The following is a 72,089-nucleotide window of genomic DNA, read 5'->3' on the forward strand; positions in this document are numbered from 1 at the left end:
GCACATAATGGACTTTGAAGCCCGAAATGCATAAAACACGTAATCGTAGATTAACTCTTACTTATTATTCACATAATTGGTCTAACAGTATGATTATTAAGGGGTTAAAACTACAGTTTTTGGGCTCTTATCAAGCAGATGAAACTCAGATATATTCTACGGATCCCCAAGAATGCCATTTGATAACTGTAAAATGAATAGTTTACCTACGTAATGAACGATGAATTCAATCCGTAAGTAAACTAAAAATAGCCTTTTACTATCTCAATTATCAAAGCTTCTACTCTCGATGCGAATTGCTCTAAGTGGAGTAGGAAGTTCGCTCCACTCCTAGTTCCCTAGCATGGATTGTCTTCTAAGTCTAAGAAATCAGTCTTAAGTCAATGAGAGCTTTACGAAATGTTATGCTAACAAGACGCGTTAATTTAAATAACAAGATATAATATAAACTAAAGTTAATCTATGAAAGCTACGGGAATACGATTGTTTGACTCTAGATAAAGAAATAGAGGGGAATTAAATCCACCTCGAATCCAACTTAATAACCTAGTATAGATTGTCGTATCTCGATTCTTACGTTTTCACGGCAAGAATTTCGAGTCTAATCCCTAGTGTTCATGGCATTCCTCTTTGGATACTAACTAGCATGTGAGGTCGCCCACCCATTCTCATGGCTTAAACACGACCTTCAGAGTGGAATAGATTCTACAACCAATTCTATACTAACCACTAAGTTTTCATCAAGGCTTCATCAACCCCTCTAATGGAGGTTTAGCCTTGAGTCATCAAACTAACATTTTCCATTGAATCTAAACTAAACATAATGTAAGAAATTGAGATTTACTTAATTAAACAATAATGAATCTAATTTAATGTTTGGAATGGAATGGAATAAGAACAAGAATTTAAATTAGATCTAGAATGGAAATGACAAGAACGAAATTGAATAATAACTATTTTATTTATCTAATCAATCAAGAACAATCATTCAAGAATTTAATCTAAAACAAGAATTGTAATGGAACTAAAACTTAATTAATTACTTAAAACAGATCTAGAATTCTATATATTAATTTAGGTCTAACTAGCTACCATTAACAAAGAGTGAAGCTTTTGTTTTAATACATCCAGATCCAAAAATCGTGCATGGGCTTGGAGCCATGTTTTGGGCCAGAGAATCAGGCCCAAAACCCAATTCTTTCAGTCCAAAAAGGCCTCTCCAGCTGCAGTTGGCTTCCACAGACTTTTCGTCCACTTCTGCTCTTCTGATTGGATCAGCGCTTGGACCATTGGAAAGCTCTTTCCGAGCCGGTCGTTTTGACATAAGGTAGGCCCAATTCCAAGGTCTGAGTCCAAAGATATGGCATTCGGAAGTTCTGCTGACTTTTGCTCCTTTATCTCGCTAAAGTGGCACATTTCTGGCACATAATGGACTTTGAAGCCTGAAATGCATAAAAACACGTAATCAGTATTAACTCTTACTTATTATTAACATAATTGGTCTAACAGGATGATTATTAAGGGGTTAAAACTACAGTTTTGGGCTCTTATCAAACTACAGTTACACTTAGTTACACTTTAGCATTGTTTTCATAGTAGAAGTAGTCATTTTTAAGTCCCATTAAACCCACCCACCCTTGTTTGTTTCATACTGTGGTTGCCCATTTCAGCGTGACAAATTCGCGAAAAAATACCGCGGCGCGCCAGCTAAGGAAAGCGACCAGCGCTAAAGTTCTTGGAATTTCGTCTTACCACCGAAGCGGCCGCCGCGCTTCATACCAAAAGCGACCAGCGCTCAAAACAGAATAATTGAATTTACCGTAGCGACCGCCCCATTTGGGAGCGACCAGCCCTAAAACACCGTAATCTGAAAATTACTCGGGCGTGAGAGCGCTATCTGGCCTTGGCGGCCAAATGTTAAAATTTTTCGGATTTCGGCGGTTTTGATTCAAACGTTGATCTTTCATATTTTTGGTGTTCTAACCGCTATATACACCGAACAAAGCGTAAACAAGGCGCTATTCATAAGCGAAGCAAGGGCCTAATCAGGTATTCCTTTCTTCCATACCTCGATTTCCGGTTAGAGGTTTTCTACTAGTATATCGAATTGTTTGGAGTGTTGCATGTTTAGTTAAGCTCCACTTAGTCTTGCATGAGATTAAGGTCCGGTCGAACAAAACAACGAACGTAATTACACGGCAACAAACAAGTCTATCTAGTACACCACCCCGACACCTCTAACTACTATCACACACACCATACCGACATAATGGGTGAAGAAAAGAGACTCCTCTCTCCGACTTCTACAAAGCCTTGGCGATAGCCCTAAATCGTGCATCGTTCTAGCGGACCGATGGGGATTTTTGAATCCCCAAACATATTTAATTTGTTACCCGTTTTTTCATGGGTTAGACTATGAAAAACCTTATCGCTACATTACGCGTGGGATTGAACCGTCCTTACAACATTCCATCATCCTACGGTAGGTCTGCGGAACAAATTAAACCGAGGGTATTCCCTTTCACATTAGCCGATAAAGGCGGCGTCTTGGTTAACTGCCCAAAGCGCCTTAATTCTCGTGGACTCGTGGGCTAAACTTGTTCAATTTGTTTATGGAACATTTTACCCACCCCTAAAGACGGATGAGATGCTTTCAAAGATTCATTTTTTCGGCGAGAATCCTCATGAATCATTTTTCGAGGCATGGAATCGTTTCACCGATCTCCTTATAGAGTGTCCACATCATAACTTAGCTTAAAGACCGTTAGTTCGTGCCTTTTTTCAAAGGTCTTCTACACCACCATAAAGAAGTCCTTGACATAATGAATGGGGTAGTTTCCTAAGTAAAGGAGCCTCGGAGGCTTACAAATTTTAGAAGACCAAACTAAACGGAATAATAATGGGGGTAGTGATGATATCCCCTTTCAGCCTAGTTCTTCTTCAACAAGAAAGGTCGCGGTATGTTTGAGGCGAAAACCGATCCGAACTTTAAAAATTTTCGAATCTCTAACTAAAAAAAGTAGAGGCTATTTACGCTCAACAAAAGCCTATCCCCCGTCATGAATGTAAACTCCAACCCATGTAATTTTCAATGCGAGTCCGAGCACCCGGCGATTCTTGTCCTCTAGCTTATGAACAACAACCACGAACAAGATAATGTTTACTCTATTAATAACTATCCTATTCCTAACGCCCTTGGAGACAACATCCCAACTTGGTTGGAGAAATAATCAACAAGTAACACCTCCGTGGTACAATAATCAAAACGTTAGGCAAGCAAACAATTATAACCAAGCTCCACCTAGACAAGGACAAGGACAAGGTCAAGGGAATTATAATAATTATAACAACCAAGCTAAAACCACGACAAGGTCAAGCACAAGGTCGAATAATTATAATAATTATAATACCAATAGAGGTATCGTTAGGTTAATAATAATAACTATCACAACCCACCCATAAATAATCAACGAGATAGTTCGGTCCACACCACCCATGACAACTACACACCTACACAACGGATCAGATCGGCGCCTTTATACAAGTTACCCAACAACTTTTCCGGACAATGACTCAATCAAACCAACAGATTTTACAATCCATAAATCGGGGCATACAACGGTTAGCCCAAGCGAAAGCCCAACCAAAAGGCGTGTTTCGGGACAAGCAATACCAAACCCTAAAACAAAGAAAACACGCCTTTGAGGTAAACGGTAATTCTAGTACGGAAACTACAATCGTAGGTGACCTAAATGGCATCACCACTCTCCGTTCTGGAAGAGTGGTTGATAACAAAGTAACTACGCCTATAGTTACCCCATCCGTAATCCCTACACCAGATATCGAACTAGATACCGCAATAGAAACCGAGGAGCCTACCACGGTAGAGGTACCAGTTAAATCACAACCAAAGAAACCGACAGCCAAGGTTACACAGCAAGTAGAGCCATATGCGAAATATAGAGCGAAACCACCGTTCCCTCAAAAATTAGCAATGCTAACCAGGGATACAAACTTTGATGAAATTAGGAACATTTTCAAGAATCTAACGATAAACCTTCCTTTTCTCGAAGCCATTAAAAAGCTACCCAACCACGCTAAGTTTCTTAAAGAGTTGTGCACTACTAGGCGTAAGACCAACATACCTAAAGACGCCTTTTTAACTGAACAGTTCCCAACTTTATCCGAAAATAATGGAATTGTTAAGTACAAGGACCGGTAGGTCCCTACTATAAAATGCACTTAGGAGGAGATTCCACACCACGACGGCCTTTATTAGACACGGGGCGAAAGTGTTAACTTACTCCCCGTATTCTTGGTATAAACAAATAGGGTCACAGGAAATGCAACCTACAAAAATAACGCGTTGCAATTAGCGGACAGTCAATTAAGTATCCTAAAGGTGTAGTGGAAAACGTGCTTGTTAAGGTTCAGGGATTTCTACTATCCTGCGCTGATTTTGTTATCCTCGATACGTAAGTCGCTAATGACTCGTACCGATCATCTTAGGGCGCCCTTCTTGGCAACCGCCAATGCGCTTATAAATTGTCGCGATGGAAAGATGTCCTTATCTTTTGGCCATCTTTCCGTCGAGGTAAATGTTTTAAAATGATGAAACAGTTACAGATTTAGATGCGTAGATGGGGAGGTTAGCATGATCGAGAGTTTAGCTCAAGATTATTTTAACAACACGCGTTTCGAAAACAATATGTACAAATTCCTTTTTTTGGAACTTCAGATTTTGTAAATGACTCCTACTTAGAGGAAGTCAACACCATCCCGAGTCCACACCAATTGTAGACCCGTCGGTTGCTCCATATATCGATTACGAAGACTTGCTACCTAAGCAAGTCTTCATTACGCATAAGATAAGGACACTTATGAAACATCAATGGACATTCCGTCCGCGCACCGATGCTTAAACCTCTTCCCCGGAGTTAAAATATATTCAACTTGATCCGGATGGTAGTCACCCGATAATTATATCTTCTCTGTTAACTAAGGATGAAGAGACATGTTTAATAAGGGTGATTAGGGAACATCGGTCTGCGATTGGTTGGTCCCTAGCCGACATTAATTGAATTGACCCTAATGTTTGCACTCATCGTTATCCATTTGGAGGATAACGAAGACTTCTCGCGAACCTCGCCACGTCGCTTGAACCCTGCCATGAAAGAGGTGGTTAGGGAAGAAGTCTTGCGCGACTTTCGATCGCGGGTATTATATACCCAATCTCCGATAGCGAATGGGTAAGTCCCATTCATGTAGTTCCTAAGAAATCGGGAGTTACCATGGTGCGTAGCGGGGAAGGGTGACTATGTTGTCACTCAAGGTCCTATGAAATGGAGAATCTGTATTGATTACTGTGACGTTTAAATGCTATGACACGAAAGGATCACTTTCCCCTTACCATTTATAGATCGGATGCTAGAGCGTCCTAGCTGGTCATGCCTTTTATTGTTTTTACGGATGGCTACTCTGGCTATTTTCAGATTATTATTGATATTGATGACCAAGAAAAGACAACCTTCACATGTCCCTTCGGAACATATGCCTATAAACGAATGCCTTTTGGCCTTTGTAATGCCCCTGGTACCTTCCAGCGATGTATGCTTCATATATTTAGTGACATGGTAGAGCGCTTTATGGAAGTGTTCATGGATGATTTTTCTATCTATGGAGACTCATTTACAGAATGTTTGTCTAACCTGTCTAAGGTCTTGACACGGTGTGAAGAAAAGAGCCTCGTTTTAAATTGGAAAACCATGTCATTTGCCCGTTGAATTAGAGCACCGTGCTCTGTGGGCTATAAAAAGCCTTAACTACAATATTGATGAGGCGGGTGTCAAACGCAAGTTACAATTAAATGAGCTTGAAGAAATCCGTAGCGATTCTTACGATCTCGCGAAGGATTATAAAGCTAACATGAAACGTGTTCATGATAAGCATATCTTGCGCAAAGAGTTTGTGGTCGAACAAAAGGTTTTGCTTTACAACTCCCGTCTACATATTTTCCCAGGGAAACTAAAAACCCGTTGGTCTGGTCCTTTTCTGGTTACTGAAGTCACCCCTTACGGGGCAATTACCTTGGTAAATCCCAAGGACAACAGTACCTTTCAAGTTAACGGTCAACGATTAAAACATTTTCACGAACCGGCCCCACGATATAGAGGAAGTCCTTTTACAGGACCCTATATATGAGGAATGACCCTTGTCATTGGTGTACTTCCTTTCACTTCCATTTAATGGTAAGTACACCATTAAGGTAACGGGCCCTCCCTATGGAGTGTGTGGTGTAAGTACGGATCCTAAGTCCACGGTTCACATATTTCACGTTTTCCGCTCTTGCATGTTTTCTCGGATTTTTTAGTCATGTTTCTCTATGGTGTGAATTATGTCTTTATTTGCTTAATGTTTTTGCTTATTAAAAAAAAAAATAATAATAATAATAATAATAATAATAATAATTGTTTTCATTTTTAGATATAGATATATATCTAAACCCATAGAACTAGCAATCCAACAAGTCTTGGGAATCTGACTTTAAACGACCCATGTTAAAACAAATTTTGTGTTTAAAAATTTGTTTGGGGGTGGGAAATCAGTCTTTCCATCCGGATTGCTCGAACTTTCTATTTGTGTTGCTTAGGTCCATTAGTATAGTTCATTGGGCTTGACGTCATCTAATTTAGTGTTCATTCGTTCGCATAACTTACGTCATGCACGCACTTCGAGGCGTTTTCCACTATCTTATATGTTACCCACGGTCGGAATAGAGTAGTTTATGGATCAATGGATTGGAAATTCTCTCCTGATCATTTCCATATCTCATTCGAGAAAATCGGACCGATAACGAAGCGGGAAATTTAGTTTGAAGTTGCGCTAAAAATCGACGAAAGTCGAAAAATCGAATTGGGCTTGGGCCCAACTCAGCTCACCACCCTGGCGCCCGCGCCTCCCTTTCCAAAAACCCAATCGCGAGTTCATCTTCTCCAACCGCTTGTCACAAATTTAAATTCAAACCCTAGCAACCAAAATAAAAAAAATATAATAAAAATAAAAATAGAATACATCAAAATAGAAAAAGACCACTCCGCTTTGTGAAACACCAACACAATCTCCAACCATTTCCACCAAGAAAACACCCACCAATTCAAGTTTTCAAACCTGCCACCGTGAACCACCACCGCCACCACCATTGTTTTCGTTGTTTTTATCAAACTCGCCTCCCCACAGGCTACAAAACCATTAGTTATCTAAGAAACTTCAATGGCGCCACGACGAAGAATGTTCCGAGCACGCGTTTGAGGCCGACCATTTCGCGCACCATTTTCTGCCGCCAATATGATTATTAAGGGATTGGAACAGACTGTGGTATTCGACAAAGGAGTTCTATCACTATGATTTGGTAGAACAGTTTTATAAGAAACGAGAATTGAGGGAAATAGGATTTTCATTAGGATAGCGAGGAACGAGGAGGGAAATAACGAGGCGGTTGTTGGTCGAGCTATTAGGAATCGCTTTGTAACCAACCTAGATACGACCATTCGGGGAATCGATTATACTGCAATTCCTGCTTTGATGAAAGATATCTGGTCATAGAGGGTGAATACAATCGATATCTCATTGCGTTAAGCGGGGCGACCACGAGAACCAATCAACCGGGTCATGCTTCGGTCGATTGGTAGGAACGCCCTCGGCAAAGACAAAGTCGGCGACATCGGACTTCGATTCCGTGACGTTCTCTGGATTTTGCAAGCGAATGAGTGTAATTTCTGCATCCTCGATGTAATTTTGAATGTGATTAGAGGAGTGGGAAAGAGCATGGCGCCTCTTCCCGTATTGATCACTAAGATTATGCTCTCATTTAGAGTCGCCGCTAAATCTGCTCCTATTAAGATCAAATTGCATTCTAATGCAAGTATTTATAAGGAATGCATCAAAAAGACTTGGCGTTATGCGTAGAGGATGAAGTTGATTCGGATAATAAAGGGAAGACATGACATGGTTGGTTGAGGATAATTTCGATAGTCAAACTTCTAATTTAGAGCGAATGATAATGTCGCAAACTGGTTTGCGATCGCGGTTATCGATATCGTGAAGATATCCGACATAGACAAATTGTAATTGAAATAAGCAAAGCGAACTTTCGGGCGAGAGTTGAAATGCTTTCGAAAGGGGGTCGGGGAAGATATCTTGTCTAACTTGGAGATTATCCACCGGAATCACCAAGCCCAAGATATTATCGCGAGACTCAAGGCGAGATGGAAGCACGCGGGCTTGTTCGGGATAGAGATGCTACGACGTATGCCACTCGTGGATGAGTCCGTCTCGAGTTAGTCCGAGAGGCATGGCGTCGTCGCCCTTGAGGCGGATGGCTCAAGCCATCCTTCACCACGAACCGTCTCCATCTCGGGGACCATCTTCTTCACGCCTAGGTGTTCACCATCGGTTGTGTACTGTTATTTCATTGTTTTTATTTTTTATTGTTTTGTTAGTGGAATTTTATTTCAGTAGTTAGATTTAAATATTAAGTTGTTTGTTTTAGATTGCTTGGATTTCATATTATTTTAATATAATTTATTTTGATCATCTTTTCGTAAGGTTGTCTTGGAGTCAAAGTTGAAAATTAGGCCGATATCGGATATCTATGATTTTTGTAGTGGTAGCATGATATGTAGGAGAGTTTAGAAGTTACTATTCTAAACCAAGTTTAAAAGATACCGGGGTTGTTAGAAAATAAAACTATGGTTAGTTCCGTTTTCGGGTTTGGCGATTTCTATTTCCGAAATTGCCTTAAAACAATTTGGCAACTTGCCGATTCGTTTTGAAAACCGGAACCTATTTAAACTTCCATCATTCTACACTCACAACCCACACTACACCCCACAATCATCTCTCACCTTTCACTCCAAGCTTTTTCAGCTTGTTTTTCTTGTAAACTCTGTTTCTGAACTTACGAGTGCGCTGCTATATACCGCCATAAAATTTTTTGTCGAGGAGCGCAGCGCCAAACAGAGAGACGACGCCCTCTAAAAACACTGTAAATCGAAAAAACTCAAAGAGCGCCAGCCAGCAAGCAGAGCGCGACCCGCGCTCAAACACTGTAATTCCAAAACCTACGAGGCGACTTCGCCCTCTATTCGAGCCGGCGCCCGTGCCTCCTCTCCCGTTAGCAGGGAAATTCCGATTTTCGAGGTTTCTTCCAGGTTTCGCGAGCTGTTCTACAGAGTAGTTTTGAGATGACACCTCCTATAGTGATTCTGAGCAGTCATTTGAAGACTTGATGGGAACCGATACCTATGGAGCATCGTTCATGGCGGATCGATCGCGATTAGGATGGCGGCATCTTACGGTGAGTGATGGCGATTCTTTTTCACCTAAGCTAACTGAATTCTTCTATAATAATATTACTTTTATTGTACCCAAGAAGGAGAACAAAAATTTTCCCTTGCTATATTGATGGCACGACTATGAAATTCAGTAAGCAATTGATAGCTTTGGTTTCGGGGTTGCCATTACGACCCTATGCACACGCGTGGGGATATATGACGGATAACTCATACCTATATGAATATGCCTATTTCCATGAGTATTATGGGGGGGGGTGTTTAAATATCATGGACCAAGACCAATATAACATCGCCGAGTAGCCTATCGCTGAATGTAGGCACAACCATGTTGTTAATCATGATGAACATTCTAGGGGAACGGCGGTTTACTCATCGCCAATAATATCGCTGGGTGCGCGTTTTCCTTGCTTTTAGGAGAGGGGCGTCGTCGGTATGACATTCCCCGAAGTTTTAGTTGCTACTCGAGGCGAGGCCATACCTTGAGGCATAAGTACCTTCTTATGCCTGTCTTGGTTTGCCGCGATTATGCGGCTTGCCTACCCATATTCTATACGATTACAGATTGGGAAAGGGTCGAAACCATGAGACCCACCAATCACGTGGTAAGATCATTCCGAGCCATGACTTGGCGGGATGGCAGGTGCAACCACATTTGGTTGCCCCTTACACCCCATCGAGACCAAATAACAACACTAGAGAGGTTAGCACTAGTTGATGATACACCTACGGAAGGCGTGGCAAGTTGTTATGGCATGGCGGGGATGCGAAAGAACCTCATATAGAAGAGGAGGATGACGAGTAAATGCTGGGGTGCAGGTAAGTTTTTAGTTAAGTTAGTGTCTGCTTATGTCCCAAGCAATTTAATTCTGTTAACCCCATAATGGGTGGAACTCTTATAGAGTTGCGTCAGTTTTTTATATTACTATATTTATATGTTTTAACCTTGTTTTGCAGATGTTCCTGAATTTCACGCGCTTCAATGGTATTTTTCCTACCCTCTTTATTTAAATGCTTTGAGGACAAAGCATGCTTCTTGTTTGGGGGCATAGAAACACGTGTAATTAAGGCATCTGTTAGGATATAGATATGTATAATATGCATATTGTTTTCAAGTTAAAAATTTCAAAAATATAAATAAATAAGTTTATGCTATACACTTAGGAATATTGGTATTGTTTTCTTTCTCTATGCTCTTAACAATCTAGAAGTCTCACGTAGCTTTTGCATCAGAATAATTGGTAGAAACTTAGGTTAATATGTAGGTAATAATCTTTGCATCTATCTATAAATATATTACATGAGTATCTATGATTGTTAGCAGTAAGTTTTGAAATCTAGGCTAGAGTACTTATTCTACAAATCTGTGAGAATATAGCCTAAAACCTTATATGAGTTTAAACATTTGAGAAATGACACAAGGGAGAAGTAAAACCGGATAGAGAAATCACACGCCCACTTGCTTGATCACTATGCGGATCCTAAGCGAGAATTTAGGCCCTCTTTGGATCGATATAGCCAGAAATTCAAACCTATGAATTATTTTCCGCTAGTAAGCCCCTCGAGCCTTCCTTTAGCCTTCCATAAACCACAATTCCTTTACCCCTGTTACAAAAACAAAAAAAAAAAAAAAAAAGAGAATAAATCAACCTACCCATTTTAGAATAAGTCCGAGAATAGAATGAGGAAGAAAGAAAAGAAAAAACCTGTGTAAACAAAAATTAGTTAGTTGCTTCAGAAATAAAAAAAGAAGTTTCCATCCAAAGAAAAAAAGAAAAAAAAAAATAGAAATAAATCAAAACTCCAAAAATAGAATAAAGGGGAGTCAAAAGCCAAAGAAAAGAAAAAGAAAAAATATGGCTAAGGATGGAAACAAAGTGTAGAAGCAAAAGTAAATAACAAGGTTTCTCTAGTTACATAATATGAAGACTCTATTATCTCGGACTTGTCCTTTTTGTATATCCATTTCCTTCCTTCTTAAACCATCTCTTAATCCCATGAACACCTAATAAAGACCTCTAGCTCAATTAGGAATAGGTTAGTGTGATCGTAAAGTGGCAGATGTGTTTGATCGACTCCGGCTTCCTTGTTGTCATTGAGATTGTAAGGTAAAGTGTGCCCACCGCATTAATTTGGAGCAAAATAAACTCGAGTGGAAAAATCATAGTGGTTTTGTCTTGACATTTATGTGAGGACCTACTTAAGGGCGCTTATTCGAGTTTTCAGAAACGGACTGCTATTACATTTCATAGTATTACTCATTGTTATATGTTTATTTTAGATGATTGATTATTATGCATATATTAGCTTAGGGTTCCGATTTGGGTTATTCTTATGTATTTGCTAGTGAGATGTATAGATAGTTGAGACATGAATGAGAAAACAATAGTTTTATTTCTTAGTCGTTGTAGTATAGATGAAGTTTGTGAGTACCTTCACTGGAAAACTCTCATGAGGCTATAACTCGTCCACTAGGGAATTCCTAGTGGTTTAAAGGCCTTGTTGCATATGGTCAATGCAATCGCGACTCATCAAAACGGAGAGTAGTTAGAACTCCATTTTTGGTCACTTATTCTAATTTCTCATCTTTGCTTGAGGACAAGCAAAATGCTGTTTGGGGGTGGTTTGATAAGAGCCCAAAACTGTAGTTTTAACCCCTTAATAATCATACTTTTAGACCAATTATGTGAGTAATAAGTAAGAGTTAATACTGATTACGTGTTTTTATGTATTTCAGGCTTCAAGGTCAATTATGTGCAGGAATGTGCCACTTTGATGAGATAAAGGAGCAATGGTTGGTTACTAAGGAGTTCGGTGATTAAAGGCCAAGATTCAAGAAGACGAAGCCTTTGTAAAGCCTGGTCAAAAGATGAAAAGTCAAAGTCCACGCGTGAAACTTGATGCACAAAGTCAACAGAACTTCCGAGGACCATATCTTTAGACTCAGACCTCAGAATTGGGCCTACCTTATGTCAAAACGACCGGCTCGGAAAGAGCTTTCCAATGATCCAAGCCTTGACCCAATCAGAGGAGCAGAAGTGGACGAAAAGTCTGTTGAAGCGAACTGCAGCTGAAGAGGCCTTTTTGGACCGAAAGAATTGGGTTTTGGGCCTGATTCTCTGGCCCAAAACATGGCTCCAAGCCCATGCACGATTTTTGGATCTGGATGTATAAAAACAAAAGCTTCACTCTTTGTTAATGGTAGCTAGTTAGACCTAAATTAATATATAGAATTCTACATCTGTTTTAATTAATTAATTAATTTTTAGTTCCATTACAATTCTTGTTTTAGATTAAATTCTTGAATGATTGTTCTTGATTGATTAGATAAATAAAATAGTTATTATTCAATTTCGTTCTTGTCATTTCCATTCTAGATCTAATTTAAATTCTTGTTCTTATTCCATTCAAAGCCATTAAATTAGATTCATTATTGTTTAATTAAGTAAATCTCAATTTCTTACATTATATTTTAGTTTAGATTCAATGGAAAATGTTAGTTTGATGACTCAAGGCTAAACCTCCATTAGAGGGGTTGATGAAGCCTTGATGAAAACTTAGTGGTTAGTATAGAATTGGTTGTAGAATCTATTCCACTCTAGAAAGGTCGTGTTTAGCCATGAGAATGGGTGGACGACCTCACATGCTAGTTAGTATCCGGTAGGAATGCCATGAACACTAGGGATTAGACTCGAAATTCTTGCCGCGGAAAACGTAAGAATCGAGATAACGACAATCTATACTAGGTTATTAAGTTGGATTCGAGGTGGATTTAATTCCCCTCTATTTCTTTATCTAGAGTCAAACAATCGTATTCCCGTAGCTTTCATAGATTAACTTTAGTTTATATTATATCTTGTTATTTAAATTAACGCGTCTTGTTAGCATAACATTTCGTAAAGCTCTCATTGACTTAAGACTGATTTCTTAGACTTAGAAGACAATCCATGCTAGGGAACTAGGAGTGGAACGAACTTCCTACTCCACTTAGAGCAATTCGCATCGAAAGTAGAAGCTTTGATAATTGAGATAGTAAAAGGCTAGTTTTAGTTTACTTATGGATTGAATTCATCATTCATTACGTAGGTAAACTATTCATTTTACAGTTATCAGTGCTTGGGCAGTTAACCAAGACGCCGCCTTATTAGCTAAGGTGAAAGGGAATACCCTCAATTTAATTTGTTCCGCACCAACCGTAGGATGGTGGAATGTTGTAAGGACTTGTTCAATCCTACGCATGTGCTGATAAGGTTTTTCATGGTCTAAACCATGAAAAACGGGTAACAAATTAAATATATTTGGGGGGATGCGGAAATCCCCCACTGGGTCTGCTAGAACGATGCAAGATTTAGGGCTATCGCTCAAGGCTTTATAAAAGTCGAGAGAGAGGAGTCTCTCTTTCTTCATCCATCCATAATATCGTGGTGTATGTGAAATAGTAGCTAGAGGTGTAGTGGGTGGGAAACTAGATAGACTTGTTTGTTGACGTTGCGTGTAATTACATTAGTTGTTTTTCTTCGACCAGACCTTAATCTCATGCAAGACTAAGTCGAACTTAACTAAACATGCAACATTCCAAACAATTCTGATATACTAGTAGAAACCTCTAACTGGAGATGCGAGGTGTGGAAGAAAGGAATACCTAATTGCGTCCTTGCTTCGCTTATGAATAGCGTCTTGTTTACGCGTGTTCAGTGTATTTAACAAGTTAAAACACTGAAAAACTTGAAAAATCGAAATTCGAAACAAACCTGTAGAAATCCGGAAAATTTTGCTTAGGCAGCAGCGCTTCGATAGAAGCGTGGTCGCTCCGTATTCCAAACAACTTAGCTGGTCGAGCTCAGATGATATGGGTCGGCGCTTCGTGTTCTCAGAACTTATCACGAAGTCGCTTCGGTATGGCGCGGTCACACTCCGTGTTCCAGTAACTTAGCTGGTCGGCGCTTCGGTATGGGCGGTCGCTCCGTGTAATATTTCGCGGAACTTTTAATCTTTGAAACGAACAAACCACAGTATGAATCAAACAAGGGTGGGTGGGTGAAATGGGACTTAAAAATGACTAATTATTCTATTAAAACAATGCTAAAGTGAAACTAAGATGGCAGCGGCGCCATTTGATAAACATAAAAAATTGAATAATCTACCTACGAAATGAACGATGAAACTTAAAACGTAAGTAAACTAAAACTATTTACGTGTCTATATTTATCAAAGTTTCTACTCTCAATTCTATCGAAATAGAGTGGAGTAACAAATTCGTTCCACTCCTAGTTCTCTAGCATGGAATGATTTCATAGTTAACTAATCGGTCTTAAGTCTAATGAGAGCTTTACGAAGGGGAATTATACTACGATGCAATATGAAAAGCAATATGTTGAATGTCACTACGAAATATATAGAAATACTAATGTTCTTGAATCTAGATAAAAAATTAGAGGGGAATTGAATCCACCTCGAATCCAACTTAATCACCTAGAATAGACTGTTGTAATCTAATTCTTACATTCTTACGGTAAGAATTGCTCATTCTAATCCCTAATTAACATGGCATTTCTACCAATTATAACTAGCATGTGAGGTCGTCCACCCATTCTCATGGCGAAACACGACCTTCTAGAATGGAATAGACTCTACAACGCTTCTACACTATACAACTAAGTTTTCATCAAGGCTTCATCAACCCCTCTAATGGAGGTTTTAACCTTGATTCATCAAACCATAATTTCCCATTGAAATTGAATACAACATATTACAAAGATTCTAACTTTATGAAATTTAACTAAACAATAATCGAAATCTAATTAATAACTAAGAATTGAATGATAACAAGAATTGAAATTAGATCTAATAAATTGTAAATGACAAAAATCGAAATTGACAAGAATAACTATTTTATTTATCTAATCAATAAAGAACAATGATTTAAAGTTTTAATCTAAAACAGGGAATGAAATTCTAAAACTGAGATCTAAAACTAATTAATGGAGACTACTAATCTAATTTCTAATCTAGGTCTAACTATCTACCCTATCTACCATTAATAAAGAGTGAAGCTTTGGTTTTTATACATTCAGATCCAAAAATCGTGTATGGGCTTGGAGCCATGTTTTGGGCAAGAGAATCAGGCCCAAAACCCAATTCTTTCAGTCCAAAAAGGCCTCTTCCACTGCAGTTAGCGTCAATAGACTTTTCGTCCACTTCTGCTCCTCTGATTGGGTCAAGGCTTAGACCATTGGAAAGCTCTTTCCGAGCCGGTCGCTTTGACATAAGGTAGGCCCCATTCCGAGGTCTGAGTCCAAAGATACGGCCTTCGGAAGTTCTGCTGACTTGTGTGCTGTTTTTGCCCGCGTCAACTTTTCAGCTTTTGATCGGGCTTTAGAAAGGCTTTGTCTTCTTGAATCTTGGCCTTTAGTCACGGAACTCCTTAGTAACCGACCTTTGCTCCTTTATCTCGCTAAAGTGGCACATTTCTGCACATAATGGACTTTGAAGCCCGAAATGCATAAAAACACGTAATCAGTGTTAACTCTTAATTATTACTCACATAATTGGTCTAAAAGTATGACTGTTACAGGGTTAAAACTACAGTTTTGGGCTCTTATCACCTACTGAAGATGTTACCACAGAAGTGCTGAGTGCGAGTGATGATCTAGTTAGTGGCCCTGTTGGTGAAGAGGGCCGCCCACTGGATCCTTTGAATGTGGAGAATCTTAACCGTGTTGATTGATTGTGCTCTTTTGTAATTTTGAATGATAATGGATGAATTTTTGAACTATATTCCCTTTTGATACTGATAACTTATATTTTGTGATGGGGATGCTGAGGTCATTTTCCTAGGATAACCTGGGGGGCTATAGTATCTAACCAAATTTGTATTAAGTAAACAAAATATTTAAATTACTTACTTGTCTTGAATTGATATTGTGTTTGAATTTTGTATGAATGTGATTGCTTCCCTTGCTCTTTGATTTGGTGTTTGACGACCTTTGTTGCATAGTAGTAGACCTTTGGTAACCTGTTGAACTTTTCTAAATCATATGATGCTTGTAGGTCGTAAGTGTTTGTGTATGACCTAATATATGCATGTATTTGGCACCTAGGTTTCATTGTGTCATTAGGTGTGTGTTTTGACTGAGTCGTTCCTTTTAGGGGAACCTTTTATTGATTTTTGACTGATAATTAGCCTTTGAGTGGTAATTATAGTTGAGTCAAACTTCACCCTTTCAAAGGCCTTAAGTTGACTTTTTTGGGGTCCTTTTGGGGGTCCCTAGGATTGTATTTGAGTGATAATTGGCCTTTGTGTGGCAATTACAGTTGAATCATGCTTAACCCTGGCATTGGTGTTAAGTTGATTTGTAGTCCTTTTGGGACACCGTGGCTTGGATTTGATTGATAATTAACCACTACGTGGTAATTATAGTTGGGTCGTGATTAACCATAGTGTTTGAGTATGACTTGATGCTTTGATGTCTTAGATCGTGTAGTGAGTGCAAGATGCGAGGTACTCATGTAATGCAAGGACAACATTTATACGTGAAATGCTGATGGATTTTTATTCATATTGCTTGATACATCTGGAGACAAATTACTGGTAAAAACGCTTGAGTAGAGCTGTATTCCAAGGCTAGAGAAGCATATCACTGAGATGAGTTTTGATCTAGTATGCTCTATTTCTAACGACTTTGTGGACTATGTATGGGCCTTCCCATGTTGGGTCAAGCTTAGCTGGTGCTAATGTCTTTTTGAGGACTAGATCGCCAACTTGGAAAGATCTTGGGATGACCTTCTTGTTATAAGATCGTTAGATTGCTTGGTGGTACCAAGCTAGGGATATTGTAGTTGTTTCCCTTTTCTCTTCTAAGAGATCGACTTCTTTGGTTAAGATGTTGTCATTTTCTCCTAATTCGACGATGGCAGATCGTGTGGTTGTGATTATGAGTTCTGATGGTATGACTGCTTCTGTTCCAAAGAAAAGTGTGAATGGAGATTCGTTGGTACTGGCTCTGGCAGTTGTTCTGTATGCCCATAAGATGTTCTCGAGTTGTTATGGCCATTGGCATTTCTTGCTCTCTAACTTCTTTTGGCGATTTTCTTTGATAGATTTTTTTATGGCCTCTGCTTGGCCATTGCTTTGGGCATATCTAGGTGTAGAAAATGCTTGAGTGATGCGCCATTTTTGTAGGAATGCCTTGACTTTTGTGCCAGCAAATTAGGTTCCGTTGTCCATGACGAGGGTGTGTGGTAGACTAAATCTTGTGATGATATTGGTCCATATGAAGTTGATGACGTGGATTTCCTTAACTTGAACAAGTGGGATTGCTTCCACCTATTTGGTGAAGTAATATGTGGCTACTAAGAGGTATTTGAATCCTATTTTCTTTTGTGGGATGAATGGTCCCATGATGTCTAGGCCCCACATATGAAAAGGCCATGGGCTGGCTATGTTGATCAACTCCCGTGCTGGGCTTAGATGGTTGTGGCCAAATGTTTGACATTGGTGGCATTTGAAAACATACGTCTTTGCCTCGATGTGCATGCCTAGGCAATAATAACCCTGGGTGATTGCTTTGTGAGCCAGAGATCTTGCTCCTACATGGTTGCCACATTTGTCTTTGTGAATTTCATCAAAGATGAGTTGGCCTTCGCGTGAAGTTATGCACCTTAGGTGGGGTTATGCACCTTAGATGGGGTCCTCTTGCAGATTTACGAACCAATCATCCGTTGATCACGGTGTATCTGGGAGCACAAAATTGTATCGCACGAGCACTCTTTGCCTCTGCTGGAAGCTCGCCATGTAAGATATATTTCAGAAATGGGCCTATCTAAGCTTGAGTGATTTCTTCATCGGATGAGGGCTGAAAGTCCGTGAGGCAGTTGACACTTTCTTGCTGGTAGGCGGGCCTCTCCAGGGTGTCGATGTGGACTGTGCTGGGACATGCCTCTTAAGTTTTCAAGGCTAAAAAAGTCAGGCTGTCTGGATGTCTGTTATCCTCCCGGGGAATGTGTTCCAAGGAGAATGTTTTGAACGAGTTTATAATGTCATTGATGACCTGGGCATATTTGGATAGGTTTGCTCCATTTGTCACATACTCTTTGGTGATTTGTTTGACGATTAGCTGCGAGTCACTATAAACTTTAAACTTTTGGACTTGTAGTTGTTGTGTCATGCGGAGGCCTGTGATTAATGCTTCATATTCCGCTTCGTTCTTGGATATTATGAAATCGATCTTGATTGATCGACTTTTATAACTGTGTTCCCTCTGGTAAAGTTAACACAACCCCCAATCCACTACCGCTGTTGTTACACGCTCCATCTACTTAGAGGTGCCATGTGTCTGGGGTGGTTGGTTGATGGAGTGAAGTAATGGGCTCAGGTTCTTAGTTGACATCTTCAACGAGGAAGTCAGCAACGACCTGGCCTTTACGAGATGTTCTGGGAACAAATTCGTTGTGATGCTCTCTGAGTTATTCAGCCCATTTGCCCATGCGGACAGTTTTGATGTTAGAACTCAAAACCTGCTTGATGGGTACATCTGTTATGACCTTAATGCTATGAGCCTAAAAGTAAGGTCGAAACTTCCGAGCAGAGTACAACAAAGACAACATTGTTTTCTCTATTGCAGAGTAATATTTTTCTGCATCTACCAATGTCTTGCTGGTAAAGTAGACTGGCTTTTCGACTCCCTCACTTTCATAAAAGAGGACTGAGCTGATGGCAAAGTCGGTAGTTATAAGGTAAAGCCCCAGTGTTTCTCCTTCATTTGGTTTGGACAGGACGGGCAGAGTTGATAGGTAAGCCTTCCGGTCGTTGAAGGCATTGTGGCATTCATCTGTCCATGTGAATGTTGCACCTTTCTTGTGTATTTGTAGGAACGGTCTGCATTTGTCAGATGCACATGAGATGAACCTGTTAAGGGCTGAAACCATGCCAGATAGCTTGTGAATTTGTTGCTTGGAAGTTGGCTCTGGCATCTCTAAGAGAGCTCTTATTTGTTTTGGGTTTGCTTCAATGCATTTTTGTGAAATGAGATATCCTAAGAATTTACATGAGGCTACTCCAAATATGCATTTTGCTGGGTTGAGCTTCATCTTGTTTTGGTGCAATCTTTCAAAGGCTTCTTGCATGTAAGAAATGTGATCACCCACTTTTTCACTTTTGACTACCATGTCGTCTATGTAGACTTTCATAGTGTCACCTAGCAAGTCTTTGAACATCTTTGTGACAAGTCTTTGGTTGGTCACACCGGCGTTCTTCAATCCGAATGGTAAGACGTTGTAGCAGAACATTCCTTGTTCGGTTATGAAGGACGTCTTTTCCTGGTCTTCCTCTGCAAGTGGTATCTGATTGTAACCGATGTAGGCGTCCATAAATGATAGAAGTTCATGTCCACAAGTTTGATCTACCAGAATGTCAATCCTTGGTAGGGGAAGCTGTCCTTTGGGCAATGCTTGTTGACGTTGGTGAAGTCTATACAGAGTCGTATTTAGTTATTTTTCTTAGGAACGGCTACAATGTTAGTTAGCCATGTCGGGTACTCGACTTCTCTAATGAATCCAATATTTTTGAGTTTTTCTATCTCTTCATTGACGGCCTTTTGAAATTTGAGTGCTAGTTTCTTAGGTCGTTGTTTGATAGGCTTTACAGTTGGATCTACATTTAATTTGTGGCAAGCGACCTAAGGGTCGATTCCTGGCATATCGATATACAACCAAGCAAAAACATCTTTATTGAAAGATAGAAATTTGACAAGTTACTCCTTGAGCTTGGGGTCTAAATCAACCCCTACATAAATAAATTTTGGGTCATCATTTGTGCCCAATTTGACTTTTTCTCCAGGTTCGATTTGTGCTTGTTTCTCCTTGAGCTTGTCTGTTACTAGAGCTTGAGAGTCGGACGCTTGAGGATCTTGTAGCTTTGGGACGTCTTTGTTTTTGACGACCTGAGTTTTGCCCATTGCTGTTGCGCTGACTTGATTGCATCGATGAGCTTCTAGTTGGTTGCACTTGAGCTCCATGATGCCTCTGGGTCCGGGGAACCGCAGGACTTAGTGTAAGGTGGATGGAACTGCTTGGATCTTGTGGATCCACCTGCGACCTAAGATGGCGGTGTAGGACGACTTGACATCAATCACACTGAAGCGTGTTGAAATCTTGACCATGTCCTCTTTTTGCTAATGGAGATTGGTAGGATGACCTCTCCAATGGCATCTGTGCGGTCTCCGTTGAATCCATAGAGAGGTGCATTTTACTCTATCATCACTGAGTCTGGCAGGTGCATATTCTTATATGTTTTGTAGAAGAGGATGTCGCAGGAGCTGCCTGGATCGATGGACCCTTTTGACTGTCCACCCATTGATTTTGACGTGCACTACCAGGGCATCATTGTGGGGTAGGCACACCTTGTCGAGATCTTCCTCGGTAAATGATATGGAGGTCGTAAATTGAGTGTTGTAAGAGTGATCACCTCAGCTTTATAGGAGAGGTGGTAGATCTCTTGCAGCGCTGCTACACGCCTGTGCTTTTCACGACCTGAAGTCTCGTTGTTGGAGGTGTCTGTAATCATGTGGATTACCTTTTCCTCGTCGTGATCGGAGGAGTGATGTCTCCTATTGTGCCTCGACCGACCTTGGAGATTTAGATCGTTAGGCTGTTCTGCTTCTGCTTCTGTTGTGGTTGGCATTCAGCTTATGCCTTAGGTCGTTTTATGGCAGAAACTCTTTCATCCTTCCCTCTTCGACTAAGTCTTGGAGGTAGTGCTTGAGACTCCAACATTCGTCGGTGTCATAGTGGTGGAGTTTATGGAAGTGGTAGTATGGACGTCCTGATATTGCTATCACTTTGTTGATGTTTGGCTTGAAGTAATGTGTTGTATATATCTTCTTCAGGATATAGCTTGGCGTCCTGGAGAAGTTGGAGAATTCTCTTTTGGTGTATGAGGGCTTGTGGGAGCTGCTGCCCTTGTTGTTGTTGCCAGAGTGCTGGTTGCTTTCTTTGGGTCCTCACTTGTCGCTTACTGCGAAGACTTCTTTGCCTTTGCGATGGGCCATCCATTCCTCATACTTTATGTATTTGTCTACTCTGTGGTACAAGTCATCTAGGCATTCTGGTTTGTTGCGCATTAGAGACTCTACTAGGTCGGAGTCGTCTAGGAGGACGTTGGTGAATGCAGAAGTTGCAAAGCTATCTTTGAGGCCTGGCTCCAAACTCCTACTGGAAACATCCTAGGAAAGCACAGATAGTCCCGCCATGCGCTTGCTTTAGTTGGAATAAGAAGTCCAGGTCGGCCTGTTTCTTCCTATTGTGGACGAACTTTACTGCGAACGTCTCGGCCAGCTTACCAAAGTTGCTAATTGAATCAGGAGTGAGCGTGTAGAATCATTCTAATACTCCTTCCTTTAAGCTGGCTGGAAAGAGTTTACACTTTAGGTAGTCGTAGTCTGGAGTGTTATAAAGTGCAAGGTTCTGGCTGAAGCGAGCAACGTGCTGGCCTGGACATGAGTTACCGTCGTACAACCAAAATATTGGTTGGATGAACTCTGAGGGAGGCTGCTTGTCCCTGATTTCAATGGTGAATGGTGATGCCTTGTATGACTGGAGCATCTTTTGTATGATTTGGGCTGCGCTGGCCTTTTCGTTCGACTTCTCCAATCTCTAGGCGAAGTCCTCTAATCGTTGGTTGGTGGTGGTGGTGAGGGCTTTGACTGCATTGTTCTCAACTGCGTTTGGAGTGCCGTTGTTAGTGTTGGAGGTGGTTTACTCGCGCACAACTTGGTTTTCTTGCTGGAGTATTGTGAATGACTCACTGAGGAACTTGACCTGATCCACCAGAGCTTGTAGCTGTGCTTCCATTGTGGTTTTTCTGACCAACTTCGTGGGCTTGAGAAAATAGCGTATGTGTTTTCTTGAGGAAACGAACCGACAGACGGCGCCAATGTAGAGGTTTGGTATTTTAGGTCTATGACCTGATGTTGTGTTTGATAAGGGAAGGCTGCACTCTTTCTTGGGACAAGAGTTGCCTACGTATTAAGTTTCTTGGGTAAACTTAAATCAAGCCTTACGTAGTTCATCTATCTCTACTTATAGATGTTTGAGCTGACTTTCCTTATTAGCTCCAGGCCGTTATCAAATGTAGATCCACATTTTGTGCTATCTTGATCATTCGCCATTACTTCTGATGTTACAAAGTAAATGATTCCTTGATTGGTGCGTTAACTGAGCTTCAGGATCGTGGTGGATTATTCGCTTCTATATATGGCTATGCTTGATACTTGGGACGACCTGAGTCTGGGTCGTTGTGACGTACTAGTTGTGTGGTACGAGCTGGTGGAGATATAACCTGGGTTGTGGACACGTGTGCTGTAGTGATATGAATGTAGAACGGAGGGTACTTACATCCACTAACATCCATGTAGAGTGGTTCTTCATGCTTTAGGTTACACTCTCTATACTCATCAAATACTCGTCGAGTTTCCTTCAGAGCTCTCCTATAGCCTTCAAGCAGATTGCTCATCATAAGAAGTTCATGTTCAAGTTTATCATTGTTCAATTCTCTACTTTGCAAATCATACCTGGTCTTCTGCAAATTATAACTCAAATCCTAATTTTGCTGTTGCAACTCAGAGAGTACAATTCCCTTATTCATTCCAGCATTCAGGCATGCTTGTTCTTTTCTCGATAATAAAAGCTTGAGCTTTGCTGCCCATCAATGTGCTCATTTGTTGCATGTAGAGATAAAAGTCTTGCACAGGTACATCGGTCCTTATCCTCTTTTGGTGATCATTAAGAGAATGGCCTGCAACATCGTCATGGCTAAGTTCTCTCTTGTACGCATTACCAAACAAAGACGTGCCACCAGGATCCATATGAGTGTTGATCCTTGAGGGAAAAAAAACCAGATGAGTGATCAGAAAGGTGGAAGGACGGGTTGTAAGTGATGTTCGTAGTACCAATTGCCTGAAGAAGGTCAGTGGAAGAAAAATCCCTAATCGCAGTGCCCTTCAATTGAGGATCAAACCCTTGTCCTTCTTCTTCCTCTTTCATCACTTCTTGACTCTCAAGATTCTGAACTTCATTCAGATTACAACGCTGCAAGCAATGATCAGTCATGTGGTCCTTCTCATTCAAAAACCCAATTCAATCACACCCATCAAATTCCACTCAACTTTTTCCAACCACATTCTAATCGAGCAGCTCAGTTCAACTTCATTATAACTTCTTACATAAAAAATAACCAACCTCAAAATAAAATAAACATTTACGTCCAAATGCGAAAAACAGAAGACCATATCGACAATTTTACCATATCATAGATACAAATGTATCAGAGCGAAAAAGGACTCAGCTCGAAAGGTGTTTATGCCGAACCCATTTCGAACTGTATAGATCCCACTAGTAGCACCAAATCGATTCACAACTGCTTCAAGGTAGAAATCCTCTACAACCACATTATCAATTCCATCATGACGACTATACGAATTATATTTCAACACCATAATACATATTTCCAATTCTTGCACCAAGTGCTTCACATCTAAATTGCAAAGACAAAATTAATAGGAAATACCAATTTTGTTGTATGAACTTTTGTTATTAGAGGATCTCGGTGGATTTGAACCACCATCATTTTTGGATATCTCCAAACTGCTCTGCCCTTTGAGCTAAAGATCCACTATCGTCGATTTGGATGTTTGCTCAACAAATTATTTAAAAAACAATGTATCCTAACTTAACTCATCAAAAATCACTTGCAGACATTTTATCGAATACCATATGAAACAAGTTTGAAAGCTTGAACTCAGAAATCAGAACTTGCCGATAAGATGAATGAGTTTTGAAGTGAAAATTGGAAATATAATTGATAAATTTTGAAATCGTAATAAAAAACAAAATGAAACCCCATCACAAATTTAGAACTAATCAAGCTAAAAACGAGAAATTCTTACCAGATAAATTAAGAATCAAGTACGAAGTGAGCGTGATGATTTTGGAGAGAGGAATAGGAGAGAGAATTGCGAAAGAGCGAGTCAGAGAAAACCCAAACCCTTCGTAAGATTATATTTCAAAATTCCGGTATTTAGATGTGGGCACTTGATTTTTTTGTGATCCAACGATGGAAATTTGGCTGTTAGATGGATGTTAGAGATTTTGGCTGTAAACCTAGCCAGCTCGTATAATATATATATATATCATGGTTTTCATACCATGGTTTATACCATGCCCACAACTTTATCCAGAAGACGAACTAGAACCTAATGTTTTATGGATATATATGTCCAACAAATCATGAAGATCACCTCCACAAAATTTTAGCTCATTTGATGGTGTTTAACAACGTCAAAAGATGATTGCAAAATCGAAGAATCTGGGTCGTTACAAAAAAATTCAAAGTTGGCAATATTTTTTAACTAGGTTATAAAGGTTTCCAAATGAGCCGAATTTTGGTGGAGTAGCTATCCATAGTTAGTAGATCACATCCACAAAATATTGGCTCTTAACTCATCTTGTAAAGGGGCGTGATAAACAATGGTATAAAAAACCATGGTAAACGATCCCTTCCCTATATATACGGACTATATATTATGATATACTAGTATGGTGCATGTGCTACGTGGATAACACACACCTAATTCATTAAAAAATAAATTAAGTCACACTCATGGACCCATTCTTCACTCACTAAACAACAAAATAAATTTTTTTGTAGTTACCATTATGTCTCAACTACCTCCAAAATACTTCAATTGTTTTTTCATAGCAAATATTGAAATTTCAAAATAGAAGCAAGGGGAAAAACCGTCCAAAAAAAAGTGACCAAGAGCCACACATTTTTAATTAATATTCACTATTGTAGGACTGTAGCTCAGCCCAGGATTTTTTAAGATAGTAGAGATATGGTACAAACCATGCTATGAAAACCATAGTATATTGATCCCTCCCATGTGTATATATATTCTATAATATTGTACCACTCTAACTAGTTAGTGTTAGAATATGTCATTATTAAAAGATGTCCAATATGGAAAGTCTCATGTTTCTATAAGTGTGAATATTCATATCTAGTAGTTTCTATTATCATGTTTTAGTTTTAGTATAAGTATTTAACTCTGGGTAGAGAACAATATCTCAAATACAAGAACTTTCTAACCCTAATAAATCTCTAGTCTTCTTTGTTCTTCCTTTTGGTTTCTCTAATATATCAAAATCACAACTCTCCTAGCATAACCACTAACATAGAATTCAACATGGTATCGGAGCGAGGTTCAGTGGTATGCTAAGAGAGGGATCCCTCACCAAGAAAAAAAATCAAGTTTATTTTTGTTTTTCAGTATAGTATTCAAGTCAAGTTTCAAGAAGAAGAAAGATTTCTCACAAGAAGAAGTTTTTATATCTCAATTCAAGTTTCAATCTTTCTCTAGAAGGATTTACTGTTCACCAGCACTATTCACCAACACTGTTCACGGTACTGTTCATCGACATGTTTAAGTAATCTAAGTTCCAAAATCTCTCATCTCATTATTCTCTATGGTTCGAAGTAAGTTTTCAAGATTCCGCTGGTGTTTAAAGTTTGTTTGAATAAAACTAGGAGAGAGATCCGAAGTTTCTCAGTATTGGTTTCTTAGTATTGTTTCGCTTCCGCAGTCTCCTTCTTCCAGAATCTCTCTGTCTTAGTATTGTAAGAGGGGCACAACCTCTCTGTATCTCCTAGTCTTTGAAGTTAGTATTGGATGAGACGCGCACGCGCGAAATCTAAAAGCCTTCTGCTACGTGCCCATGTCGTGAAAAAAAGAAGTAAGTTTTCTATGTACTGATTCATTTTTCCAGTGAAGAGGGCACGCACGCGCTCAAGTATAGCCAGGCCCAAAGGGTGCACGCGCCCATGCTGTGAAAGGAAGGAAAAAAAAAAACTTTTCGAAAAACAACAAGATCGAGGGCGCCAAGGCAAAGGCGTTTGGCCAAGCCAAGGCCAAAGCCCACACATCAGTTTTTGAGATTTTTGAAGTATCAAGCCCTTGGAAGGTAGTTTGCACTCTCATCCAGGATTGGAGGGGTAGTATTGTTTGTGTTATGGATGTTTGGGTTTCTAGCTTCTGCACAGTTGGTATTGATGCTATCTTCTGTCTCAGTTTCTAGAACATGATCAAGTTGTTTGTTTGAAGTATTATAGGGGCACATGACCTCTATCTCACGAGGAATTATTCTTTCCATCTTCCACTGTTCCAGAAGTTCGCAGTCATAAAAAGGCGCGACCCACCCTCCACCCTCTATAATGAGTATTATTTGATGCATGTTCTATTATTTTTTTTTTTGTGTGTATTAGAGTATGAAGTATTGTTTTTTGAAGTGGGCATTGGTTGGTTGTATAAGTTAGTATTTGGTTTTCTCTGTTTCAAGTTCAAGTCGGAATAGACACGTCTTTGTATGTTCCTACTCAGCCTTATATATTCTAACTTGAGAGGGGGAATAGGGAGATATGAAGATATGGAGACGTATGAGAAAGATTACTCATGTCTCCATATTCCGGCATGCCTTGACAAACTCTTCATGACAAGGCATATCCACTATCCAGTCTTCAGTATTCAGGTAGCAGTCAAGCCTAAACTGCAGTCTTCAGTATTCAGGTAGCAGTCAAGCTTAAACTGCTAGTATGTTTCAGGTACCAGTCATGCCTAAACTGCAAGTATGTTTCAGGTAGTAGTCAAGCCTCAACTGCAAGCAAGTATGTTTCAGGTAGCAGTCAAGCCTAAACTACACTCTTAAGTATTGGTGTAGCGATCCAAGCCTAAAGCGCAAATATGTTTGTGTAGCGATCATGCCTAAACTGCAAGTATGTTTGGATAGCGATCAAGCTAAAGCAGACTTATCAGATTCGTAGCGATCAAGTTATAAGCGCACCCGGTATTCAAGATTCGAGAGTACCAATAATAGTATTTTTTTAACATTAATAGTGATATTGATATTAGCAGCCAAGAAGTGCACATAAAGTCAGTGTTATTGTTTTCAATTTATATTATGACAGCCATAACAGTGAATGGAGTTAGTAGTAGCCAAACAGCGCGCCACTAAATCGGTGTTATGATTTCATTTTGTGACTGTGGTACACCTTCAATATTTAGGTTAGGTCATTGCCTACACCGACAGTTTCACCTCCAGAATGTCTCAATAGTTGTTCGAGTTCTTCAACTAAAGACAGTTCTATATGAAAGGGGGAGCAATATTCTTATCTTTTGTTTTTTGTAATCCAAGCTGTAATTTGCATAGTTTGCATAATTACAGCTTGAGGGGGAGTGTTAGAATATGTCCAATATGGAAAGTCCCATGTTTCTATAAGTGTGGACATCCATATCTAGTAGTTTATATTATCATGTTTTAGTTTTAGTATAAGTATGTAATTCTGAGTAGAGAACAATATCTCAAATACAAGAACTCTCTAACCCTAATCAATCTCTAGTCTTCTCTGTTCTTCTTTGTGGTTTCTCTAATATATCAATGTCACAACTCTCCTAGCATAACCACTAACATAGAATTCAACAGTTACTAACTACGTACCTTTTAGTTTCAGAAAACCATCCCATCCCATCCCATCCAGTAGTCTCCAGTACACAAGTAGAGTAACGAACCAATGGATAATGAAAAGGGACACTCAAGAACAAAATCTTAAACGTATCAATTTGATTTTATTCCACTAAATTGTTATTACGTACATTATAAAGAGGCAAAGTTGGCCTAGGATTGCATCCACAGATGAACAGTACAGTGTCTGGGGAACAAACTTTTGATGCATGGATCTGACAATACTATGGAATACTCCCATATAACGGAATCTTCATACTTAAGCACAATTCCTCATTAAATTCTGTTTTACTCGTTAAAGTAGGATCCAATGAAAACTAGAGAAAGAGAGAGACAATGTTGAGGGCGGGATCCTACTGCTTTTACCATCGTTTACAAGGGAAGTTGCTTTTCCTGATTTTCAAATGTTAAGTTTAAGGAATACGTTTTCCTTTTTTATGTTCTTGTGGTTCATTGTCTTCATTAATATTCTCTCAGTTTCCCTTTTTTTTTTAATGGAAACCTAATTCAATGTAGCAATTACAACCGTAGTTGTATTTTGGACTGCAAGTCTCGTTTGGACATGAAATTAAATAATTGAGACTGCTAAGTGCTAACCATCCTTATTCAATTAATTTAAAGAACCTTAGGAAACAAATTACGTTGATTTTCCCCATTTGAACTAGGTGTACTATTTAGGACTTTTAGTTGAGTCAATCGATGGAATTTGAGCGAGTCCGTCTTCAAGTCTTTGAATACTAGTCAGAGAGCGTAACAATGAGCGTATGAGGAGTTTAAAGCGTCATAGAGGAAGAGAATGTAACAGAATTTTCTTCAACAGTATAACTGAAACATAGCAATGTACAGGACTAGGCACTATTTAGAGATTAAATGTTTTTTGTTCTGTACCTCTTTAAAAAGCAAAAGTTGTTTACCTTGCTTGGTGGTTTTAAAAGAAAATCCAAAGCAGATTCTTAATCATTGTAGGAACTATTGTTTTGTTAAATGATGGGGAACATTTCTTAAATATTGAGACTAGAGACAAAGTTCAACACCTCTCGTTTTTGTACGCACATCCACAGATCCACTGATCCCCCTCTGTTTCCCCCTTTGGAGTTCTATTTAACCCACTGGTCAGAAATGAATACGGAGCACGTGCATGTGCATGAGCGCATTAAAGAGCTGTATGAAGCCTTAATGAAACGTAATCAATCCAAGGTGATAGAGCTATACGAATCGGATATCAACGTGGATGGCAGAGTGATGAAACTTTACCATTTAGAAGCCCAGTACCCTGGAGAGTACCCCCTGACAACATTTCACGATACAGTCCTCCACATTGCAACGTATTCGGGACAGAATGAGTTGGTCAAAAAATTACTAGAGGTGATCATTGACAGCAATAATACTGAAATACTCAAAAAAGTGAATGATCTTGGTGACACCATTCTCCATGAGGCTGCCACTAATGACAAGATTGATTGGAAGACTATAGATTTGATGTTGAACCACAACCACCAGAAAGATTTGTTGACAGTGCGCAACAATAACGGCGAATCACCTCTCTTTCGGGCAGTCCACTTTGGAAACGAGAAAACATATGAACATCTTGCTAGTCTGGTTTCTAATCTGCCTGATCCTGGGGGCCATGGGAGAAGGAAAGATGGGAAAAACTTACTTCACATTGCCATACTTACTGAATCTTTTGGTGTGTAATACACTAACTTATCTTTAGATAGTTGATGTAAATGAGATGTCTGCTACATAGCTTATGTGAATTCATAGGACATTAGAGTTGAAACTGAAATAAATAACGGCTCTTTTACAATAGTTGGGGCAGTCTTTCGATTATTACATTTTTTTGCTATCGAAACGTAAAGCTTTAGCGAGGATAAAATGTAAAGCTTCAGTGATGACATTGATCTAGAGTAACATTGATACTTGTTGATTGTTTATATTATCCAGGTTTGATTTTCTTTATAGTTTTAAGGTATAAAATGTGCCATTTTTGTCATGAAAATTGATCAATCCTGCTTATTACAGACCTGGCGTTGGAGATAGCCAAGAAGTACGAGGATTTACGTGATGGACACGATCAAGATGGTATGACAGGGCTACATCTTCTTTCAAGCATGCCATCAGCTTTCAAGAGTGGGTGCAAGCATGGATTGCTGAGGAGATTCGTCTACTTTTGTAACATTTTCTTTCTCACTGATTTATCTTTTGAATAATATATATATATATATATATATATATATATATATATATATATATATATATATTATTTGTTGCTCCAATGAAAATGGAATTTGTATTAGCACAATATTTGGAATTAGATGAAGTGCTGATGATAATGAGTTCTTAGCTTGGTTAACACCTGACTCGTGGATAAAAGATTCCCAAAAACATTGCCTATGAATCCTATGATGGCTAACAGTTCAAGCGAGCACTGCACCCATGACCTTCCTGGTTAATATGAGGATTAGTTGTGCATTAATGAAATAGTGATGACAGTAAATTAGAAAAAAAATTAGAGGGGATAAGTATCAGCACAAAATGCAAACTTCGCATCCTTAATAATCTTTAGTATGCACAAACATTAAGATCTTTATCTAATGCAGCATTGCAAATTTTGAATTTGATGACAATAGCTGTTTGTAACATATATGTTCAGGTGTTCCTGACGGTCATAGTGATTCGTCCAACAATGCACAGGCCCCAGGTGTTCCTGACGGTCATAGTGATTCGTCCAATAATGCACAGGCTCCATTGAAGTGCATTCCTAGCAAACTCTTCGAAATAATCAATTTAGGTATTAAAAAAACTCTTTGTATGTCCAAGATTTTTACATATTTCTGGCTTCATTTGATATTTTTACAACATTCACTCTTAACTTCTGATTAATGTTTCAGGTCCTCGAAAGATCAATCAACTACTTTGGAATCGACTTTTCAAAGGTTCTCTTTCGTTCTCCTCCTCTGATATTAACATTTGTTCTAACTTTTTTTCTTGTTATTGCCCAACCTATAAGGAGACACCACAGTTGTCTGTGCATCAAGATGCACAAATTGGGCTGTCTATGTTGGGGAAAACGATACCAATCGATCCCACTAAAATAACTTGCAATTAGATAGACTACTACTCCAGAGAAAAATATGAAGGTTCACTACAACCAACAACAAACCCAACCTTCCAAGCAATCAACAACTATCACAAACAAATAATACTAATGCAAAGAAAGTAAAACATACCACAACACAAGATATAATGTGGTTCGGCCAATGATCTCTACTTCTACAAGAGTTAATATTTTTATAAGTGTGGGAAGAAAGATTACAATCACTCCTCTCAAGTCTTTCAACCTTACCACATCACTCCTATTTCCTTACAAGTTTTTCTCTCTTTGCAAGAGTTTTCTCTCAATTTTGATTTTATTCAAGACTTATGTTATTCAAAACCTAATTTTGGTTTTATAGTATTTTGAAATTTCAGAATATTTCGACAAAAACGGATCTTGGTCAGTTCAACTAGGACGTCCACACTTCTTAAAGTTGGTCAGACTAGACCGACTTCGAAACAGTATCGATGTAGGAACTTTAGAAGTGAGATGGTTCTGACGGGCTATCCATAAGACAGGACCAAGCCGACCATACTTCACAATGCCATCCACTCTCCCAATACAACTTAGTTTCTTGTTTTGCCAATCTTCCTCATGTGAGGGATAACACCCAACAGTCCACTAGATAAGTGCTTTTGTTTTTGGTAAAGTGAGACGTCCTAGTTTTGGTCTGACGAACAAAGAAGCATTAAAAGCGGAAAAAATGGTTAAACAAGTTGGTCGATCATTATCCTCTAGTACATCTCATGCAGGGCCGGCTCAACCCCATAGCAAAATATGCATCTGCTTAGGGCCCCGCAGCCTAAGGGGCCCCAATATAATTCAGCCTGCCCATTGCTTGTCAGTACACCACTGTTTTTCAGCCCCTTATTTTAATGGTTAGATAACGTTTTTACATTGGAAAGTAGAAAATTACATTAGTTCTAAATGGACCCTATGTTTCCCACGCCCTTCTCCAACAAAAAAGAACCATCGCGTCTTTTGGCATTCAAATTTTGCTTAGAGCCCCCAATTGTCTTGAGCCGCCCCTGATCTCATGGGGAATTAATTATTAATTCAAACCAAGAAAGTTCAGGACTCGAGTTCTACCGGCACCAACTTCAGTTGTTCTGTTATTTTTACTGACTCTTTCTATGATTATGCGTTGTCTCCTTTTTAGGCTTCATTTTGTGATTAACACTTTCATTAAGACCAATATACAAGCTCTCAGTCTCCCTTTTTTTGCTGGAAGTACAAGCTCTCAGTCTCTGTCGTACATAATTGGATGTATGATGTATATAGATCGCTTTATCCTTATATATCGATCTAACAACCCTTTCTTGAAAATGTGGATAGCATGGCCAGTGATGGAGGAACTGTGGAACGAAAAGAGAAGGCATGAATCAGCTCTTAAACTTGTCAAATACCTGATAAAACATGATTACTCGTGGCAGGAAAGTGACCCTGGTGGTGACCCTGGAATAAGTGTTGTCGCGCCGTCCGAACATTCAACCAAGCAGGGACAAGATTTCAAGGGGCCTAGTAGTTTTTTTTTTATGCAAAAAATTTTCTGTGACCATTCTATTCAGGATCCTGTCGATACATCTACTAAGGCTAACCCAAATTTACAGAACCTCACTAGTACCACTGACCTCGAATCATATTCAAAACAAATGCAGCACAATCAAAACCGACGTCCAACAGAAACTCCATTACTATTTGCAACAGCCCACGGTATCATAGAAATCGTTAATGGGATATTAGATGAGTTTCCTCAGGCAATTGAACATGTTAGTCACACTGGACAAAATATATTACATGTTGCTGTAAAGTATCGTCAAAATGGGATAGTTGATGTTGTTAAGAATAAGAATATAGCACTGACAAGGTTGGCAAGGAGGATAGACAGAATTGGTAACACGGTACTGCACCAGGTTGGAATCATGGGTACCTACCATGGGGCAATGCCAGGCCCTGCACTCCAACTGCAAGAGGAGTTGCTCTGGTATAAGGTACGTACACAACATCCGTATATCCACCAACACTGACATTTATTCACCGACTTCTCACTTTACAAATTTATAGGAACTTCCTATGGTTCGCAAAATGAATATCTTTGAATACAGGTATGGTAGATAAACATAGTTTCTTAATTCATTCATGTACTTTATTTGCAGCGCATAAAGGATCTTGTACCATCACATTTCCAGATGCATGTCAATCACAAAAGCCAAAATGCTCGCGATTTCTTCAATAATAACCATAATAACCTCCTAGAGCAAGCCCAAGATTGGTTAAAGAGAACATCCGAATCATGTTCTGTGGTTGCTGTTCTAATTGCCACTGTAGCATTTGCCGCAGCTTACACTGTACCGGGTGGAAATGAAGATAGTGGACTACCCGCCCTCATAAACGAGACTTTCTTCTTAGTATTCACTGTGATGGATGTAATATCCCTCGCCAGTGCCCTCACATCAGTTGTTATGTTCCTCTCAATCCTCACATCTCCGTTCCGATTTCAAGATTTCAAACGCTCTCTCCCTAGGAAGTTAACTTTGGGTTTCACGTTCCTTTTTGTGTCTGTTGCTACGACGATGTTGGCATTTGCTGCTACGATCATTCTCACTATTAGAACTAACAGAAGGACGTCGAAAATCCTTATCTATACCGTTGCTTTTCTCCCTGTCAGCATTTTTGCCCTCTTGCAGTTTCCTCTTTACCTGGCACTAACTAACACAGCTCGGTATTCTCTTGAAATTGTCAAGAAGACTCTTCCATCTAGTAAGTGTTGTCGTCCTCCATGTCTCAATCAAGCCGACAAGACCCAATGAATCCAGTCGGGTTGGGATGGGCCGACGAGGCGACTACGATCCCGTCCTATTATAATATATATCCTGACATATATAATGCATTCGAATTGAAGAGCTCAAACCGCTTTTTGATTAATGTTATTGTAGCATATCATCCGTTTCATAGTTTTAATATGTGGAGACAGTTGCAGTACTAAGTTCATATAGAACTGTATCTGTTATGTTTTACTAAATTTGTGGTTAGAATTGACTTAATAAGATTTGAACCAACCAAATCCATATATAGTCTAAAATTATACACCGATCTTCATAAGCAGTTACAATGTTACATTTTACTATACAAAAACAGGTTGGTGCAAACCTCATGGAACACTTGAAAAATGATTGGTCGATACTCAAACGAGTTCATGGACAAAAAACAATTCAAAACACAACGAAGTTCCTTTGGGTCATTGATCCTATTTACAGTAATTACCTCTAACATGGACTCTCTAAAGTCCTCTCTGGGGTCATAAGAGTACTTATCCATTGCTACCATTATGATGCAATTTGTGGTAGTGCTACTACTACCAACTCTTCCCTTCTTTTTTCTCAGCTCATTTCTTGAAAATCTTTCTCTGATCATTTGATCAAGTCTTTCTTGAACCATTGCATGTGCAATGCTAGAAATTGGTGCGAAACGATCTGAACTTGAGCTCTCGATGCTGCTTTCTGAATAAGACACACTAGGCCTTCTACAACTGCAACACAAAGAACTACACCTCTTCAATTGGTTTCTCTGCCCATTCTTCATTTCTTTAGAAGTAGTACTTCTCGTCATTCTTAGAGGGGAATGGAACAGCAATGTATGGAACAGTAATCATATATTTACAATTGTAAAGAGCACGCTGATTAAAGCATTGAAACATGTTTTGTTTGTTTAGTTACTAAAGTAAATTAGTAATCATGATGCTAGAACAATATCTCTTTATAGGATTGTTGGTGGCTGTCACCTTTATCTGAAATAAGGATGCCGCATGCTAGTTGAGTTGATTCGTATATACCTTTTATTGCGGCCTTGAGGGGATCAGGGGATTATCAAGTACGTACCGTTCCGAATTTCCAATGATTACATTTTGAGAAGAAAATAAAAAATGATCGAAAACTTGTGTTCTGAAAACCATTGGAAATCAATTTAGTTCAGATTTTTGGGCACCATAAATCTAATAACAACGAGAACAATACCAATTCCATCATAAACAAATACTGTTCAGTACACTGGTCCACTATATATTGTCTACTTTGTGAGCAACTTGTCACAGATTCAATTATGTTTTCAGACTTCAGAGTGCATAATGAAGAAGGGAACAACGTGGTCCTTCTGGATAGTTTAAAGAGAAAATTGATTATAAGTTAGAAGTCTATATATTGGTGGCTAAATAAAGAAGCATGATATGCAATGTGCTGAGTTTGCATTTACAATGGATGGCTTCTCTTTTAAACTGAGAAAGCCTGTCGGAATGATTCCTTTATATATTCCAACTTGTCCATTTAATTATGATGGTAATCGGGATTTGCATTCACACAGCTGATTAGAATATGTTACTTTAATAGCATTCCCAATGCAAGTCGCAAATTTTCTGTTGGCTTTATCCCTCACATGAGGAGGAAAGGAATTCATTCTGCGTTGAATTGTCAGAGCGCGACCTGCGCTCAGATTGGCCTTGACCAAGGCGCGACCCGCGCCCATGCCGTAGAAGACCTCCATTACTTTCAGCGCGACCCGCGCTCAGATTGGTCTTGACCCGAGCACGACCTGCGCCGAAGTCTAATTTTGTGGGCTTCGCTATAGTAACTGCGAAATTAGTTTTTTCCTATAAAAACAAAATCAAGGTTTTGGAAAACCTTGGACTAATACAAGCAAGCAACCAGAGAGAGAAAACCCAATCTTAAAAGCTATCAAGATTGAAAGATAACCTTTACAGAGATACAACCCTGTAAAGAAATAAGAGTGATCTAGTAAGGTGAGATTGAAATGAGAGATTGTAATCTTCCTTCCCACTTTATATAAAGACAAGCTCTTGTGGAAGTAGGCACCATTGGCCGAACCACGGTAAATCTTTGTGTTGTGGTTTGCTTTTACTGTTTTACATTATTATTTGTTGTTAATAGTTGTTTAGCGAGTTGGGCATGTTAGTATAGGTTGTGGTTGATATTTGTAATTTGTCTGGAGTTGAATTGTGTTCAAATACAAATTATCTGTGTAGTAGGGGAATCGACTGGTATTGGTATAAACCCCAACAAGTGGTATTAGAGCCTTGGTTAGATTAGCCTAGGGTGTTATCCAAACACTACACCAGAACAGCCATTTTGTAACAGAGCCCATTTTACATTAGTAACAGTTATTACCGTAACTAATGAAGTAACAGATATATCCGTTACATATGGCAATAACCGTTAGCAAATATTCGAAATAATAATTAGATAATTTGGTGAAATAATTAGATAATTGGGTCATGGTTATATTGCCCCTTTCTTACGTTTCTATCCGTCAGAAATGAGTAAATTAAAACAAAAACCATAAAGGCAAAGAAAAATAAAATTGTAAAACCATTGACTTTGAATCACGCGTTTGCATCCTCCCCCTTTATGTTTTTGGCTAACACTTATTTCGAATTTCTAATTTTGGTTTCCCCTCATCTCGCTAAACCCTAAATGAAAGCTAGGTCAATTGATTAAGGAAAGCTTGAAGAAGTAGATGAGGAAGACAAACTAGGCAGACTCGCTCAACTGATTTCTCTCCCTCGTGAACATATTACTTCCCCCCGCGAACTGATTTCTCTCTTCATGGAAGAAGAGAGCACAAGCTTTGTTTAATTGTTTTTTTTTTTGGGTTATAAAAGTTGGGCATTACAGATTCTTAAAACCCTAGTAACACAACCCTCTCTTTTATCTCTGCAGCTTCTGAAACCTAGTTTACAAGGTCTCATTTTTGTTTCCAAGGAAGAAGAAAGGAAGGGAATCAAATCATCATGGAGGAACCAGAGGTTGAGGTAGGAGGAGCAACACCAAAGAGGAGAACAATTAAGAAGTTTGCATTCGAGAGGTGGATCCGGACCCCACTTTTGGATATGGGTGCTTGATGAATTGGTTAAGCTTTTCATTGCACGTGCTCGTCGTATGTTTCAGCGTGGTTTGAAGAGGAAACCTATGGCTCTTATCAAGAAGGTTCGCATGGCTGTAAGTTTTCTTATTCTTATTATTATTATTATTATTATACTTATTACTTGGATAATAAGTATGGTTTTATGTTTTTATCATGGTTTTACTTGGATATAATGATAAATGCAATATTAGTTTCTTGATAATAATTAACATAATTCAAGATTATCATTGATGGTCATCACCTTATATCGCCATTATAGTGCATTGTTGATCTCAATCTAATGTCAAACACAAACCATTAGCTTTTTTTTCGTCTCCTTTTGCCTACTACAGAGATTTCTCTGTTGGGTTAACTAGTATTAGGGTCTCCCAAACACTGAACCCAAGTTGACTGCGTTTGGGGGGAAACACTAATTTCCCATTTAGTGGGAACCTTCTCTGTTTTCTGTTCTAATCTCGCCTCTTCTTCTCCTCCTTTTACATGTTAAAATCTATTTTATTAGCATATCAAGACGCATAACTTTTTCACTTCTCTCTCACACCTTTGCATGATTATTAGCTAGTTGTACACAGTACACATAAAATGTATATTAGATCATGTGGCACTAAATATTTGCTTTAATTCGTTTGCGGGATAATTATTGCGGCACTGACTGTTTTAGAGAGGGTCGGAGACATTTTTGTTTCATGGTAAACCATCTCTACATGATTCCTCCCCCCCTTTCAGACATATACAATCAAGATAGTCTGACCGTTTTTGAATTCTCAAACACAAACTATTTAGTTCGAAGTATGTTTCCAAGTACATTGAGCAATAGTATGTTGTATACAATGCAAATCGTTGCTAATTTATAATCTTTTATAGGTTGCCTATGTATGGTGAGTTGAAGCTGTGCTTTATTGTTTACTTGTGGTCACCTAAGACTAAGGTAATTGATTTCCAATTTTAATTTGGCAACGCCTCAATATTTGCACGTCTATGTTAAGCATCCTCATGCTATGTCTTTTGACCGAGTATAGTGAACTAGCTATGTGTATGAGGCCTTCTTACGCCCATACATTTCGAGGTATGAGACAGACATAGATCGAAACTTGATGGAGTATAAGGCAATAGCCTTGGATTGGGCTATGTTCTCTTGGCATTATTGTGTTGCTAATGGGCAATCCACATTTTACCAAATACTAGAATACTTAGCTGCTCAATCTTCAAGGAATGGAAAAAAACCCAACACAGGTAGGTTCTAAAATCTGTCTTTTAACTATGCTACTTGTGAAGTGAATATAACTTTATGTTATTGAGTACTTGAGTTTTTTAACAAATGCTTGCAACCATTCTATGGTTTTAAATCCAAATGATTTACATACAAATGACTTTGACTTGTTTTCCATTTTTAAAGTAGTGGGCATTAGTGTATCTTATTTATTTGTCTTGTGTCTTAGGCCAACATTACAACAATGTGGACAATACGCTGGACTTGCGTTCGTTTTAATTGCATCACTTGCACTTCAGTAAGAATAATCAGCTCATGCATGTATTAAACATGTGCCCCTTGGCCAGCAAGCTTGACATGTTGATATCGTTAATGGCATCATCTCGCATTTGGTCATTGTTGTAGGCTCTATCTTAAGAAGCTAGTTTATTCCTCGTGTTCTATGTTATTTAGGTATGCCCACCCTTTAAATTTTGAACCCCAACATACTTGACCAAGGAAACAATATTATTTTTGAAGGATATGCAAAGAATGACCCTGGTTTTGGTCGGTTTACAAGTACTGTGTTTTTTGGTTGCTTTCTCTTCAATTTCAAAGTGAAGATTATATAATCTACTGTTAGCATGTGTTGGTTTAAGAAGAGCATACTTGATGTTGATGTTAGCATGTTATATATTATACTGCTTAAGAGTTTGATCTATGCATGGGTTATTTGTTGTTGATTGATTGTTTGTTTGTATGTTACAATGTGGAATGATTGTTCTTAGTCATGTTCTTTGGTACTGATTTTGGAATTTGAATGTAAATGAGTTTTTGATTTGTTTGGTTTATTGTTTTATAACACTCACTTCAGTGCATGTAATCAAGTTTCTGAAAGTTAAGTTTGCTATAAGTGAGGTTGAAGAATCAGTTGGGTATTCTTTTTAAGTGTATGGTTGTCTTATCTTGCTGTCAAATGCCCTAGTCTGAGCACCGAACGATGTTGAAATTTTATCATTCCAAAGGCACCGGGTGGAAGGTAGGCGATCTAATATGTGAGATTGTCGTTTGAAATCTTCTTTCCCTGATCATCTTTAAATTGTGTCCACCTGCGCTTTCTTATCATGATATAATATAGGATTGGTGTGGATGAGTGGTTGCGGGTACCTTCTGTGGGTACATTTCGAAAGGGTACATTTCTCCTCCCTTCACTCTCCTCCTTTCAAACAATGAAGTCTAGGGTTCTAGATCTATCAGTCAAAAGAGGAAGGTGGTCGGTTAAATTTGAAATTTCTCTCTTTCTGTTATGGTTTAGGGACGACGAATCAGACGAACCAGATCGAGGAGGATAGCTTGAAGGAGGAAGACGAATCAGGTATAACCCCCTTTTCAGTCTGATTTCTCTCTCCTCTAATTTGTTTGTGCACAAAATTCTAATTATTTTTCTTTTTGGCTTTTTCAATTTGGGGCAGGTAAGTTAAACTGCCCCTTATGGGAACGTGTTCTAAATTATATATGGCTTCTAAATTTTAATCCTTTTTCTGTTGTTGGCGAAGGAATTTTTAGAAGTGATATTCAAGTGTTGGTAGTTGGTACGTAGCTTGGGTTATGGTTAAAATTCACTCTTTATGAGTAACACTACCTGATTTTGATGTTCTGATAGGAAATCGCTCGACTGAGTCACTTGAGGCATCAGAATATAGTGCAATACCATACGGAGTGGTTTTCGACTGTTTCTGTGAGACAACTTTGGTATGAGTTAAGTGCAAAAGATGCTTTCAAAATAAGTGTTAAGCAGTGGACTCGTTTTATGTCGACAATGTTGGATGATTTAGTGCGAGAGGTTATTTCTGAACATTATTTCTTGGCTACTGAGTGTCAACTTGCTGTGTTTGAATCTGAAGTTGCAGCAAAGTTTATCAAGGGTCCGAGTAAAAGAACAAGGAGTAAGAGTATCGCTACATCAGAAGCTGCTACTCCACCTTGTAAAGTTAATTTGCAATATCCTATTGAGGAAGACCAGCCTGTATTGGCTTCTTTAGAAACTAGCTTAAAATGTAGAGAGGATTCAAGCATTTTATGTTATAAAAGAAAGAAAACCATGAGGTCTTCTGAGGTTAAATTGGGAGGCCAAGTAGATGAGGGTTTGAGGTTTTACAGTAATTATGATCCCAACTGTTTTGCACTTTCTAATGTGGAGGATTTGGACCTTTCAGAGGACATTCTTGTGAAGAATTGTGATTTTGACCCAAATTCTGTTAACTTGATGGATTTTGGTGATGACCCCATTTGTGCTTCTGCATGTTTTGGACCTAGCCCTTTTGCTCAATTCAGCTCTTCTACTGCTGTAGACAAAGAGGACGTAGAAGATGGCATGGAAGGAATCAAATATAATCAAGAAGGAACATTATTTCACGATTCTAAAAAATGGAGTTGGGTTAGAGGTAAGCCGACGAGATTTACGCCCATAAGCGAGGGTTGCCTTTCAATTTTGGACAGAGATACCTGGATAATGAAACTATTTGGAGCTGAAGATTATCTTGATGCAGTAGTGGATTACCTACGTATAAGACAGGAAAAGTCTTGTTCAGGAAAACGATTTGAACTGCGGGACACAGGAGATAGAGTTCGGATCCATCTTTGCCATTTGGGTTGGACAGTTAAGCGCATTTGAGATCCAGCTGTCTCGTTTAGAGCTCATTATATATCTCCCAAAGGGAGGACCTTCCATTCTCTCGTTCAGGCGTGTCTGCATTTGACAACGACCAAAGAAAGCGATTGGAACATACCTGAAAAGAAAGGAGCACTTGCGGATGCTCATTCGCCACTTGCGGATGCTCCTTCGCTTATGGTAGTTGAGCATGGATATAATCCAGAGGCAGTGATGGAGTTGTCTTGTGGGGGTGAGCTAAGTGCATCAGATTTGAAGGTTTGGGGTCCAAAAGCAGTGACATCTCTCATAGCTATGGGATGGAAGTATTGTTGCAGCATTAAGCAAGGAGAGATTTACACTTCACCACATGGCAAAAAGTTTAGGTCTCTGCAAAAAGCTTGCAAGGAATTGTGTATGGAAGGACTCTCTAGGCTTACCAAGCCAACTCACAGAAATGTTTTGGGTGAGAAATCCAAGGGCCTATTGATTCTTGGTAATTACGCTTTGGCAACAGTATGTACTGAGGTTGAGGAAGATGTACTACTACTTCCAAATAGGCTGTCCACAAAGAATTGCATAGAAAAATCTGGTCTTTCACAGTCTAGAGAATGTGAGTTTGATTATATGGAGCTCAAAGGAGTTCGGGCAACCAGAAAGAGTAGAAAGGATAGTTCATGTCCTTCTACATCAAGCTCACTTCTAAGTAATAGAATCCAAACATTGAATTGTGTTTGGATTCCAACAATTTCCTTAAGAGTGTTGATTTAGACTTTGTGCTTCTGTTTTAATAATTAGAGATGTATTAGGAATTTCCATAATCCCATCCCATCTCCTAGTTTTTTATTACTTAATGTTGATTTTCTTGATTTTATTGAACCAGTAATGTAAGTATTTAATCTAGTCAAGTATGAATAAAATCCTGCAATAACTTTGTCAGTTTTCACTTCAGTTATATAAACTCAAAATCCATTTGATATCTACAAGTGGTCTGGTGAGAGTATCTAGCCATGGTTAATTATTCTTGTTTGATGCCTTACTTTCTTATTGTTTTATTCTTGAAGGAGAAAATGGATATTTAGTCCAAACTTGCAGATGCTTTTGATAGTGGGATGTTTGAATGGACACAAAGACAATGCTCTCCTGAACTTTGTTCTACACTTGTAAAAAACAAGGTATTTTATTCAAATTACTGATACTTTTTCCTCCATTATTAAATTATTGTTCATCTGCTAAAGAACTGAGTGGTTTGCTTCCATAGTATTAAAACTGATACATGATTGAAATGCAGGTTTCATCTCGAAATGAGTTCGAAAATGTTTAGGAGAATAATGAGGTCGGTTCACAGTATTTTCCTCCTAGCAAAGAGGAGCCTCTTTCAGACGACACAAAAAGTATAAATCACAAGCAAGGTAACGAGAGCACAGAGATGGATTCTTTTGCAAGTAGTTTATTTTGTGGATGAATAAAATACACTAGAAGTATTATTTGAAGTTCATCGTTGAGGTTGTAGACTTGTAGTATAAATATTTGTTAAATTATTTGAATGGTAGAGTTGGTGTAATTTGTGGATTAATATAAGTGGTTTTATATTGTTATTACTTGGTTGATTTTTATTTATTTTTTATAAAAGTTGTTTGTTTCGTAAGATTTGGTAGAGACCCAAAGTCTACTAACTGTGGAGTACTGATTGTTTCTTGTAGGGGGTGCAAGTATCCCCAAAATTAAAACGGTTTTTTTTTATAAAATACATCGACAATTACTAACGGATATATCCGTTACAAACAATAGTTAGTAAATAGCTCGTCCATTACTAACGGATATATCCGTTACAAACAATAGTTAAGTAAATAGCACGTCCATTACTAACGGATATATCCGTTAGAAATGACAAATTTAATCAACCACTGTGAGTTAGCTATCTGTTACAAAGAATTTTAGTAACGGATATAACCGTTACAAATATTATTATTAGTAACGGTTATATCCGTTACTAAATTTGGCCTAAGTGAGAGTGACGCCCCAGAGCTAACGGATATAACCGTTAGTAAAAATATAAGTAACGGATATAATCGTTAGTAAACGCCTTTTCTGGTGTAGTGAAATCTTGGTTGGAAAGTGTTTGACAAAACTCCTGAAAGAATATTTGAGTTTGAATAGACTTGTAGAGATGGACAAGTCTATGAACACTCGCATGACGAGTTTGAATAGGAAGAACTACACCACCTGGAAAGCCAAGATAGAAGATTTGCTATACTGCAAGGACTTGGCACTACCCATTGAGAATGGGGGAGTAAAACCAGAAAAGACTGATGAGGCTGAGTGGAAAAAGTTTGATAGAAAAGCAATTGGATACATACGACAGTGGATTGACGACAGTGTCTTTCACCATGTGTCCCAAGAGACTACAACCTTCAGTTTGTGGAAGAAACTCGAAGACTTTTATGAGAGGAAGTCGGGTGGAAACAAAGTGCTGGTCGTTAAGAAGTTTTCTGATACGAAGTACCAAGAAGGTTTTTCAATGTCTGAGCATCTTAAAGAATTATAGAATACCATCAATCAGATGCATTTGATGAAAATTGATTTGGAAGACGAAATTGAGGCTTTGTTTCTATTAGGCTCTCTACCCGAAAGTTGGGAGACATTAGCAGTCTCTCTACACGGAGTAGCCAAGAATGAAATTGTTACCATGGAGATGGCTACCACGTCTTTGTTGAATGAGGAGACTAGAAGGAGTTCAAAAGGCAGCTCCTCTCACTCAGAGATCTTTTTCACAGAGAAACGGGGGAGAGGTAAAAGCAGAAAACCATCTCGTTCTAGAGGTGATGACAGAAGTAAATCTAGGGGTGAAGCTAGAACTCCTAAGGCAGAGAGCCAATGCTACTATTGTGCCACCAAGGGTCACTTCAGATATGAGTGCAGAACACTGAAGAAGGATGAGAAGAATAACTGTGTACATGAAGACATGGTGTAGAGGAACGGAAACACAGGCAGAGATACTACTGCACTAGTTGACGATCTAGTGGGGATTGTGTCAGATTGTGGTGTGTGCTGTCTTAGTACCTCATGTCAGGATATAAAGTGGGTGATAGATACAGGAGCATCTTATCACGTCACACCGCACATGAGATTCTTCACTACCTACAGCTGTGGTGAATATGGTGAAGTGAGGATGGGTAACAGTGGCGTCTCGAAGATTATAGGCATTGGAGATGTTCATGTAGAAACCAATGTCAGCTACACCTTGACACTCAAGGATGTAAGACATGTCCCTGACATATGGTTAAGCCTAATTTCGACTGGGAAATTAGATGACGATGGCTTTGTAAACTCGTTTGGTAATGGGGTATGGAAACTGAGCAGAGGTTCCATTGTAGCAGCCAGAGGGAAGAAAACTTGCTCACTTTACAAAACACAGGCTAGTTTGTGTAAAGCAGAAGTGAATGCGGCAGAAGAAGAAGCTTCCTCTGAACTGTGGCACAAGAGACTGTGTCATATGGGCATAAAAGGGATAGAAGTTCTTGCTAAGCAAAAGGCCTTGCTAGACATTAAAGGTACACATTTAAATACATGTACTCATTGTTTGGTAGGAAAGCAACACAGGGTGTCTTTCCAAAGATTCCTGTCTCACAGAAAGGACAATGTCCTTGAACTAGTGCACACAGACTTATGTGGTCCTATAAAAGTGAAGTCCCATAGGGGAGCTTCATACTTCGTGACCTTCATTGATGATACGTCAAGAAAGATATGGGCCTATAGTCTGAAGACCAAAGATGAAATACTTGGCGTGTTTGAGAAATTCCACAGCATGGTGGAAAGAGAGACTGGGAAGTTGTTGAAGTGTATTCGCTCAGATAATGGGGGTGAGTACATTAGGCCAATTGAAGAGTATTGCCAGAGTCATGGGATTCGTCATGAGCAGACCGTTTCCAAGACACCGCAACAGAATGGAATAGCAAAGAGAATGAACCATACCATTGTAGAGAGGATGAGATGCATGCTGTCTCACTCTAAGCTACCTAGAACTTACTGGGTAGAAGCAATGCGTACAGCCGTGCATGTGATCAACCTATCGCTGTCAAAGCCTCTGAATAGTGATTATCCAGAGAGAGTATGGTCAGGTAGAGATGTTGATTATTGATACTTGAGGGTATTTGGGTACATGGTATTTGTGCATATTTCGAAGGATGAGAGATCCAAGCTTGATGACAAAGCCAAGCAGTGTATTTTTCTGGGTTATGGAGATGAAAAGTTTGGTTACAAACTCTATGATCCGATTAACAAGAAGGTAATTGATAACAGATAAAAATGATAGTTTACTTACGAAATGAACGATAAAACTCAAAACGTAAGTAAACTAAAACTTTTATCGATGCTAGATTGCTTATCAAAGTTTTCTACTCTCAATTCTATCGAAATAGAGTGGAGTAACAAATTCGTTCCACTCCTAGTTCTCTAGCATGGAATGTTTTCTATGTCTAATTAATCGGTCTTAAGTCTAATGAGAGCTTTACGAAGGGTGTTATACTACGATACAATATGAAATTGATTATGTTGAATTTAAACTACGAATGCTATGGAAATATGATTGTTTTTGAATCTAGATAAAGAATTAGAGGGGAATTGATTCCACCTCGAATCCAACTTAATAACCTAGCATAGATTCTTGTATCTCGATTCTTACGTTCTTATGGCAAGAAATTCGAGTTCTAATCCCTAGTGTTCATGACATTTCTACCAAATACTAACTAGCATGTGAGGTCGTCCACCCATTCTCATGGCGAATCACGACCTTCTAGAGTGGAATAGATTCTACAACGACTCTACACTATACAACTAAGTTTTCATCAAGGCTACATCAACCCCTCTAATGGAGGTTTTAGCCTTGAGTCATCAACCCATCATTTCCCATTGAATTATAACTACACATCATATTAAAATTCTAACTTAACTAAATTAACTAACAATGTTTATATCTATTTAAACTACGAAATGATAATAAACAAGAATTAAAACTAGATCTATAAATTGAAATGACAAAAATCGAAATTGACAAAATAACTATTTTATTTATCTAATCAATCAAGAACAATGATTCAAAGACTTAATCTAAAACAAGAATTGAAAATGGAACTAAACTTAATTAATCTACTGAAAACTAGATCTAGAATTAATCTCTATTTTTAGGTCTAACTAGCTACCATTAACAAAGAGTTAAGCTTTTGTTTTTATATGTCCAAATCCAAAAATCGTGCATGGGCTTGGAGCCATGTTTTGGGCCAGAGAATCAGGCCCAAAACCCAATTCTTTCAGTCCAGAAAGGCCTATTCAGCTGCAGTTGGCTTCAACAGACTTTTCGTTCACTTCTGCTCCTCTGATTGGGTAAAGGCTTAGACCATTGGAAAGCTCTTTCCGAGTCGGTCGTTTTGACATAAGGTAGGCCCCATTCCGAGGTCTGAGTCCAAAGATACGGCCTTCGGAAGTTCTGCTGACTTGTGTGCTGTTTCTACCCGCGTCGACTTTTCAGCTTTTGACCGGGCTTTAGAAAAGCTTTGTCTTCTTGAATCTTGGCCTTTAATCATGGAACTCCTTATTAACCGACCTTTGCTCCTTTATCTCGCTAAAGTGGCACATTTCTGCACATAATGGACTCATAAGCCTGAAATGCATAAAAACACGTAATCAGTGTTAACTCTTAATTATTACTCACATAATTGGTCTAATAGTATGACTGTTACAGGGTTAAAACTACAGTTTTGGGCTCTTATCAAACCACCCCCAAATAGCATTTTGCTTGTCCTCAAGCAAAGATGAGAAATTAGAATAAGTGACCAAAAATGGAGTTCTAACTACTCTCGTTTCGCTGAGTGCGATTGCATTGACCATATGCAACAAGGCCTTAAACTACTGGGAATTCCCTAGTGGACGAGTTATAGCCTCGTGAGAGTTTTCCAGTGAAGGTACTCACAAACTTCATCTATACTACAACGACTAAGAAATAAAACTATTGTTTCCTCATTCGTGTCTCAACTATCTATACATCTCACTAGCAATTGAATAAGAATAACCAAGTCAAAAACCTAAACTAATATATGCATAATAATCAATCATCTATGATACAAATATATATACTATGAGTAATACTATGAAATGCCTAGCAGGTTAGTTTCTGAAAACTTCGAATAGCGCCCTTAAGTAGGTCCTCACATAAATGTCAAGACAAAACCACTCGATTTTTCTCGCTCAAGTTTAGCTACTCCGATTAATGCGGTGGGCACACTTTACCTTACAATCTTAATGACAACAAGGAAAGCGGGGGGATCGATCAAACACATCTGCCACTTACTATCACACTAACCTATTCTTAATTGAGCTAGAGGTCTTTATTAGGTGTTGCGGGGATTAGGAGATGGTTTAAGAAGGAAGGAAATAGATATTCAAAAGGACAAGTCTGAGATAGTAGAGTCTTCATATTATGTAACTTAGAGAAAACCTTGTTATTTACTTTTGTTTCTACACTTTGTTTCCATCCTTAGCCATATTTTTTTTTCTTTTTCTTTGGCTTTTAACTCCTTTTATTCTATTTTTTCGGAGTTTTTATTTTTCTTTTCTTTGGATGGAAACTTCTTTTCTGAAGCAATTAACTAACTTTTGTTTACACCGGTTTTTCTCTTCTTCTTTCTTCCTCATTCTATTCTCAGACTTATTCTAAATTGGGTAGGTTGATTTTTTTATTTATTTATTTTTTATTTTGTTTTGTTTTTGTAACAGGGTAAAGGATTTATGGGTTATGAAAGGCTAAAGAAAGGCTCAGAGGGGCGACTAGCGGAAAATAATTCATAGGTTTGAATTTCTGGCTATATCGATCCAAAGAGGGCCTAAATTCTCACTTAGGATACGTCATAGTGATCAAGCAAGTGGATGTGTGATTTCTCTATCCGGATTTTACTTCTCCCTTGTGTCATTTCTCAAATGTTTCGTTCATATAAGGCTTTAGGCTATATTCTCACAGGATTTGTAGAATAAGTACTCTAGCCTAGATACTCATGTAATATATTTATAGATACTCATATTTCGCTAACAGTCATAGATACTCATGTAATATATTTATAGATAGATGCAAAGATTATTACCTACATATTAACCTAAGTTTCTAACAATTATTCTGATGCAAAAGCTACGTGAGACTTCTAGATTGTTAAGAGCATAGAGAAAGAAAACAATACCAATATTCCTAAGTGTATAGCATAACCTTATTTATTTATATTTTTGAAAATTTTAACTTGAAAACAAATGCATATTATACATATCTATATCCTAACAGATGCCTTAATTACACGTGTTTCTATGCCCCCAACAAGAAGCATGCTTTGTCCTCAAAGCATTTAAATAAAGAGGGTAGAAAAATACCATGGAAAACGCGTGAAATTCGGAACATCCGCAAAACAAGGTTAGAACATACTAATATAGGAAATAAAAATCTTGACGCTTAACTCTATAAGAGTTCCACCCATTATGGGGTTAACAAAATTAAATTGCTTGGGACATAAGCAGACAATAACAAAACTTAAAAACTTACCTTATCTCCGCTTTTAAACATCCTCCTCCTCATTAAAGAGATGAGGTTCCTTCAGCATCCCGCCGGTCCATTATAACTTGCCAAGCTTTCCGCCATTTATCATCTACTAATGCTAACTTTGTTAAGTGTTATTATGTCGATGGGATGTGCGGGCGACCAAATGAGGTCTGACCTGCCATCCCGGCCAAGTCATTATTCGCAATGAGCGAACCACCCAATTGGTGGGTCTCATGACTTCAACCCTTTTCCAATCTGTGAATTGTGCACATAATACAGGTAAACAACTACGCATGATGCGGCTTACCAAAACAGCCATAAGAAGATACTTACGCCTCATGCTTTGGGCTCTCTTAAGACTAGCGACTAAAACTCGGGGAATGTCATATCGACGCCCCTCGCCTAAAGCGAGGAAAATGTCACCAAGCGATCTTGTTTGCGAAATGAGCGCCATTCCCCAAAATATTCATCAGGATGAATAACATGGTGGTGCCTACGTTTAGGAAAAGGCTACCAAGGGCAATGCTATATCGCCCCTGGTCCATTACTCGAAATACCCCTTCCCCATAATACTCATGGAAATATGTATAATCATAAAGGTATGCATTATCGGTCATATATGCCCATGTGTGAGCAGGATCGGTATTGGTAATCCACGAAACTAAAGTGACCACATTTTTATTGAATTTATGTGTCGTGTCATCGACTCACGGACGGAGAATTCCTTGTTCTCCATCGATTACAATAGAATTTAACGTGGTCGTAGAAATAAGCGAAGAAGTCGTGGTAAATATGAATCGTCATCACTTACCGGTAGATGGCGCCATCCTAATGGAGGATCCCGTGGCCGGAACCAATGTCCATAGGTCTCGGTTCCCAACACGTCTTCGAAAAGACTGTTCAGGTATGACTATAGGAGATGTCATCTCAGCGACTCTTTGAACAGTTCAAAAATCCTGGAATGACCCTCGAGAAAATTGGAATTTCCGTGTTTTACGGATGGCGGTAGTGGGGCGCTCCCTTTGAAGCCGCGGTCGCGCTCGTGGGTTTTTGGAATTACAGTGTTTGGGCACGAGTCGCGCTCAAGGAGGCGCTGGTCGGCCTCGAAAGTAAACTTGCTGAAAGTGTGCAGTAGCGTAGGCGCTCTTAACGAGAATGCGCTTCGTAAGAATCTTTGAAAACGAAGTTTAGAGGAAAAAGAAGGAAAAGATTGGAGTGAAAGGTGCGGGATGATGGTGGGGTGTAGTGTGGTTTGTTAGTATAGAATGAAGGGAGTTGAAATAGGTTCTGAGCTTCCAAAACGAATCGGCAAGTTCCCAAATTGTTTTAAGGCAATTTCCGGAAATAGAAAAATTCCAAACCCGAAAACGGAAACAAACCATCTTCTTGATTTTCTAAAAATCCTGGTATCTTTCATACTAGATTTAGAATAGTAACTTCTAAACTCTCCTAGATTTCATGCTAGCACCACACAAATCATAGATATGCCGATATCGGCCAAATTCTCAACCTTTCCTCCAAGACAACTTTATAGCAGATGATCATATAATGAATTATGCTCGGTATAAATATTACCACCCCCAAACAAGTCGGGAAGGTGGGATTAATGATAAAAATATGCAGAACTCGAAAATAACCAATTATATTAAAACTAAAATTTAAAACCAAACAACATAAAACAAACACCTTAATATTTAAATTTAACAACTGAATTAAAATCCAACTAATAAAACAAAATCATGAAATAACAGCGAACACAAACTGATGGTGAACACCTAGTTATGTGATGAAGATGGACCCTGAGATGGAGATTGGCCCTGGGATGGAGAATGGCTTGAACCATCTGTCCTTCGGCGACGACGCTCATGCCTTTCAGACTCGGCTAAAACAGAATCCTCCACGGGTGGCATGCGTCGTAGCATCTCTATTCGGAACAAGCGCTGTGCTTCCATCTCAGTCTTGAGTACTGCATACTGGGCTTGGTGATGCTGGTGGATAGTCTCCAAGTTAGACAAGATGTCGTCCTGACCCCTTTCGAGCATTTCAAGTCTCGTTTGGAGGTTCGTTTGCTTATTTCGTACTACAATCTGTCTATCTCGGATATCTTCACAAATACCATAAACGCAACGCAAGGCAGTTTGCAATACTTGCATGCGTTCTAAATTAGAACTACAACTATCTAATGCATCGTCATCCAGACATGTCATATCCTCCCTTTCATCCTCCGACTCAACCACCTTTTCTTCAGACAACGGCCAAGTCTCTTGGATGCAATCCGTATAGATACTTGCATTAGAATGCACTTTGATCTTAATAGGAGCAGATTTTGCAATAGCTCTAAAGGAGAGCATGATCTTAGTGATCAATACGGGAAGAGGCGCCAAGCTCTTTCCCACTCCTCTAATCACATTAAACATTAAATCGAGGATGCAGAAATTATACTTATTCGTTTGCAAAATCCAGAGAATGTGAAGACATTGCAGACCGATATCGCTGACTTTGTCTTTCCCGAGGACGTTCCTACCAATCCACTGAGATACAGCCAGTTGATTGGTTCTCAGGGTTGACTGGCGGACACAATGAGATGTCGGATTGTATTAACCCTCCACGACAGTATCTTTCATCAAAGCAGGAACTCCAGTATACTGGGATTCCTGAATGGTCATTTCTAGGTTGCTTTCAAGCGTAATTCCTAACAGCTCAGCCAACAACTGTGTCGTTACTTCTCTCCTCGTTCCTGCTACCTTAATAAAAATCCTATCCCCCTCCAATTCTCGCTTCTTATAAAACTGTTCTACCAAATCATAGTGATAGAATTCCTCAGTCGAGTACCACAGTCCATTCCAATCCCTCTTCATCATATCCGCGTCGTAAAATGGCGCGAAGCTATCGGAAGCAAACACGTGCTCCGGCAAAATTCTTCGTCGTAGCGCCATTGAAGTTTTTGAAACAACCAATGGTTTTGTAGACTGTGGGGGAGGCGAGTTTGATGAAAAACAACTAGAAACAACGGTGGTGGTGGTGGTGGGTACGGTGGCAGGTTAGGACTTGAATTGGTGATGCTGTTTTCGGAGTTGTAAAATTTGTTGGGGTAGGTGGTGGTAATGGTTTGGAGAAGATTTCAGTTGGATTGAATTACTTGGCGTGGGTGTAGTTAGGTTTTCTTTTCTCTCTTTTTTGTTTTTTATTTTTTTTATTTTGGTGTTTAAGGTTTGTTTTAAACCTTGGTAACCGGCGGGATTGGAAAAGGAAACAACTCTACGTTTTTGGGAAGGAAGGAGACGCACAGACGTGCGTGCGGTTTGGGCCTAAGCCCAATTTGAATTCGAAATTTTTCGATTTTTCGCGCAATTTCAAATTCAAATTGCCGCTTTGTTACTGGCCCGATTTTGGCGAATGAGTTATGGAAATGATCAAGAGAGAATTTCCAATCCAATGATCCATAAAACACTCAATTCCAACCATGGGTGACGTATATGAAGGTGGAAAAATGCCTAAAAGTGTGTGTTTGACGTAAGTTATGCGAACGAAGGAAATCTAAGTTTTAGATAACGTCAACCCAATTGAACTACACTACTGGGCCTAAGCAACACAAATGGAAAGTTCGAGCAATCCAGATGGAGAGACCGATTGCCCACCCCCAAACAAATTTTTAAACACAAAATTTGTTTTAACGTGGGTCGTTTAAAGTCAGATTCCCAAGACTTGTTGGATTGCTATTTCTACGATTTAGAATTTTTTATTTTTTTATTAGTTTATTATAAGAAAAACGAAAAACAATAAATACATAATTCACCCCATAGAGGAACATGACTCAAAAACCGAGAAAACATGCAAAAGTGGAAAACGTGAATTATGTGAAACGTGGACTTAGGATCCGGTACTTATAGCCACACACTCCATAGGGAGGGCCCGGTTACCTGGATGGTGCACTTACCACTATATGGAAGTGGAAGGAAGTACACCAAATGACAAAGGTCAATCATCATAGACAGGGTCCTGTAAAAGGACTTCCTCTATATCAGGGGACAAAAGTTTGTGAAAATGTTTTAACCGTTGACCATTAACTTGAAAGGTATTGTTGTCATTGGGATTTACCAAGGTCTCCCCTTCAGTAACCAGAAAAGGACCAGACCAACGGGTTTTTAGTTTCCCTGGGAAAATATGTAGACGGGAGTTGTAAAGCAAGACCTTTTGACCGACCACAAACTCTTTGCGCAAGATTTGCTTATCATGAACACGTTTCATGTTACACTACACCATAACAAGATATTTGTAACACACACTTTTTTTGCTTTGTAACGGTTATTTACTGTTAGCAAGTTGCCAACGCTATATAAGCGTTAGGAATGTTGTAAAGTGTTAGTTTAATTAGGGTGAATTTCAGGAATTAATTTCTAACGCTTAAAAATCGTGTGAGAAGTGTTACAAATTAAAAAACTTGAAATGCTCTATTATTTTGATTGGAATATAAAACATAACTTTCCTTTCTCTCCTCTCTCTCTCACCGCCGCTGCGTTTTTCGGTCTCCTCCACCTCTCTCTCTCACTGCCGGTACCCTCGTCTCTCGCTTTCTCTCTCTCTCTCTCTCACTTTTTTGGATCGGTTTTATTCTAAACTAGGGTATTTTCTCTTGTCTCTCACTGCCACTGTGCTATTTTTAAACTAGGGCAAATTTTCTTCTGATGTTCTGATCATCTCTTTTAAAAGTTGCGTCTCTTTTCTCTTCTTCATCAATATTTTTTCAACCCTCTCTCTCTCACCACACACCACAGCCATCTTGATCCGATGGGTGGAGGAAACGGTCAGAAAGCCAAGATGGCTCGCGAGAAGAACTTGGAGAAGCAAAAGGCTGCTGGCAAGGGTAATCTGTAGTTTTTTTAACTTGTTGTGAGATACTCTTCTTTTGGATTGAAACTTATCTATTTTTACTTGTGCTTGACAGGAAGTCAGTTGGAAGCTAACAAGAAAGTTATGAGTATCCAGGTATAACTCACTCAATTTTACTCTTTCATCTTTTATATCTCCAAAGTATATATTCAGTGTAAAACCGACTTTAGAATTGAAGTACAATAGACAAAGTTATGCTATTTTGCAACATGCAATTCACCCCCACTTTGATTTACCAATTGCCCTTTGAAACAAATAATTATTCTTTGGATCTTTAGGTGAGTACAATTAAACAAATTAGCACCAATATCTATCTGCAGGCGACTCAAATTTTCCGTTAATTATAGGCGGAAAAAATACATCAAAATAAGTGTATGCTATTTGGAAAATAAATTTTTTAAAAAAAAAATGCTCTAGAAAACAAACCTGGCAACATGATCGATGATTAAATGGGAGTTGTATGAGTTACATAAGTGAAAAAGGATGTCTTGTGATATTTTGATGTTCTAATACATCTCTTTTAGTCTGTTTGTTAGAAAATTTTAGTAAAGTTTTGACCCTTCTAATTAGGATGAATCATCTAGAACTAGTACAAAAAGAAAATCTCTTAAGCAAGCCCTAAATCTCACCACTTTCAATGAGGCGAAGGATGATGAAGAGCTCAAGACAAAGATATCCCACCAATTACTCTTCAAATTTAGGTATGAATATTTTTTATGTATCTTCTCTCTTGATTTTTCGTTTGTTTAAACAACGGTGAGTTCAAGTTTCTTTTCAGTTTTTGTAGATATCAACTTATTTCTTGATTTCATTGTCAAGTTTGAACTTTTGAAGACTCTTAAGGCTCATATTGTTCTTTTTATTGATGAGGAATGATCGGCTTTAGCAAGTATCATTCTCATTTCCCAAGTTTACACTTTCAAGCAACTTTGGATGTTTGTATAGGCGGGTTATTAATTCTTAGTTACATTTCACACTAAGATAGATTCGTTTAATTGTGTAGTTGAAAATTTCTTATCTAATAGTCTCTATTTATACAAATTTCAGCTCATGGTGCAATGCTTATATGCTTATGAGACTTATACTAGATTACGTTAATTAGTCGCACCAAGTAATTGTTAGAGTTCCACGTTGAATGCACTCTTGTTCATAGGGGGGTGTGCTGTTAGTATATATGATTCCATTTATGTGAAAGGCTTATTGCTAAATGACATCTATCTAATAACTTATAAGTTTCAGTAGAGTTGTAGAATTGCAAAAAAAACAAACAGGAATCAAGACCTTTGGTTATACCAAGGGGAGGCTCATGACCTGTAGCTATTTTGACTGCCCTAATTAAGTTAGCTAGGCTAACATTGTAAGCTAGTAGCACTCTTTTCTAAAGTATGTCTTTTATTCCACTTGGTCTGAATGCTATTTTTCATTTTTTTTATTCGTTTCTAATTGATTTGGTTTTCCAACTCGTATGTATTCACTAGGACTGCAATTTCTTTCATTCATTTATTTCCTGTGGTATTGCAAATGGATTGGATAACGGAAGTTAGCTTATCGCATGATCGGCCTAATCTTCAAGCTTTGAATTGTGAGCTTAGTACCTTTATTTTATATTTAGATTGGAGCCTTCCTAAAACTGATATCGAAGTTCTGATTAAGTGCACATATTTTAGCAAACATAAAGATTTGCTTAGTTCTTAGAGGATTCTGTTTGAGATTGTGTTGGTCTTTGCTTATGTAATTATTCCATCCTATATTTGGGTATTCTATATGTCTATTTGCTTTGCGTTCTATCTAGTGTTGGATCCTTGGGCATGTATTTAGACTTATTATCAATTACATTTGGGGGTATCAATTTTTCGTAGTTAGATCACTTAAAATGTGCACTCATATGTGAATTAATCGATGGCATGTTGGTTCATCCATACATTAAACATACAATAATCCTCTTCTTCATACATGGAATATAATCACAGTACACATGCACTACAAGAAAACTAACTTGTGTGCAAATATATATTCATTGAAAGATTTCAATTGATTGATATTAGTACAATGATGTTTTTTTTTATTAGATGTATAATAAGATAACTTTTGATGCCTTTGAGACTTGAAGAGTTATTGTTTTAGATTTTGGTCTTGCAAACTTAAGTCATTCTTATCACTTTATTTATTTGTACTATACTTGTTTTAACTTTTAACAACGGCCCATATTAGTTGACGTTAGGATAACTTTTTGCTATCTTGGGTACTCTCATGATCTAGCACTACATGAAAAAGGGCTTTTGACAATTTGGCAGCATCTTAGCTTTGACTTGTTTTTTTTTCTTTGTATCATAGATTTTCATAATAACCTTAAATAACGTCTCGATCTAACTTTTCACCGTGACGCACTTATTAACGTTTAGAAAGCGTAACTATGTAAAATTTTCCATTACTTAATTTCGAATAATTATCGAAATTAATTTGTCATGGTGAGCTAACACATTGATACCGTTAGAAAAAAGTACCTAGGTTACATGGACACGCCATATTTTGAAAAAAATCTGTGTCGGATCGTATCCCGTGTGTCGTGTCGTATCCGTGTCGGGACACACGGACACATATTGTATTTAATTTACCTCGAATTTCTGATTTACCATCTAATTTAATAAATTTATAATTATTAAAAAATAAATTAATTATTCCTATCCGTGTCCCCGTGTCGATCTTCAACTGCTCGCCGTATCCGACACCCCGTATCCGTGTCGGACACCGACACGCGTGCCCGTGTCAATGTAACCTAGGAAAAAACAAATTAGAAAAATAAAAGACAGTTCAAAACCAAAAGATGTCGTACTCATCTCTCTCACTTTCTCACTTTCAGAGGGCCGAGATGTGGATACCTCAAACCTAGACTACCTGATCTAAAAAGAATTGAAGGTAAGTTTTTTGTCTTCTTCTCTTTCTCTTTTTAGGGTTTGGAAATTTTAGATTTTTTATTTTTGCTTCTTCCTCTTTGGTTTTTTAGTTATTAGTAAAGATATTTCAATTCTTTTCTTTACTTGTTGTCATTATTGGTGTTGGGTTTAATTGGATTTCAAATTTTTGTTTTAGAACGAGGTAGGGTTTTGTCAATGGTACGTTCAACATTTCTGATTGGGTCAATTAATTTTGCTAACGGGTATTTGAACACAAGTGTGTTGGTTATCTCTTAATATTCGCTGAATATTTTAAATTGTTTCATAAAAATTATGTCGTTGTTCAAAAGTTTTAATTTTTACTATTTTTTCACCCTTTGCAGATCTTATTTCAATCTCTTGGTTTGAGGGAAAAAGGTATGAAAACGGTGGATTTTAGAATTTTGTTGTTAGTTTTAGTGTGTATTCCTAATAGATTTTTCTTGTTGATCTTTGATTAACATGGTTGCAAACTTGACCTTGGAAACAAAGTGATAAAATGATTCTACCTCCTGAAATAGGCTGACAAACATTATCTACCTTACCTTTAGATATGGGCATAGAGTCGTAGACACATAGTTATGTAATCTGCTATGGCTTATTAGCCACCATTGCTTGATGCTATAACCGTGTGAACTATAGAATTATGAGGCATTACTTGGAGTCACTCTGTTCAGATTTGTGGTCTCATACAATTATTAGTGTACTAACAATGGCAATGTTAGATCAATGATGTGTACTCTTGCTAGTGATAAAGATCTCACACCATTGATCGACCCTTGATCTGGTGAGAAAGGCGATAATTTAAACACTAGTCCAAGACTCCAAGTTTGTGTTTCTTTTCAAGTAATATCTCTTTTGTGTGAATTGAATTCTATTTACTTATTTGAAATAGGGTTATAAAATATACGATGTTTGTCCTGAATGGACTCTATTTTATAGGTAATGTGATAATTTCTCACGAGCTCATTATACTAGCTATGGGCTCTGAGCCTCTGACCACTCTTGGGCTATGGGCAAGAGATAAAAAATGTATGGTCTGATGAAAAGCTTTAGAGGAAGCTTCATGTGAGAAGCAGAGTAAGCTGTCTTGCAATAACTTGCTTTCAGCAGAGGTGAATACATACATCCATTTGTAATCAAGTTTATAGTTTACATCATTTTTTGTTATTTTTCCTACCTTCTAGACTTTTTAGAAGCTTGTGTAGCATTTGACTAGTAGTATAATAACCTTAATGTGGGGTGCTTGTAACATGCAGGCCACAGCTTGTAGTCAATTGGCTTCTTTGGCGGCACCTTCAGATAAAGGTAAATATTATTCTTATTGCTTTTACATGGCTGTTCAAGCTCATCCATATCATTTGGTTGGCTTATCTTTATTTGGTGGTGCTTAAAAAGATTGGATGGGCTGTGGTGGTAGATTTAATGAGTTATCTTCTTCTTCTCAACAACTATAACAATATATAGAAATGTTTCAGTTCCAGCAGAGACATAATCAGTTTTTAGGACAAGTAGGTTGTTGATCCTACAAATAGTGATAGCTACAGATATAGTGATGTTCCTTCAATGGGGTTTTCCCAATCTTTATTAGCAAATTAGAGTGTGTTTATGAGTTTTGTACTTGAATTTTCTTAACCTAGCTGTTGAAATATCTGTTAGGGATAAATTCTGGCAAGCCTTTAGCCCCTCGTGCAGAATTTCTTTTCATTTTCGAATACAGAAGGCTTGTATCTGGTAATATTATACAATGTTTGTTTTTGTATCTTTTTCTTTTATCCACTTTGGTCCAAGAATAGATCTATTCAAGGGTCTCGTTGTATATTTGAAGGGATACACCTCTGTTTGGTGATGTATTAGAACGTAGATGGAGAGCAGCAACGGGAGACCTAGCAGTTAATGAAAGGTAAGGTCCTCATGTGGTTTTCTTTCGTTTCATATGTCACAAGTGTATGCAGATGCTGGAATATTCATGAGTTTTGTTTTGGAAGATGAGTCCTTACATATGAGTAGTGTGAATGTATGGTGTATATATATTCTAAGTGTGGTATCTATGGTTGGAACTAATAGAGGTGTATAACACTGATATAAGTGGAAGTGATGTATATGTTGTTTTCATTTTAATTTTGGTATATAATTTATAGTGTCTTTTTGATTCGAGGATTGGTTATTTGACTTAACTAGCATTAGTCGAGATGGTTAAGTAGCTGGTTCTACGAATCAATATATATTTGAGTAGTTTGGTTTACGACCGAGGTATGAGGTTTTAATATATGTTATGAAAGTATATTATTTGATTGTCAGGTTATGACAGAATTTATGTCTATGAAATGTTGAAAATACAGAGGAGATTCTGCCGAAATTTTTATGTATTTCGTCAAGGTGTCTGACAAGATTATAGGGTTTTGGGACGGTACATAAACTTTCCTGTCTATACTATGCTTCTATGTTACTAGTCTGCTACCATACTATTTTTTTTGAATTATGTAGTTTGAGTATAAGGAGCTACTACTTAAGAATAAGATATAAGTATATATCTATACATATTTGTTTTCTACTGCCTAACTCTCTTTTATTTATTTCTATTTTGTTGTACGTAAACGATGAAAGGGACTTTTTTGATGATACAATCCCAAAGTCATCCCCTGATGCTTGCAACTATTGAAGGTGGGAGTTTTGTACAAATGACGTGAGAGCTTGAGTTTAAGGACAAGTCCCATTGATTTGGAAAACAATGTGTATTTAATTCGTGGCAAGTCCTATTTATGAAAAGACATTTTGGTGATGTTTTTTTAATAAAAGATTATGTGATTGGATGTATTTTCTTGTTTATGTTATGGACGATTGTAGAATACCTAATAAGTGGGGGCATCTTTATGCAGGTTTAGTAGTCTCCCAAAAATGGTGGTTTTACCTTTTTTTGGGGAAAATTATTTTTTTTATATATGAAATAGTTTTGTAACGGTGGAAAACCGTAACTAAGCTTTGTAATAAATAACACTTACGAAGCAACAAAACCGTTACTAAAACGTTACAAATTCTATAAATCAAGAATAACACAAAAAGCGTTACTAATTCTATAAAGCGATTCTTGTTGTTAGAAAAAGAGTAACGGTCAAAAAGCGTTACTAACTCTATAAAACCGTTACTATTCTTAGAAAAGGGTAACACAATTAGGCAAAGAAAACCGTTAGCAAATATTTTCAGTTACGGAAAAAACCGTTACAATAAATAATTTTGTAACTGTTTTAAACCGTTACGAATATTAATAACGAATTAGAAACGCCAAAACTGTGACGCAAAAAAACCGTTACAAATATTTTTAGTAACGGTTTCTAACCGTTAGGAATGTCCTGTTTTGGTATAGTGTTAGCTTTATAATCCTTCGCGAGATCGTAAGAATCGCTACGGATTTCTTCAAGCTCATTCAATTGCAACTTGCGTTTGACACCTGCCTCATCAATATTGAAGTTAAGGCTTTTTATAGCCCACAGAGCACGGTGCTCTAATTCAATGGGCAAATGACATGGTTTCCCAAATACAATTGTAAAGGGAGACATACCTATAGGAGTTTTGAAAGCAGTTCTATATGCCCATAAGGCATCCGATAGACACTTCGACCAGTCTTTCCTATCAGGGTTTACAGTTGTTTCTAAAATCTTTTTGATTTCCCTATTAGAAACTTCTACTTTCCGCTAGTTTGTGGATGATAAGGAGTTGCTACTTTGTGTGTAACTCCATACTTTTTCACTAGGGATGCAACAACTCTGTTGCAAAAATGTGTTCCACCATCACTAATGATAGCTTTAGGAATGCCAAACTGACAGAAAATATATTCTTTAATAAAAAATACAACGGTCTTATGGTCATTGCTACGGCAAGCTAGGGCCTCTATCCATTTAGACACGTAGTCCACGGCAACTAGAATATAAATGAAATCGTGGGAAACAGGGAAAGGACCCATGAAATCAATACCCCAAACATCAAAAATTTCTACTATCAAGATTGGATTTAATGGCATCATATTACGCTTCGTGATTCATCCAAGTTGTTGGTAACGAATACACGTCTTGCAATGCACTTGGGCATCCTTAAAAAGGGTAGGCCAATAAAATCCACATTGAAGAACTTTAGCGGCTGTTTTCATCCCACTGAAATGGCCACCACACTCTTTGTCATGGCAGAACAATAGAACTTCATTATATTCCCACTGGGGAATACAACGACGAATAATCTGATCGGCACAATACTTAAAAAGGTAGGGCTCATCCCAGTAGTATAACTTAACTCTGGCCAAGAACTTCTTACATTCATTTCTTGACCAATTATAAGGCATAACATCAGCCGCTAAATAATTTACAATGTCGAGATACCATGGTCTTTGAAAAAAATAGCATCTGATGCTCATCAGAAAAAGAGTCCGGTATGGACTCAGAATCACTATTATCGTCGTTTGTAAGTCTAGATAAGTGGTCGGCAACTACGTTTTCGACCCCTCTTTTGTCTTTTATTTCTAATGTGAACTCTTGCAGGAGAAGGATCCATCGGATTAATCTCTGCTTAGCATCCTTCTTTGCAAGAAGGTACTTAAGGGCTGCATGGTCCGTGTAAACTAAAGTTTTAGAACCAACCAAATAAGGACGAAACTTATCTAAAGCATAAATGACGACTAAGAATTCTTTTTCGGTAGTTGAATAATTCCGTTGAGCATCGTTTAAGGTTTTACTAGCATAATAAATAACTGTGGACTTATTATCTAGTTTTTGTCCCAAGACTGCACCAACTGCATAGTCACTAGCATCACACATGAGTTCGAAAGGTTTAGACCAATCGGGAGGCTGTATAATTGGTGCAGAGGTTAGGGTGGCTTTTAAAGTTTCAAAAACCTGCTTACAGTTAAAATTAAAATCAAAGATTGCATCTTTCAAAAGCAGATTAGTTAAAGGCCTAGCTATTTTCGAAAAGTCTTTAATAAACCACCTATAAAAACCTGCATGGCCTAGAAAGGCTCTAATATCATGGACAGTCCGTGGTTTAGGTAGAGTCGCTATCTTATCTAGTTTGGCCTTATCTACTTCGATGCCATCACTAGATACAATGTGACCTAGTACTATGCCATTTTTCACCATGAAATGACACTTTTCCCAATTTAAAACGAGGCTCTTTTCTTCACACCGTGTCAAAACCTTAGACAGGTTAGACAAACAGTCTGTGAAGGAATCCCCATAGATAGAAAAATCATCTATGAAAACTTCCATAAAGCGCTCTACCATGTCACTAAATATATGAAGCATACACCGTTGGAACGTACCAGGAGCATTACAAAGGCCAAAAGGCATTCGTTTATAGGCATACGTTCCAAAGGGACATATGAAGGTAGTCTTTTCTTGGTCATCAATGTCAATAATAATCTGAAAATAGCCTGAGTACCCATCCAGAAAACAAAAAAAACATGACCAGCTAGGCGTTCGAGCATTTGATCTATAAAAGGTAAAGGAAAGTGATCCTTTCATGTCATAGCATTTAAACATCTGTAATCAATACAAATCCTCCATTTCATAGGACCTTGTGTGACAACATAGTCACCCTTTCCGTTACGTACCATGGTAACTCCCGATTTCTTAGGAACTACATGAATGGGGCTTACCCATTCGCTATCAGAGATTGGGTATATGATACCCGCATCGAGTAATCGTAAGACTTCTTCCCTAACCACCTCTTTCATGGCGGGGGTTCAAGCGGCCGAGGTTCACGAGAAGTCTTGGCGTTATCCTCCAAATGGATACGACGAGTGCAAACATTAGGGTCAATTCCCTTAATGTCGGCTGGGGACCAACCAATCGCGATACCGATGTTCCCTAATCACCGGATTAAAGCGTGTCTCTTAATCCTTAGATATGAGAGAAGATATAATTACCGGATGACTACCATCCGGATCAAGTTGAATATATTTTAGGTCGGGGAAGAGGTTTAAGATTGGGGTGGAAGGAAAATCAATAGATGTTTAGATGCGGGTCCTCATTTTGCATAATGAATACTTGCTTAGGTAGCAAGTCTTCATACTCGATATATGGAGCAACCGGAAGGGTCTACAATTTGTGTGGACTCAAGGATGGTGTTGATTTCCTCTAAGTAGGAGTCATTTACAAAATCTGAAGTTTCAAAAGAAAGGAATTTGTACATATTGTTTTCGGGAAACGTGTTGTTAAAATAATCTTGAGTTAAGCTCTCGATCATGCTAACCTCCCCATCTATAGACGAATCTGGTAACTGTTTCATCATTTTAAAAACATTTACCTCAACAGTAAGATGGCCAAAAGATAAGGACATCTTACCATCGCGGCAATTTATAAGGCGTTGGCGGTGGCCAAGAAGGCCCTAAGATGATCGGGCAGTGAGTTAGCGACTTACGTATCGGGATAACAAAATCAGCGGGATAGTAGAAATCCACGAACCTTAACAAAACGTTTTCCACTACACCCTTAGGATACTTAATTGACTGTCCGCTAATTGCAACGCTATTTTTGTAGGTTGCATTTCTGTAGACCTATTTGTTTATACAAATAATATGGGAGTAAGTTAACACTCGCCCGTGTCTAATAAGCGTCGTCGTGTGGGAATCTCCTAAGGTGCATTTTGAGGGGGCGACCGGGGTCCTTGTACTTAACAATTCCATTATTTTCGGATAAAGTTGGGAACTGTTTAGTTAGAAAGGCGTCTTTAGGTATGTTGGTCTTACGCCTAGTAGTGCACAACTCTTTAAGAAACTTAGCGTGGTTAAGTAGCTTTTTAATAGCTTTTAGAAAAGGAAGGTTTATCATTAGATTCTTGAAAACGTTCCTAATCTCCTCAAAGTTTGTATCCCTAGTTAGCATGGCTAATTTTTGAGGGAACGGTGGTTTCGCTCTAAATTTCGCGTATGGCTCGACTTGATGTGTAACCTTGGCTTTCGGTTTCCTAGGTTGTGGTTTAACTGGTACCTCTACAGTGGTAGGCTCTTCAGTTTCTATTTCGGTATCTAGTTCGATATCCGGTGTAGGAAGTATTGATGGGGTAACTATAGGCATAGTTACTTTGTTATCAACCACTCTTCCAGAACGGAGAGTGGTGATGGCATTTAGGTCACCTACGATTGTAGTTTCCGTACTAGTATTACCGTTTACCTCAAAGGCTGTGTTTTGTTTTTAGGGTTTGGTATCGCTTTGTCCGGAAACACGCCTTTTGGTTGGGCTTTCTCTTGGGCTAACTGTTGTATGCCCCGATTTATGGATTGTAAGATCTGTTGGTTTGATTGAGTCATTGATTGGAAAAGTTGTTGGGTAACTTTGTATAAAGCGTCGATACGATCCGGTTGTGTAGGTGTAGTAGTCACGGGTGGTGCATTTGGAACTATCTCGTTGATTATTTATGGGTGGGTTGTGATAGTTACTATTATTAACCGAACGATACCTCTATTGGTATTATAACTATTATAATTACTCGACCTTGTGCTACACCTTGTGGTGGTTCAAGCTTGGTTGTTATAATTATTATAATTTCCCTGACCTTGTCCCTGTCCTTGCCTAGGTGGAGCTTGATTATAGTTGTTTGCTTGCCTAACATTTTGGTTATTAAACCCTGGAGGTGAAACTTGTTGATTGTTTCGCCAACTAAAGTTGGGATGTTGTCTCCATGGGGCATTAGGAATAGGATAGCTATTAATGGAGCAAACATTATCTTGCTCTAATTGTTGTTGTTCATAGGCGAGATGACAATAGGAGTCAGGGTGCTCAGGACTCAAACAGAAATTACATGGGTTGGAGTTTACATTCATGACGGGGATAGGCTTTTGTTGAACAGAAATAGCCTCAACCTTTTTAGTTAGAGATTCGATTAAATTTTTAAGTTCTGGATCGGATTTCATCTCAAACATACCGGCGGCCTTAACTGTTGAAGAAGAACTAGCAGAGCGGGGGATATCGTCATTACCCCCCAATTGTTATTGCGTTTAGTTTGCTCTTCTAAAAATTTGTAAGCCTCTGAGGCTCCTTTACTTAGGAAACTACCCCCATTCATTATGTCAAGGACTTCTTTATGGTGATGTTGAAGTCCTTTGAAAAAGGCACGAACTAACGTGTCTTTTGCTAGGTTATGGTGTGGTTGATAATTGTAAAATTGAATAGTTTTCCTACGAAATGAACGATGAACTCAAAACGTAAGTAAACTAAAACTTCTTTACGTGTCTATATTTATCAAAGTTTCTACTCTCAATTCTATCGAAATATAGTGGAGTAGGAAATTCGTTCCACTCCTAGTTCTCTAGCATGGAATGTTTTATAGTCTAATTTGTCGGTCTTAAGTCTAATGAGAGTTTTACGAGGGGGAATTATACTACGATGCAACTACCCACAAGATACAAACTATAATTGATTCAACTATGGAAATACTACGTTGATTCTATAATAAGGAATTAGGGGGGGATTGATTCCACCTTAACTCAACTTAACTCACTAACGACGAATCGTCGTAATCCGAATTGAACTACTACACAGAACAATTGGTTCTTCCTAATCCCTAATTACACATGACATTTCTACCAATTCATAACTAGCATGTGAACGATTAAACCCATTCTCATGGCGAATTAATAATTTCTAGAGTGGAATAGAAATTACGACGACTCTACGATAATCGGAATCAAGCTTTCATCAAGGCTTCTCAACCCCCTCTAATAGAGGTTTAGCCGAGAATCATTCCGCAATCATTCCCATATGAATCTAAACTAAACATATTATCAAAGATTCGAAATTTACTAATCTAAATTAAACAATAATTGAAATCTAATTAATTAACTAAGAATGAAATAAGAACAAGAATTTAAATTAGATCTATAAATGCAAATGACAAAAATCGAAATTGAATAATAATAACTATTTTATTTATCTAATTAAATGACGAACAATCATTCAAGGAATTAAATAAAAACAAGATATGAAACTAATTAAATTAAACTAATTAAATCTAAGGAAAACTAGATCTAGAATTAATTAATGGACGCTACTAATCTAATCTTTAATCTAGGTCTAACTATCTACCATTAACAAAGAGCTAAGCTTTTGTTTTTATATCTCCAGATACAAAAATCGTGCATGGGCTTGGAGCCATGTTTTGGGCCAGAGAATCAGGCCCAAAACCCAATTCTTTCAGTCCAAAAAGGCCTCTTCAGCTGCAGTTGGCTTCAACAGACTTTTCGTCTATTTTTGCTCCTCTAATTGGGTCAAGGCTTAGACCATTGGAAAGCTCTTTCCGAGCCGGTCGTTTTAACATAAGGTAGACTCCATTCCGAGGTCTAAGTCCAAAGATACGGCCTTCGGAAGTTCTATTGACTTGTGTGCTGTTTCTACCCGCATCGACTTTTCAGCTTTTGACCGGGCTTTAGAAAGGCTTTATCTTCTTGAATCTTGGCCTTTAATCACGGAACTCCTTAGTAACCGACCTTTGCTCCTTTATCTCGCTAAAGTGACACATTTCTACACATAATGGACTTTGAAGCCTGAAATGCATAAAAACACGTAATCAGTGTTAACTCTTAATTATTACTCACATAATTGATCTAAAAGTATGATTATTAAGGGGTTAAAACTACAGTTTTGGGCTCTTATCAGGACACTCTATAAGCAGATCGGTGAAACGATTCCAAGCCTCAGAAAATGATTCATGAAGATTTTGTCGGAAAAAATAAATCTTGGAAAGCATCTCATCCGTCTTTAGGGGTGGGTAAAAATGTTCCATAAACAGCTGAACAAGTTTAGCCCACGAGTCCACAGAATTAGGCGCTTGGGCAGTTAACCAAGACGCCGCCTTATCGGCTAAGGTGAAAGGGAATACCCTTAGTTTAATTTGTTCCGCACCAATCGTAGGATGATGGAATGTTGTAAGGACTTGTTCAATCCTACGCATGTGTTGGTAAGGTTTTTCATGGTATAAACCATGGAAAATGGGTAACAAATTAAATATGTTTGGGGGAATTCGAAAATCCCCCACTGGGTCCACTAGAACGATGCAAGATTTTGGGCTATCGCTCAAGGCTTTGTAGAAGTCGGAGAGAGGAGTCTCTCTTTCTCCAGCCATTATGTCAGGTGTGGTTGGTGGGATAGTAGCTAGAGGTGTAGTGATTGGTATACTCGATAGATTTGTATGTTGACGTTGACGGTTAATTACGTTCGGTGTTTTTCTCCGACGGACCTTAATCTCATGCAAGTCTAAATCTAAACACGACAACACTCCAAACAATCTTGATATTTTAGTATAAACCTCTAACTTGAGATCGCGAGGTATGGAAGAAAGGAATATACCGATAAGCGTCCTTGCTTCGCGTATGAATAGCGTCTTGTTTACGCGTGTTCAGTGTAAATAACAAGTTAGAACACTGAAAAACTTAAAACTCGAAGTTCGAAACAAACCTGTAGAAATCCGGAAAAATTTAGCTTAGGGCGCGGGTGCGCTCGCTTAGGGCGCGGTCGCGCTCCGTGTAACTTGAAGTTACAGTGTTTAAGGGCGGGTTGCGCTCAACATGGGGGCGGGTCACGCTCAAGGTTCCAGGCTTATGGGCGCAGGTGCGCTCCGTCTGGGCGTGGTCGCGCTCCGTGTAATTTTGTCGCGGAACTTTTCAACGCTAAAATGGACAACCACAGTATGAATCAAACAAGGGTGGGTGGGTTTAATGGGACTTAAAAATGACTAATTATACCATGAAAACAATGCTAAAGTGAAACTAAGATGGCAGTGGCGCCATTTGATAACACATAAAAATGATAGTTTACCTACGAAATGAACGATAAAACTCAAAACGTAAGTAAACTAAAACTTTTATTGATGCTAGATTGCTTATCAAAGTTTTCTACTCTCAATTCGATCGAAATAGAGTGGAGTAACAAATTCGTTCGACTCCTAGTTCTCTAGCATGAAATGTTTTCTATGTCTAATTAATTGGTCTTAAGTCTAATGAGAGCTTTACGAAGGGTGTTATACTACGGTACAATATGAAATTGATTATGTTGAATTTAAACTACGAATGCTATGGAAATATGATTGTTTTTGAATCTAGATAAAGAATTAGAGGGGAATTGATTCTACCTCGAATCCAACTTAATAACCTAGCATAGATTCTTGTATCTCGATTCTTACATTCTTACGGCAAGAAATTCGAGTTCTAATCCCTAGTATTCATGGCATTTCTACCAAATGCTAACTAGCATGTAAGGTCGTCCACCCATTCTCATGGCGAATCACGACCTTCTAGAGTGGAATAGATTCTACATTGACTCTACACTATACAACTAAGTTTTCATCAAAGCTTCATCAACTCCTCTAATGGAGGTTTTAGCCTTGAGTCATCAACCCATCATTTCCCATTGAATTATAACTACACATCATATTAAAATTCTAACTTAACTAAATTAACTAACAATGTTTCAATCTATTTAAACTACGATATGATAATCAACAAGAATTAAAACTAGATCTATAAATTGAAATGACAAAAATAGAAATTGACAAAATAACTATTTTATTTATCTAATCAATCAAGAACAATGATTCAAAGACTTAATCTAAAACAAGAATTGAAAATGGAACTAAACTTAATTAATCTATTGAAAACTAGATCTAGAATTAATCTCTATTTTTAGGTCTAACTAGCTACCATTAACAAAGAGTTAAGATTTGGTTTTTATATGTCCAAATCCAAAAATCGTGCATGGGCTTGGAGCCATGTTTTGGGCCAGAGAATCAGGCCCAAAACCCAATTCTTTCAGTCCAAAAAGGCCTCTTCAGCTGCAGTTGGCTTCAACAGAGTTTTCGTTCACTTCTGCTCCTCTGATTGGGTCAAGGCTTAGACCATTGGAAAGCTCTTTCCGAGTCGGTCGTTTTGACATAAGGTAGGCCCCATTCCAAGGTCTGAGTCCAAAGATACAGCCTTCGGAAGTTCTGCTGACTTGTGTGCTGTTTCTGCCCGCGTCAACTTTTCAGCTTTTGACCGGGCTTTAGAAAGGCTTTGTCTTCTTGAATCTTGGACTTTAATCACATAACTCCTTAGTAACCGACCTTTGCTCCTTTATCTCGCTAAGGTGGCACATTTCTGCACATAATGGACTCATAAGCCTGAAATGCATAAAAACACGTAATCAGTGTTAACTCTTAATTATTACTCACATAATTGGTCTAATAGTATGACTGTTACAGGGTTAAAACTACAGTTTTGGGTTCTTATCAGTAATCTGAAGTCGAGATGTTGTATTTCTTGAAGACCAAACCATAGCAAACTTTGAGAAAGGTGAGAAGCTACAGGCTTTCACCAATGATCTTGTTGATTTAGAACCAGAAGTTCCTACTGTGGAACGTGCAGAAGGCATTGAGAATGTAAAGAACCATGAGTTTGAAGCTCATGATGGGATAGAACCTATTGGTATAGAAGATGTAGCTGAGATGCATGAACCACCACCAGAGCAAGAAGAAGTGCATCCTCTTGAGACACCAGCAGATGGGGCAAGGAGGTCAGATAGAGAGAGACTAGCTTCAACCAGGTATCCACCACATACGTACATGCTACTATCGGATGGTAGAGAACCTATGTACTATCAAGAGGCACTTGAAGGTACAGACAAAGAAAAGTGGTTGAAGGCCATGCATGATGAGATGGATTCTTTGCATAAGAATCACACTTATGAGTTAGTTGAGAAACCGCAAGGACGAAAAATTCTCAAGAATAAGTGGATATACAAAGTGAAGCATGAGGAGAACAATCCTCACCTAAGGCACAAAGCTCGCCTTGTTGTGAAGGGATTCGGTCAAAGGAAAGGGATTGACTTTGATGAGTTTTTCTTTCCTGTAGTGAAGATGACTTCTATCCGGGTGGTATTAGGTATGACTGCAAGTATGAACCTAGAGGTTGAGCAACTAGATGTTAAGAGAACTTTTCTTCATGGAGACCTTGAAGAAGATGTCTATATGGACCAGCCATAGGGGTTTGAGGTCAAAGGCAAGGAGCACCTAGTATGCAAGCTGATAAAGAGCTTGTATGGGTTGAAGCAAGCACCGAGACAGTGGTACATAAAGTTTGATTCCTTTATGGCGAAGCAAGGATACAAGAAGTCTGCTTCCGATCATTGTGTGTTTCGTCAGAGATTTCCAGATGGGGATTTCAGAGTGCTATTGCTATATGTGGATGATATGTTGATAGTTGGCCCAAACATCAATTAGATATCTAAGCTGAAGAAAGACTTGAGTAAGTCCTTTGAGATGAAGGATTTGGGTAAAGCAAAGCAGATACTTGGGATGCGGATTACTCATGACAGAAAGAGTGGAAAGTTGTGGCTTTCTCAAAAAAGCTACATTGAGAAGGTGTTGAAAAGATTCAACATGGATCAAGCGAAGCCAGTCAGTTGTCCACTTGGTGTCCAGTTCTGCATGACCAAAGAGATGTGTCCAAAGGGTGAGCATGAGCAGAGTCAGATGGAAAAGATTCCTTATGCATCCGCAGTGGGCAACTTGATGTACGCAATGGTGTGTACACGACCGGATATAGCTTTCGCCGTGGGCGTTGTAAGCCACTTTCTGTCAAATCCGGGTAAGGAGCATTCGGAAGGTGTTAAGTGGATATTGAGATATCTCAGTGGCACTTCCAAATCATGTTTGTGCTTTGGTGGAAGTAAGCCCTTACTTGAAGGTTACACTGATGCAGACATGGCAGGTGATGTTGACTCGATGAAGTCCACCTCCGGTTATCTGGTTACTTTTGCAGGGGGAGCAGTTTCTTGGCAATCAAAGTTGCAAAAGTCTGTTGCTCTCTCCACTACAGAGGCCGAATATATTGCAGCCACTGAGTGTTGCAAAGAGTTGCTATGGATGAAGAGGTTCTTCAACAAACTAGGGCTAAAGCAGAAACAGTTTGTAGTTCTATGTGACAGTCAGAGCGCCATCCATTTGAGCAAGAATCCGAGTTTTCATTCTATATCCAAGCACATACACGTGCGTTATCATTGGATTAGAGAAGTACTTGAAGACAAGCATTTGTGTATCGAGAAGATCCATACCGATAAGAACGAGTCGGATATGATGACCAAAGTCTTACCGAAATGTAAGTTTGATGTTTGTTGTGCTATTGCCGGAATGGCATCACACTCCTCCTGTTGATTTGGAAATTGCATGGAGGAAGCCCCCCTCACTATTCGGGAGGGGGAGATTGTTGGTTTTATCCCTCACATGAGGAGGAAAGGAATTCATTCTGCGTGGAGATGTCAGAGTGCGACCCGCGCTCAGATTAGCCTTGACCAAGGCGTGACCCGCGCCCATGCAGTAGAAGACCTCCAGTACTTTCAATGCCACCCGCGCTCAGATTGGTCTTGACCCGAGCGCGACCCGCGCCCAAGTCTAATTTCGTGGGCTTCGTGATAAGCACCCAAAACTGTAATATTAAACCCCGAGAGACATAGCATTTTGGTCGATTATGTGTTTAATAATCATGTAATAATTATATTTTCGTACTTTTGCAAGTTTCCGCAATTAAAATAAATATAGTAATAAAACATGCATCGAATGCGGGAATCACGGGGAATATTTGAAGTTTCCCACTCGACCCCGTGAAGCCCAATGAGCGACTAGAGCGAAGTTTCCAAAAGAACAAAACCAGTGCAGAATGGGTCCACATATAAAGAAGCAGCAAACTTCCGAAGCTCAAATCGGATAAATCTAGATGCCGATGTTGGCTAGTGAAGCTTCCATAGCGAGGCGGACGAACTTCTGCGCAAAAGGACAAAAGTCGTAAAAAGCGCCAAAATCGGGCGACCATTGGACACACTAAGTGGACCCACTCTGCGGGGCCCAGAAGGCATGACGAGTCGGCATAGGCAGGTGGCAAAGGATGGTTTCAATTTGGTACCACCTGGCAAGAGAGAAGACACGTACCAATTCAAACCAGGTGGTTTGAATTGAAATAAGCTACAAGGCGAAACTTAAAAGCAAAAAAGACGAAATTAAAAGCGGTTAAAACAAAACTTTGTTTTGAACCATTCAATTAGCATAAAGCCAAATCTAAATTAAACATTCACGGATAGCCTTCGGTCTCCGACCTATATATATATGAGGGGGTCGCCTTCATTATTACCCCTTCAAAGACATATTAATGCTTTAGCTTCCGCCTAGTTAGTTTTTTTTTCAAGACTTACATTACGCCATTTCCATTCCAAAGAACTTAAATATCGTAAGTTATTTTACCCCTTAATATGATCATTTCTTTTCTAGTTTAATTTCTGTCCGCATTTATTTACTTAATGTATACAACAAGTTTTATTATTCCTTCTATGACCATGAGCTAATCCCCCCGGGAGGGTTATCTTTGCTTCGTGTAAAATCGGATTGACTCTTTAATATTCTAGAGTCACTACTTAGGAATTAGGCTTAGATTTGATATCCGGTCCCAAAATGACCGAGATCGTACAAAGTTGGACTGGCGATGCTCGGGATAGTCTCGTGGCGTGACCCAAAATGTCTCGCGACGACTCTAGTGTCGAATGACTCTCTAATTAAATCGGTGATGTGAAATCGAGCCGAGAGCTGAAATAATATACAGAGATGAGATATTATTGAAACTCCTTATGCTAGTGAAATCGACCTAGAGATGTGGGCATGCACTAGGGATCAATACTTTCGGCGTCGTCTCGAAAAACGAGGCGAATTAGAGATGTAGCGATGTAATAGTAAACTGTTGAAAAACAATTTTTGCATGAGCATGATTAACTCTCTCCTGTTTCTATTTTGTGTTTACCTACATAAAATCACCGTAGTAATTTACATTAATTGCATTACCGTAAAATTTATTAAACCAATTAAAAAAAACCTAAAAATCCTACTCACCAAAAGTTGTAA

General features: G+C 38.5%; 3 protein-coding genes and 1 long non-coding RNA gene across 6 annotated transcripts; 3 read left to right on the forward strand and 1 right to left on the reverse strand.

The window, feature by feature from the left end:
* The first annotated feature begins 28,918 nt into the window (after positions 1-28,918).
* Positions 28,919-34,728, forward strand: LOC147505487 (uncharacterized). The gene is made up of 6 exons (XM_086558011.1): positions 28,919-29,607; positions 29,943-30,092; positions 30,574-30,711; positions 30,812-30,856; positions 32,353-33,008; positions 33,174-34,728. The coding sequence occupies exons 1-6, from the start codon at positions 29,040-29,042 to the stop codon at positions 33,825-33,827; spliced, it is 2,211 nt and encodes a 736-aa protein (XP_086414137.1). The 5' UTR covers positions 28,919-29,039; the 3' UTR covers positions 33,828-34,728.
* On the reverse strand, positions 34,067-34,626 carry LOC147505488 (transcription repressor). Its single transcript, XM_086558012.1, has one exon. The coding sequence runs from the start codon at positions 34,624-34,626 to the stop codon at positions 34,132-34,134; it is 495 nt and encodes a 164-aa protein (XP_086414138.1). The 3' UTR covers positions 34,067-34,131.
* Positions 34,729-36,925: 2,197 nt separating the features above from the next.
* Positions 36,926-41,470, forward strand: LOC147505489 (uncharacterized). Of its 3 annotated transcripts, XM_086604146.1 has the most exons (5): positions 36,926-37,025; positions 37,816-37,879; positions 37,971-39,331; positions 39,456-39,515; positions 39,804-41,470. In XM_086604146.1, exon 5 carries the CDS (start codon positions 39,951-39,953, stop codon positions 40,812-40,814), a length of 864 nt encoding a protein of 287 aa, XP_086460272.1. In that variant the 5' UTR covers positions 36,926-37,025; positions 37,816-37,879; positions 37,971-39,331; positions 39,456-39,515; positions 39,804-39,950; the 3' UTR covers positions 40,815-41,470. The 3 variants fall into 3 exon arrangements, with proteins under 3 accessions (XP_086460272.1, XP_086460271.1, XP_086460273.1); XM_086604145.1 differs by having other exon boundaries at positions 37,816-39,331; XM_086604147.1 differs by lacking the exons at positions 36,926-37,025; positions 37,816-37,879; positions 37,971-39,331 and having other exon boundaries at positions 39,419-39,515.
* Positions 41,471-52,853: 11,383 nt separating this feature from the next.
* LOC147505490 (uncharacterized) lies at positions 52,854-53,552 on the forward strand. Its single transcript, XR_015220609.1, has 3 exons — positions 52,854-52,920; positions 53,036-53,230; positions 53,312-53,552. It is a non-coding gene; the product is annotated as an uncharacterized LOC147505490 (long non-coding RNA).
* Positions 53,553-72,089: the final 18,537 nt, after the last annotated feature.

This window comes from Coptis chinensis, chromosome 4 (assembly GCF_015680905.1).
Source record: "Coptis chinensis isolate HL-2020 chromosome 4, ASM1568090v1, whole genome shotgun sequence".
NCBI classification, from domain to species: domain Eukaryota; kingdom Viridiplantae; phylum Streptophyta; class Magnoliopsida; order Ranunculales; family Ranunculaceae; genus Coptis; species Coptis chinensis.

What these genes read in the sequence shown, in the direction of transcription:
- LOC147505487 (XM_086558011.1), top strand. Translation starts at nt 29,040, where the DNA reads ATGAATACGGAGCACGTGCATGTGCATGAGCGCATTAAAGAGCTGTAT. An exon ending in CATACTTACTGAATCTTTTG is followed by an intron (nt 29,608 to 29,942) that starts GTGTGTAATACA and finishes TGCTTATTACAG; the next exon opens with ACCTGGCGTTGGAGATAGCC. An exon ending in TTGGAATCGACTTTTCAAAG is followed by an intron (nt 30,857 to 32,352) that starts GTTCTCTTTCGT and finishes AAATGTGGATAG; the next exon opens with CATGGCCAGTGATGGAGGAA.
- LOC147505488 (XM_086558012.1), bottom strand. Translation starts at nt 34,626, where the DNA reads ATGACGAGAAGTACTACTTCTAAAGAAATGAAGAATGGGCAGAGAAAC.
- LOC147505489 (XM_086604145.1), top strand. Translation starts at nt 39,951, where the DNA reads ATGTCGACAATGTTGGATGATTTAGTGCGAGAGGTTATTTCTGAACAT.